The following is a 60,115-nucleotide window of genomic DNA, read 5'->3' on the forward strand; positions in this document are numbered from 1 at the left end:
CTCTCTCTTGCCCCCTGACTCTCACTATCTCACCCCCCATCTCTCTCGTCCCCTCCATCTCTCTCGCTCCCCTCCCTCTCTCTCTCTCGTCCCCTTCTTTCTCTCTCTTGAGACCCTCCCTGTGTCTCTCGCCCCCTCTCTCTCTCGTCCCCCTCCCTCTCGCTCTCCCCCTCTCTTTCTCTCGCCCCCTCCGTCTCTCCCTCGCCCCTTTCTCTCTCGTCCGTCCCTCTATCTCTCGCCACATCCCTCTCTCTCTCACACACACCTCCCTCTCTCGTCCCCCCTCCCTCCCTCTCTCGTCCCCCTCCCTCCCTCTCTCGCCCCCTCCCTCTCTCTTGCCCCCACCCTCTGGTTCTACCCCCTACCTCTCACTCTCTTGCCCCCCTCTCTATTTCTATCGACCCTCCTCCCTCTCGCCTTTCCTCGCCCCCCCCCTCTCCCGTCCACCTCTCTCTCACCCCCTCCCTCTCTCTCCCCCTCTCTCTTTCTCCTCCTCACTCTCTCTCTCTCACCCCCTTCCTCCCTCTCTCTCGTCACCCTCCTCTCTCTCATCCCCACCCCTCTCTCTCGCCCCCCCTCCATCTCTGTCACCCCCTCCCTTTCTCTCTTGTCCCCCTCCCTCTGTCTCTCGATACCTCCCTGTTTCATCCCCCTCCCTCTCACTCTCTCTCACTCCCACACTCTTTTGCTCATCTCTGTCTCTTTCTCTCACCACCCTCTCTCTCTCTCTCGTCCACCTCCCTTTCTCGATCTCGCCTGCCCTCCCATTCTGTCTCTCGTCCCCCTCCCTCTCTCTCTTTCTCGTCCCCCTCCCTCTCTCTCTCTCTCTCTCGTCCCCCTCTCTCTCTCTCCCCCCCCCCTCTCTCTCACCTCTCTCTGTCTGTCACCCTTCTCGCTCTCCACCTCCCTCGGTGTCTCTCTCTTCCCACCTCCCTCTCTTTCCCTCGGAATCTGTCTCCCTCCTGTCCCTCCCTCCCTGTCTCTCTGACATACTCTGTCTCCCCGGTCCTTCTCTCTCCCTCTGACCCAGAGACTGGGGATGTTTGGGGTGAGGCTGCGTGTGGGTGGTGGGGGTGAGATGTGGGAGGTGGCGAAAATGGGGTAGAGATGGATTTGTGGGAGGGAGACAGAGACGCATGAGAGAGAGGGGGCGGAGAGGAAAGAGTGGAGGCGGGTGGAGAAACCGGGGTTGGGTGTGTGTGTGAGAGAGAGGTGGGGGGAAATGAGGGAAAGTTTTGAAAAAGAGAGTGTGTGCTGAAAGAGAGAGAGAGATTGAGGAGAAAGAGTAGGGGAGAGGTAATGGGGAGGCCAGGCCCAGTGGGGGGAACAGAGGGAGTTGAGCACAGGGCGCGGTGCCCTCCCCTTCCCTGAGGACCAGGACTCAGGGCTGAGTCTGTCTCTCTCCAGCTCAGCTTCTCCAACACAAAGACACACAACAACATCGGTCCCTCTGCTGCTCGGCACGCTTTCATCAGCATTTTTATTGGTTACAAATGGAAGTGATGGATACAGTCAGTGGGATGGTGCCTTTTCTCACTGGCCCCTGAGTTGTGAGAAACATTGAAATGTTTCCCTGTAACCCCCTGTGGGATAAGGATGGACAAACCAGCGCTCCCCTCAGTCTGTTACCATAGCGACAGGCTGCTCCATCGCTGAAACACTGAACTGAAATGAGAAAATCCCGGATGGTGTGATTAATGAGGGAATTTGATGGATGGATGGATTTGGGTGAAGGGATATTTCAGCACATTCTTCAGCTGCTGCCTGAACTTAGTCTGGGTCACGGCATAAATCGCGGTGTTTGTGCAGCAACTGAGGAGCTGCAGCATGAAGCCCAATTCCTGCACAAAGCCATGGAGATACACAGACTTATACCCAATCACCCACATCCGTTTCCATATAGAATACAGCATTAACATTGACCATAACAGGATGAAATTGGCCGAGATCACAAACAGTAAAATGATGGATTTTTTTCGGTTTCTCATTTCAGTGTCAGACTGAGCGTCCCCATTGGTGTGAGCGCGGAGTCTCCTGCGGGCTCTGCTGGTCACTAAAATGTGTCTGACGGTGAGAACATTGAGCAGCAGAATCAGGAGAAATGGGACACCCGGGGTTAGAATGTGGTGGAGGAACTCGATTGTGACCCAGACACTGGAGAATCGAACAGCGACTGTTACATCACAAAACCAGGGGGCGTTCCCCAGGAAATACCGAGCCGTGAGCATAAAATACCAGGAAATGTTCTTTAAACAGCTCAGCACAGTCACTGCTCCCAGAACCACAGCCGCCGTTTTCTCACTGCAATATTTACTTTTCAGCTTCTGGCAACAAATGGCCACAAACCGATCAAAGGTGAAAGTGACGGTGAACCAGACAGAGCAGTCAGTGGCTGCATAAAGCAGGACGGCGTGGATATTACACACGGGGACGGAGTACCTCAGGAAATAAAACTGTTCCGGATAAACAATGGGAATGTGTCTCAGGATCAGGTCGAGGATAATGACCAGGAGATCCGCCGCTGCCATGGCCCCCAGGTAACGTCTGACACATGGAGACAATCCACAATCTTTATAAAGCAGGACGTAGATGGTCACTACGTTAACTGTGAGGAAGGAAAACAAACCCATTATCCATCAGCCTGGAGGCAAAGGGACCCGTTTGATCGGGGACCCAGTGAGATTTTCAAATGTGTCCCTGTATTCAGGGATTTATTAAAATAATTGGAGCTGGAATAACAAATGGGAAGGTCGGAATTACTGACAAAAATGTGACATAAACCACAAGAAACCCTCCCTCCCCAAACACACAGAGACACATCCATAAGGACAGATGGTTTCTAGAACATTCCCACACACTCGATCACTCGAGAGCAGACACAGGTCACTCCTTCCCAGTTCCTAATACGGAGGGTGGGAACGTTGCTGTCCTGAAGGATTCTCTCCCAGTTTCCTGAAGACAAACGGAGTCTGGGAATTTCGTATATTTTGGTCTAAATTGTGGTCGATCCTGTGTCGTGGAGAAATGTAAACCCAGGGAAAACGTATTCCACCCTTTAACTGCCTGAGGGGCCTTCGGAACAGTGTCTCCTTCTCCCTGGAACGGGATCTCTTCCCTCGGGATCTTATCGTTTGTTCAATTCACTGACGTCCGGCCGTTCACAAACAAACAACGTCAGGGACAGAACGTTCCGGGGAATGTCAGTTATAGAATGTCAGGGACAGAACGTTCCGGGGAATGTCAGTTATAGAATGTCGGGGACAGAACGTTCCGGGGAATGGCAGTTATAGAATGTCGGGCACAGAACGTTCCGGGGAATGGCAGTTATAGAATGTCAGAGACAGAAACTTCCGGGAAACTCCGTGACCTGTCCATCACCTTTCACCCCTACCCACCCCACCACCATGATGTACTGTGCACAGGCTACATACCTGACCAGCACCGAGACCTGTGCAGTGATCACCCGTGAATTCATCTGTAACCCAGGAGCAGTTACCCTCCCAGCATGTAGGGCTGTGTACACCACCCCAGTGCATTGATCTGTAACCCAGGAGCAGTTACCCTCCCAGCATGTAGGGCTGTGTACCCCACCCCAGTGCATTGATCTGTAACCCAGGAGCAGTTACCCTCCCAGCATGTAGGACTGTGTACCCCACCCCAGTGCATTGATCTGTAACCCAGGAGCAGTTACCCTCCCATCATGTAGGACTGTGTACCCCACCCCAGTGCATTGATCTGTAACCCAGGAGCAGTTACCCTCCCAGCATGTAGGGCTGTGTGCACCACCCCAGTGCATTGATCTGTAACCCAGGAGCAGTTACCCTCCCAGCATGTAGGGCTGTGTACCCCACCCCAGTGCATTACCCAGTAACACTGTTAGATCCCTGCCCAGTGAGGGGAAACTTGCAGCCCATGCTGGAAGTGACAGGATGTGCAGCTCCCACCCATTTCCAGCTCCATATCCCCACTGTGCCAATAAAAGGGGGTGCTGTGGGTGTGAACATCACTGCCAGAGAGAGATGGCAGGGGTATCAGTTTAAATATCACCACATGGGAGGGGTTTGGGGTATAGACAGAGAGGGGGAGACTGAGAGACGGTGTCATGGAAGGATGTGTTCCCAGGTGTCAGAATGCTAAAATGTCGACACTTCGATAGCATCCTGTAACATGAGCCATACTTCCCAGGAAAGATGGGAAAAAGGGAGATTGGTGTGAGGTCAGATGAAACAACAGCTGCTGTGTGGTTTTGAAATTACGTTTATGTAATTTTAATAAGTGTCTTATTGAAACAGTATATTGCTGTAGAGTTGGAGTATGGTAATAAGCAGTGAGGAGAAAGAGGGTCCCAGAGTTGTGAATAGTTGATGTAAAATGTTCACTTTCAGAGTTAAAAAAATACATTGATATTTTTTGTTTAAACACTGGAATTTGGGAGTTCTCTATCACTCATATTTCAACAGTTTACAAGGTAACTTGAGCATTTCTTTATGTTTAGTTTAGTTTAACTTACCAGATGAGCTTCACGCCGTGTCCTAACAATTGCTGTGTGTGTCTGTTTGTGTCTCTGTGTGGGGCAGGTCTGGCAGTCTCTGTGGTGCTGAAAGTGATGCAATGCCACCCTCTGCTGGCCTCCACACGCCACTGCACAGGCATTGGGAGAGGGTGAAAACCAACAGGGATTCATTCAGAGAGGGGGAGGGAGAGGGCAGCTGCTCACAGCACCATCCAAACTGATGTCTTATCCATGTACTGATCTAAATGTCCTTTAAACATTGTAACTGTCCCTATTTTCACCAGTTCCTCTAGAAGTTAATTCCACACACACGCCAGCTTCTGTCTGAAATAATTACCTCTCCTGACTTTTGTAAATCTTTTTCCTCACGCCTCAAAATATTCCTCAGTTTTGAATCCCCAACTCTCGGGAAAAGACATCAGCCCTTTAGCTTATCTGTACCCCTCATCATTTTATAAACCTCTGCAAAGTTACCCCTCCACCTCATACTCTCCAGTGAAAAAAGTCCCAGCCTATTCAGCCTCTCCTTATAGCTCAATCCCTCCATTTCCAGCAACATCCAGGTTAAACTCTTCTGAACCCTCTCCAGCTTAATAATATCAAGGTCAATAATATCAAAGAGAATAGTCAAGGTATTTGCTAAGGGTACGGGGGAGACCAAACTAGAGGACATAGGCTTAAGGTGAGAGAGTAACATTTAAAAGTGACGTAAGGGGCAGCTTTTTCACCCAGAGGGTGGTGTGGCTATGGAATGAGCGGGCAGGATGTCCAGACTGGACACAGTATTCCAGGAGAGGTCTCACCAATGTCCTGTACAACCTCAATATGACGTCCCAATTCCGATACTCAAAGGTCTGACCTATGAAGACAAGTGTGTTAAACACTTTCTTAGCAACTTTCTATATCAGATGCAAATTTTAAAGAATTAAACATGACGGCCTAGGTCTCTGTACTACAACACCACCAAAAGACCCTACTTTTAATTGTATAGGCCCTGTTCTTGTTTGATTTACCAAATCCAATGCCTGGCATTAATCCAGACTATCCTCCATCTGCCACCCCTCAGCCCAGTGTGTGATATGACTGCCATCTCCCCCCCCCTTCAATTTTAAAATGTCCACCCCTCTCCAGAAGGCCTGCACACTCTGGCCTTGATTTTCACAAAGACCCTGAGCTTGGGTTGCCTTGTGTGGTTAGAGGGAGGAGGGACAGATTGCAGACACAGTCGTTTGGGAGGAGAGGCTGGACAGTAATCAGCGGCCTGGTATCATTTCATGGTTTTAGGAAGAGGGCAGACACACGTTAGAGTGGGTAAGATTGATCGGTGTTTTGGGGTCAGAAATTAATCCCTTCCTTCGCCTCTGGTGTTCAGTAATAAACATCTATTTGAGACCCTTCATTGGGCAGAGTGTTTCTGCGGGATTTCTTTCCCTAATATTGCAGACTACAGATAATAGCGATTAAAGATGTTCATAGTTAATTTCAATATTCAGCAAGTACACTCAATATCCTACAGTTGAGACAAATATCTTGCATTTGTTTAATAATACAAAGTGTTGTTTGTAATTCAGTAATAGTAACCTGATTATAATCAATCCACACTGAGCTGGAAGAGGGCACTAAAATATGACCCAAAATCTGGGTATGGTAGTATAGTGGGCAGTGTCCGTGTCTCTGAGCCAGAGCTCTGGGTTTGATTCCAATTCCTGAACTTGTGTCGTAGTGTTCCTAGCTCTGGACGAGAAGGCCTGGATTGAAGTCCTGCCTGTTGCAGAGGTATGTCACAGTATGACAGAACAGGCTGATGGACAAACATACAGGAGAATGAGGTGAGGGAAGCCATTAGCGTCCCTGCTGAGTACTCTTGCAAGAAGTGCACCCATCTCCAGCTCCTCCAAGCCCGTGTTAGGGAACTGGAGCTGGATTTGGATGAACTGCGGATCATTCGGGAGGCAGAGAGGGTCATAGATCAGAGCTTTAGGGAAGTAGTTACTCCGAAAGTTCAAGATAGATGGGTGACAGTGAGGGGGAGTGGGAGGAGGAAGCCAGTGCAGGGACCCCCTGCGGTCATTCCCCTCAAGAACAAGTATACCGTTTTGGATACTTGTGGGGGGGATGACTTACCAGGGGCAAGCAACCGAGGTTCAGGCCTCTGGCACGGAGCCTGGCCCCGTTGCTCAGAAGGGAAGGGTGGAGAAAGGTAGAGCGATAGTTCTTGGGGACTCGATAGTGAGGGGTACAGACAGACGGTTTTGTGGGGGCGACAGTGACTCACGTTTGGTATGTTGCCTCCCAGGTGCAAGGGTACGTGATGTCGCTGCTCGTGTTTTCCGGGTCCTTAAGCGGGAGGGGGAGCAGCCCCAGATCGTGGTCCACATTGGCACCAACGATATAGGTAGGAAGAGGGGTGAGGATGTCAGGCAGGCTTTCAGGGAGCTAGGTTGGAAGCTCAGAGTTAGAACAAACAGAGTTGTAGTCTCTGGTTTGTTACCCGTACCACGTGATAGAGAGTCGAGGAATAGGGAGAGAGAGCAGTTAAATGTGTGGCTACAGGGATGGTGCAGGAGGGAGGGATTCCGGTTTCTGGACAACTGGGGTTCTTTCTGGGGAAGGTGGGACCTCTATAAAAAGGATGGTCTACACCTGAACCTGAGGGGCACCAGTATCCTTGGGGGGAGGTTTGCTAGTGCTCTTTGGGAGGGTTTAAACTAACTCCACCGGGGCATGGGAACCTGGACTGTAGCTTTAGGGTACAGGACCTTGAGTGTAGGGAGGTTATGAATAATGCAGCGATCTCGAAGGAGGGTGCCTGTAAACAGAAGGGTGGATTGAAGTGTGTATACTTCAATGCCAGAAGTATAAGAAATAAGGTAGGTGAACTTGCAGCGTGGGTTGGTACCTGGGACTTCGATGTTGTGGCCATTACAGAGACGTGGGTAGAACAGGGACAAGAATGGCTGTTGCAGGTTCCAGGGTTCAAATGTTTTAGTAGGATCAGACATGGGGGTAAAAAAGGAGGAGGTGTGGCATTACTTGTCAAAGATAGTATTACAGCAGTGGAATGGACGATGGAAGAGGACTTGCCATCTGAAGTAGTTTGGGCTGAGGTTAGAAATAGGAAAGGTGAGGTCACCCTGTTAGGTGTTTTCTACAGGCCTCCTAATAGTCCTAGAGAAGTAGAGGATAATATTGCGAGGATGATTCAGGAAAAGAGTGAGGGTAGCAGGGTGGTTGTTATGGGGGACTTTAACTTCCCAGATATTGACTGGGAGAGCTATAGCTCGAGTTCATTAGATGGGTCGGTGTTTGTCCAATGTGTGCAGGAGGGTTTCCTGACACAATATGTAGACAGGCCAACAAGAGGTGAGGCTATACTGGATTTGGTTCTAGGTAATGAACCAGGCCAGGTGTTAGACTTTGGAGGTAGGTGAGCACTTCGGGGACAGTGACCACAACTCGGTGACTTTTACTTTAGTGATGGAGAGGGATAAGTGTGCGCCGCAGGGCAAGAGTTATAGCTGGGGGCAGGGAAATTATGATGCAGTGAGGCATGACTTAGGATGTGTGGATTGGTAAAACAGGCTTCAAGAGAAGAACACTAATGAGATGTGGGGATTGTTCAAGGAGCAGCTACTACGCGTCCTCGATAAGTATGTACCAGTCAGGCATGGTGTAAAGGGCCTTGTGAGGCAGCCGTGGTTTGGTAAGGAATTGGAATCCCTTGTGAAAGGGAAGAAGGCGGCATATGTAAAGATGAGGCGTGAAGGTTCAGTTGGGGCGATAGAGAGTTATAAGGTAGCCAGGAAGGATCTAAAGAGAGAGCTAAGAGAAGCGAGAAGGGGACATGAAAAGTCTTTAGCTGGTAGGATTAGGGAAAACCCAAAGGCTTTCTATAGGTATGTCAGGAATAAAAGGATGACTAGGGTAGGTATCGGTCCAGTCAAGGATAGTAGTGGGAAGTTGTGTGTGGAGGCGGAGGAGATTGGAGAGACACTAAATCAATACTTTTCATCAGTATTCACTCAGGAACAGGACACTGTTGCTGATGTGAATATGGAGTCACAAATGATTAGAATGGATGGCCTGGAAATATGCAGGGAAGAGGTTCTGGGAATATTGGAGAGGATGAAAATAGATAAGTCTCCTGGGCCTGATGGCATTTACCCTAGGATCCTATGGGAAGCTAGGGAAGAGATAGCAGAGCCATTGGCCTGGATTTTTATGTCGTCATTGTCAACGGGAATAGTACCAGAGGACTGGAGGATAGCGAATGTGGTCCCCTTGTTCAAGAAAGGGAGTAGGGATAGCCCTAGTAACTATAGGCCAGTGAGTCTGACTTCAGTGGTGGGCAGTCTTAGAGAGAATGGTAAGGGATAAGATTTATGAACATCTGGATAGGAATAACGTGATCAAGGATAGCCAGCATGGTTTTGTGAAGGGCAGGTCGTGCCTCACAAACCTTATTGAGTTCTTTGAGAAGGTGACTAAGGAAGTGGACGAGGGTAAAGCAGTAGATGTTGTGTATATGGATTTTAGTAAGGCGTTCGATAAGGTTCCCCATGGTAGGCTAATGCTAAAACTACGGAGGTATGGCATTGAGGATACATTAGAGGTTTGGATTAGAAATTGGCTGGCTGGAAGGAGACAGAGGGTAGTAGTTGATGGACTATGTTCATCTTGGAGTGCAGTTACTAGCGGTGTACCACAAGGATCTGTTTTGGGACCATTGCTTTTTGTTATCTTTATAAATGATCTAGAGGAAGGGCTTGAAAGCTGGGTAAGCAAGTTTGCGGATGTCACAAAAGTCGGTGGAGTTGTGGATAGTGAGGAAGGAAGTGGTAGGTTACGGCGGGATATAGATAAGTTGCAGAGCTGGGCAGAAATGTGGCAAATGGAATTCAATGTAGCTAAGTGTGAAGTGATTCACTTTGGTAGGAGTAACAAGAAGATGGATTACTGGGCTAATGGTAGGCTACTTGGTAGTGTGGATGAGCAGAGGGATCTTGGTGTCCATGTACACAGATCTCTGAAAGTCGCCACCCAGGTAAATAGTGCTGTGAGGAAGGCATATGGTGTACTGGGCTTTATTGGTAGAGGAATTGAGTTCCGGAGTCCTGAGGTCATGTTGCAACTGTATAAGACTCTGGTGCGGCCTCATCTGGAGTATTGTGTGCAGTTTTGGTCGCCATACTATAGGAAGGATGTGGAGGCATTGGAACGAGTGCAGAGGAGGTTTACCAGGATGTTGCCTGGAATGGTAGGAAAATCTTATGAGGAAAGGCTGAGGCACTTGGGGCTGTTCTCATTGGAGAAGAAAGGTTTAGGGGAGATTTGATAGAGGTGTATAAGATGATTAGGGGTTTAGATAGGGTCGACACTGAGAACCTTTTACCGCTAATGGAGTCAGGTGTTACTAGGGGACACAGCTTTAAATTAAGGGGTGGTAGGTATAGGACAGATGTTAGGGGTAGATTCTTTACACAGCGGGTTGTGAGTTCATGGAATGCCCTGCCAGTAGCAGTGGTGAACTCTCCTTCTTTATGGTCATTTAAGCGGGCATTGGATAGGCATTTGGAAGTTATTGGGCTAGTGTAGGTTAGGTAGGATTCGGTCGGCGCAACATCGAGGGCCGAAGGGCCTGTACTGCGCTGTATCTTTCTATGTTCTATGTTCTATGTAGAATACTGTTACAGCTTTATGGGTATTGCCGAGTGGTGTTCGTGTCCCTACCTCTGGGCACAAAGGTCTAGGTGTAAATCCCAAAGAAGTGTCACCTAATATATCTGAACAAACCGATTAAAGTGGTTTTATAATTGTGACTTGATGGAGAAAGAACAGGTGTCGGTGTTGCATTTCAGCATTTCGGCCCAGGATTATTGGAAGTACAGCCATTCTTGTTGATTGAAGTCACATTTCACAGCAGTAAAGGTTTATAAAATCAGAACGGTCATGGATAGGGTTTGTAGTCAAGGTTTTTCCCCAGGTTAGGGGCGTCCAAAACTAGAGGACATTGGTGGAAAGTGAGAGGGGAAAGATTTTGAAGAGACCTAAGGGGCACCTTTTCACATAAAGGGTGGTGCGTGTATGGACTGAGCTGCCAGAGGAAGTGGTGGAGGCTGGTACAACTCCATCATGTAAAAGTCATCTGGATGCTGACAGACCTGCCGAGCTTTTCCAGCAATTTCTGTATTTGTTAAAATAAAACATTCATTTTAACACCGGTATCTGTGTTACCTGTTTGGATACAGGATTGGCTGGCCAGCAGAAGACAGCAAGTGGTAGCGGAAGGAAAATATTCTGCCTGGAAGTCTGTGGTGAGTGATGTTCCACAGGGCTCTGTCCTTGGGCCTCTACTGTTTGTAATTTTTTTAATGACTTGGATGAGGGCATTGAAGGATGGGTCAGCAAGTTTGCAGATGACACGAAGGTTGGAGGTGTCGTTGACAATGTAGAGGGCTGTTGTAGGCTGCAGCGGGACATTGACAGGATGCAGAGATGGGTTGAGAGGTGGCAGATGGAGTTCAACCTGGATAAATGCGATGTGATGCATTTTGGAAGGTCGAATTTGAAAGCTGAGTACAGGATTCAGGATAGGATTTTTGGCAGTGTGGAGGAACAGAGGGATCTTGGGGTGCAGGTACATAGATCCCTTAAAATGGCCACCAAAGTGGACAGGGTTGTTCAGAAAGTATATGGTGTTTTGGCTTTCATTAACACGGGAATTGAGTTTAAGAGCCGTGAGATCTTGTTGCAGCTCTTTAAAACTTTGGTTAGACCGCACTTGGAATACTGTGTCCAGTTCTAGTCACCCTATTATAGGAAAGATGTGGATGCTTTGGAGAGGGTTCAGAGGAGGTTTACCAGGATGCTGCCTGGACTGGAGGGCTTATCTTATGAGGAGAGGTTGACTGAATTCGGACTTTTTTCATTGGAGAAAAGGAGGAGGAGAGGGGACCTAATTGAGATATTCAAGATTATGAGAGAGATAGATAGTGTTGATAGCCAGAGACTATTTCCCGGAGCAGAAATGGCTAACACGAAGGGTCATAGTTTTAAGCTGGTTGGAGGAAAGTATAGAGGGGATGTCAGAGGCAGGTTCTTTACCCAGAGAGTTGTGAGAGCATGGAATGCGTTGCCAGCAGCAGTTGTGGAAGCGAGGTCATTGGGGACATTTCAGAGACTGCTGGATATGCATATGGTCACAGACATTTAAGGGTGCTTACATGAGGATCAGTGGCCGGAACAACATCATGGGCTGATGGGCCTGTTCTGTGCTGGACTGTTCTATGTTCTATGTATTCTGAATACATTAAACATTTTATTTTTTAATGACGCAGGGCCATATAAACATATCCTCAAATTGACCGAGACCATTTTCTGCTCAGGGTATGGCTCTGTGTATGACAGCAGCAATGATGCACCGACATGGAACAGGGAATGTGATGGAGACATAGTTTGGACAATGTACAAGGAGACCTCACATGGTCCAGTTTGGGAGAGAATGACATTATTGTGTGATTCAACTCAGAGAGGGAGAAAATGTCACCTGCCCGAGAAGAAACGGCCTATTGCACTCTCTCTCCTTCATTATTCCTCATCACAGTAACGTGTACGAGCTAAAACAAAACTCTACTGTTATTGTTACCATTCTTATTTTTATAGAATCTCAGCAGTGTGGAAACAAGCCCTTCGGCCCAACAAGTACATACCAACTTTCCAAAGAGTAACCTTCCCATGCCCTTACAGTTACCACTGACTAGTGCACCTAAAGTAGAAATCGCGGAACACGATGGACTATTTGACCAATCCACTTGAATTATACAGCTTTGGGCTGTGGCAGGAAACGGGAGCACCCATCAGAAGCTCACGCAGACAAGGCGGGAAGATCCAAACTCCACGCAGATAGTCACCCGAAGCTGGAATTGAACTCATGACCCTGATGCTGTAATGGAACAGTGCGAACTACTGAGCCACTGTGCTAACCTGGAACCTCCTGCCAGCCTAATGCAAAGGGAATTCAGCCAAATCCAACTCTCCCAGGATAAAATCCCATTGCTAGCAGCTGTGTGAGTAGAATATCTTCAGAAGCAGAATCACATTTTGGACAATCTCGCAATTTTTCCTTTTGTCATGAGTTACACTAATATTTGGATAAGGTTCTTTCAACGTGAAATTGCACAGATTTGTGTGTGTGTGTGTTTGTGTGTGTCAGTGTTTTTAGAATGGGAAATATCGAGTCTTTATTTGCAATACGCAAACAGTTTGCCATCCATCTTTCCATCATAGTTGGAGTAACATTGCTCTGGATCGTAAACGTGTTGTTTTAGCAGATTACAGAAACTAGCCTGACTTGTTCCTAAAACTGACCCTGACCCAGTCTGAGACCGATATCATCGGCCATATCACCGACCTGGTTACATTTAACATTTGTTGTGAGCAGTGGGGGAGTGGGACTAGAAAAGGAAACAGTGACCCAAAAAGCCGGGGAACTATAGACCGGTGAGCCTGATGTCAGTGGTGGGTGAGTTGTTCGAAGGGATTCTGTGGGATAGCATTTACATACGTTTGGGAAGGCAAGGACTGATCTCATTAATGTCATTAATTTGATTGAGTTTTATGAAGAGGTGACAAAGAAGATTGATGAAAGCAGTTTGGTAGATATTGTCTATATGGACCTCAGCAAGGTGTTCATAACATTCCGATTGGTAGGCAGATTAGTAAGGTTCGGTCACATGGGATACAGAAGAAGCTCATCACAATTGGCTTGAAGGAAGAGGGATCTTTTTCAGACTGGAGGCTTCTGAGCAGAAATTATACACTTAATGGTAAGGGCCTGGGGCGTGTTGTGAAACAAATGGACATAAGGCTGCAGGTACATTGTTCCTTGAAAGTGAAGTTGAATGCAGACAGTGCAGTACAGAACACATTTAACACATTTGCCTTAATCAGTCAGAGCATTGAGTATAGGAGTTGTGGTGGAGGGAAATGGGGTTAGCGTGGATGGACATTTACAAGGTGGAGTCGAACCCTTCTGTTAATTTAACCAAACACCCAGAAAAGCTCGCCTCACCTCGTAATCTGTTAAAATATGAGCGACACAGATCTCCCACATTCCACTATTTAAACAAAGATTAACAAGTTTATTTCTTAACTTTATTAGTGAACACTAAACAACAGCTATTCACAAATACAAGCCCCTCTTTTCTTAGCTACTTACTATCTGACTCGAACTCTGTAAAAAGTATGTTGTTCCAACAACCCACATATTAAACATTACAATCTCAAGACCATACAGTCTCTATCTTCCCCGCTGTATTCACTCTTTCAGCTGCTGATCTCCTTGGTTCATTTTTTTTATTGCAAAGAGGTTTGCATGAACATGCGTCTTTGATAGAGTGTGTTTGAGATGGTCAGTTAGCACTCCTGCTCTACAGCAGTTGCTCTACTGTTGGATGGCAGTAGCTCTCTCTAGTGTTCAAAATGCTGGGTTTATATACTCCCCATGATATAATAATTCTCATAATTTGATTGCTTTCCAGGCGTCCAAACAATAATATTCAAATTCTGTTGGCTTCTGGTATCCTGAGTGTTATTTAAACTCTTTGGTTACATTTGTATGGCTGTCAAAACAGCAACCAAAACTCAGGAATCCATTTCTCAGCTAATGGTGACATGTGGAACAGTGTGACCTTCAGCTGGCATCTGTGGCTTTAATTTCTACTCAGTAAAACTCGATCTGTTTTAAAGTGTCCATATATGTTTTTGTCTTCATAACATCTCCCCGCTTCAGAAAATAAAATGAACTAGCTGAATGAAAAGATGTCAACATTTGTTTTCCTCTAACTCTTAATCCCAATTTTATGAAATACCAAAGTGTTAATCTCAGTTATATCATTCATATTAATTCTGCAAACCAATACAACACTGGAATAAGTCAAATCTTATCTACACTTTTTCCTTTAAATCCGCGAATACATATCTGCTATCACATTATAGGAGACACAGCATGAACACTTTGTAAGTTTAAAGTTGGTAAGGTAAGACTCCAATGAAATAGTCTCATATTCTGGTCTTTAAATATTCCAAAAAATGCGAGAGATTTGTCGTTGTCCACAACCATCTCCGACAATTTGTTTGTCATATACACATTAAAATATCGTCAGGCCAGTGTGCAACATAATAATTCTTGTTCAATAATGGAGATTTTCTATTTTTTTTCTCTGTTGGATATTGAGTTTTTTCGACAAGTAGCCAATTAGCCATTCAATTCCATCACCTTTTTCCATATCAAAACATCTCTGACCCCTATATCCCGAGCATCAAACACAATTTTCAAAGGGTTTCAGAATATTTGGTGCAGCTAAAACTGGTGTAGTGATTAAACCTGCTTTAAAATTCTCAAATACCTCCTGGCATTGTTCTGTCCACCACAATTCTGTGTTCTTCTTCAGTAAATCCATCAGTGTTGCCAAGACGCTGCTGAAGTTTTGAACAAACTTCCGATAGAATCCACTCAGTTCCAAAAATCAAAGCACCTCGTTCTTCGAGGATGATCGTGGAAATTCCTCAAAGCCCTTCGTTTTTGTGCTCCATGGGGTCAACCTTCCATGTCGAATATAATGTCCCAAGAACATCACCTCCGCCTTCGCGAATTCCATTTTCTTTCTGTTTATTACCAAGTTTGCTTCTTGTAATCGTTCAACATGCTCTGCCAACTGTAACATGTGAGCTTTTAATCACTTGCTGAAGATCACTACATCATACAGATAAGTTGCACAATTTGTTCATATGGCCACCCCTCTATTCTTGAGTGTTAAATGTGGCTGGTGCATTATTCATCCAGATGAAATACTCGACAAAGTTTTTTTGTCATCTCCGGTATCTTTACCAGGAAGTTTAACTGACTTCACACTTTTTTTTAATTTGAAAGGGGCCTGGCTTTGAATGGTTTTCTTACCACTGGTGGCGAAACTAATACGTCATCCCCACGGGAAATCGTCAAAGTTTCAGAGTTTTTATCTGCCACCTGCGTCACTCTACACTGTGCCCTCTTCATGTGCTGTTTAACTAACTCACCTACTCGGTCTAATCTCTCTCTCACCTCTGATACATAATCCAAGTGTGAGATCTCCGACTTTGGTCCTGTCAATTTATATTTAATTAGTTTCTAAGGACCTCTCACTTCATGTACGAATATTAAATCAAAGGAAGTAAAGTGAGTAGATTTATTTGGGGCATCTCTAATTGCAAACAATTTAATGGGGCACCTTTATCCCAACCATTCGGGTAATCCTGACAGTACGCTGTTAACATGGTCCTCAGTGTCTGATGCTAACTTTCCAAGGCTACCTGGGATTCAGGATGGGACGCACTTGATTTGAAGTGCTGTATGCCTAAGATATCCATGACTTCCTCAAACAGCTGAGCAATAAAATGAGACCCTTGGTCTGACTGAATCTCTCTGGGCAGTCCACAGCGAGTAAAGAAAGCTACCAATCCCTCCACCTTCATTTTTGCCTTAACACTCCAATAATGGAATTGCCTCTGGAAATCTGGTAGACGCATCCATTATGGTCAGCAAATATTGGTTTCCACTTTTACTTTAGAGAGGGGAGCTACACAATTAATCATAACCCACATGAAGGGTTTCTCGAATGCAAGAATTGGCAACAAAGGTGCTGGTTTTAGTACTGCCTGTGACTTACCGACCATTTGGTCTGTATGTCACGTACAACAAAAATGAACCGCGTCCTTGTGCATTCCAGGCCATTAGAAATGCTTCTGTACCTTAGCCTGAGTCTTCTGTACACCTAGGTGACCGCCTGCAGAGAGTTTATGTGCGACCTGTAACACTGTACATTACTGCTAACACAATCTCGTGCACTTCGGCCCATTTCCCTTCTGCAGTAACCTATCGGGGTCTCCATTTTAATTTTATGATTCTATGTTTAAGTTAATAACGTTCAACAATATATTCTGATTCCTTTTCTGTGTGTGTGCATGTATATGTGTGTGTGAATGTGTGTGTATATATCTGTTGTAAGTCCATTAGACTTTCTGGACTAAACAGCTCTGCCTGATCCTCTGCCTGTTCAGGTTTTTCCTGCACCGTTACATCAAACAGGGTGTCAGTTCACTGAGCATCAACTCATTTGTCTTTTGAGTTCATTTCTTCTTCCTGCTGTAACTTATGACAGTGGGATCTTGTTACTACACAGTCTGGAAAATATCCTGGGTAATTTTCCTTTAACTCACCAATTCCGTCATCTTCCTTTGTCTTCTCCACCACAAGAGGTGTCCCTCCCAACTTGCTTCCTGCTAAATCGTTCCCAAGAACAAGTTCTATTCCTAGAACTGACACTCTGTTACTCACTGTCACTGTTACTTCCCCAAACTTGATTTGGCACTCCATCCTGATGTTACACAAGGGAATGCTTAATTTCTGTCCCCATTCCACAAGTTATCACGTTCTTGATTATAATGCCAGAAAGAATGAAAAAAAAAACCTTTCAACTCTTACTATTAGAGGGTGAGAGAAAGTGAGGGCGGCAGATGCTGGAGATCAGAGTTGAAAAGTGTGGGGCTGGAAAAGCCCATCATGTCGGCAGCATCCGAGGGGCAGGAGCGTTGACGTTTCAGGCATCAATCCTTCATTAGGAAAATTGGGCGTAAGGGAGGGTGAAGGAGGTTGAGAAATAAATGGGAGGGTGGGGGGTGGAGCTGGGTGAAAGGGAGCTTGGAAGGCAATTAGTAGATGCAGGTGCATTGTGATGGTGATAGGTCGGAGAGGAGGGTGACAGGACACCTATCGGTGTAGGACAGCTGGAACCCTCAAACTGTACAGCATCAACGTTGACTTCACCAAATTCCAAATCTCCCCTCCACCAACCTCTCCTAGATCCAACTGTTCAACCTAGCATAGCCCTCTTGAACTGCCCTAACTGTCCATCTTCCTTTCCACCTATCGATTCCACCCTCCCCTCCGACATATCACTGTCACTCCCACCTACATCTTCTTATTGCCTTCCCAGTGACCCTCCCACCAGCCCAGCTACTACTCTCGTATTTATCTTCCAGCCCCCTTGTCCCCCCACCACGTTCCGGACGATGGGTTTCTGCCTGATATTCGATTGTCCTGCTGTTCGGACGCTGCCTGATCTGATGTGCTTTTCCGGCGCCTCACTTCCCAACTAATAGAGAGTGAGCAGATCCCTTATCTCACAAAATTATAATTTCTTATCCTTCTCCCCCTGTTCTTTCTGAGTAAACTTTACCTACAGAGGCGAATTCTTTAGAGAGATCAGGCACTGCCTCCATACCCAGCCCTTGCCGAGGCTGTGCAATGTCCTGCAGCTCCTCGGCTGCACTTGGGGTTTCCTTTACCAGTTTTACAAATGCCACTGGCTTAGCCTCTTCTACCGCATCTTTCGCCAAAATGTCTTCCTTTAACGCCCAGCATGGTGTGTCCCAGCTAACTGCAGTGAAAACAACTTTTTCCCTGTGCCCTTCTTAAACCATCGGCACTGTAATATTATGTGTTCCACTCCCTTATAGTGAGAGCACCTGAGGCCTTTCACCACCTTTCAACCCCCTTGGGCTCCTTTCTTCACCTGTGGTAAACTATTATGAGCTACTGTTCGCTGTGTAATGTGTGATCTTCCCTTCTCCCAATTTCTATCCCTCACAGGATGAAATTCTTGCCAGAAGCTAAATTGCATCACATGCCACAATGCATAGTTACCTGCCATTTCTGCGCGCTTCTCACTTCTTGAACTTTCTATTCATTCACATGACTTTTTCCTATCTCTGGAAGTGAGTCTTTTAACTTCTCCAGCTGATTAATCTTCCTTCAAGCCTCACAGGTCTTATCCATTTTTAAGGCCATAACCCACCTATCAAAATGACTGTGGTTAATTCTTTCAAACTCAATATAAGTCTGACCTGGTTCCGTCTTTATTTTTCCGAATTTCTGTCTATATGCTTCTAGTACCAATCCATAACGAATCAAAATAGCCAATTTGACATCTTGATAATGTCTGGATTCCTCGTCTGACAGCGCTGCACATACCTCACTAGCTGTGCCCACCAGATTAGTCTGAACTAGCATTACCCATAAGTTCACTGGACACGTCATCTGCCGTGTCATTTTTTCAAATGAAATAAAAAAAGGTTTTGACATTTTTCTCACCGAAATATGACAAGTTACTAACCTAGTTGTATATATCCCTACGTTCTCCCTTCATCTCCATCCTGTTCATTTAACTTTCTTACCTAATTCCCAACTTCTGAATTTCAATTCCCCTCTCTCTTTCTTTCTCTTCGCTTTCTCTTTTTTCTCTCTCTGTTTCCGTCCCTTTACTTATCTTCTAACTCCAGTCGCCACATTTGCAAGTTAAGTTTTTATAACTCTACTGCAGTTGCCTATTTCTCTGATACATCAAAGTGCTTGACCAACTCCATTACAATTTCAGCTTCCCTTTTCTCCCAGGTTAAACCCAATTCCAACCTATTGGCTAATTCTAAAAAATGTCCTCCTTCTGTATTTCGAAGTTTCCTTGGAAAATTCGGGAACCTCTTCAGTAATGTTAAAAGCCATTTCCCTTACTTTTCATTTAACCAACCACAAGTAACAAAATTAAACGAATTTTCCCAATGTTTTCATTTGAAGTTCAAAGTTGCAATGAGTTGGAATTTGCTGGGATCTGTTGTATCACAGATCTGTTCAAGTCTGTCCAAATGCCATATGGCAAGGCCCCAAACTGTTATAACATCAATGCCAAACCCCTCTGTTAATTAAAACCACATACCCAGAAAAGCTCACCTCACATCATAATCTGTCAAAATGTGAGCGACAGAGAACTCCTAAATTCCACTAATAAACAAAAAAAAAACAATTTATATGTATGCAAGTTAGCTCACTGAGCTTGACGGTATGTTTTCAGAAGTTTCGTCACCATGACTATGTTTCTTACATTGGGTGATGCCATTTCCGGTTATTTTAACAATAGTATGTAGACAGAATCTAAATTGATGAGTTTATTGATGGACTTCTGCTTAGAATACCATTTCTCTAAGAAGGTCCTTGCGTGTCTTAGTATGTGTGTGTGCTTTGTCCCAATCAAAGTGGTGCCCTTCTTTGTCTGTATGTATGGAACATAGTGATAGTGCGTCATGTCTTTTGATGACTACTTGGTGTTCATGTATCCTCGTAACACAACAACAGGACAGTTTCAATGGTGGAAAAAAGATTTTATATACACTGTTTAATCAATGTGTGTGTGTGCAGATAAGTCATAAATGATGTATAAAATTTATAAAATATTAAAACATTATTTGATCCTCTCAACGTTCCCTCTTTTTCTGGGATTCCCAACTCTAATTTCTCATTCTTACCAGGATGTGTGCTCCAAATTCTTGATTCTGGTGTCCCAACTTATTTCAATATGTTGGCCTGCTGGGTTCTTTCCAAAGCTAGTGTCTGTCATATCATTGCAGACAAATATTCTGGCATCAGACTCAGCATTTGAACATATGACTCTGTTGTACGTGCACTGTACAAAGGACCACAGCACACAGGCATTGCCAAAACATTGGGGGACGTTCATCTGCTTCTTTCGAGAATGTGGTTTTCTCATTTTCCATATCTCCATATCTATATCCTCTCTCTCTTGTTCTCCCTTTGTAGCTGGTTTAGAATTCCACCAATTATTCTTCGTGTCCCATCTCTCAAAGCTCCTTCTTTTAGTTTACATCTGTTCAAGATGTAATGTGGTTATAATTAAGCAATGTCACTACAAAGACATGCGGGAGGAACTGTCCAGAGTTAATTGGAAGGGGAGCTGAGCAGGAAAGACCATGGAGCAGCAATGGGAGGAGGTTCTGGGGAGAATTTGGAAGATAATACAAGAAATGCAACCCCAAGAACATGAAACATACTCATGGGAGGACAAGGCAGCCATGAGTGTTAAGGCATCAATTCAAAAGAGAAAATATACAATGTGGTGTAGATGATTGGGAATCCAGAGAATTCATTGGCTCTGAAACTACATAACTCTGGTATCACTGACACTACAGAGCTCTTAATCATGGTCAGGGAAAGAAACAGAGGAAAAATAATCACTTAAACACAGAAGATTGTATTTCTCAAGGAAAAAGATTCAGGTGAATTAAACATTTGAATTAAGATCAGTTAAGTACTTTTGCGGAATGTGTCAGATTGGAAGCAAGACCCGGGGAGACAGACCCTCAGCAGAATGAGAGTTTGAAAATTGAAGTATTTCCACATCAGAAACCAGGTTAGGTCACTGAGTGCAGGACTGATGGGTGAATGGGTCTCAGTGAGAATTGGGGAACAGACAGCAGAATTGCATTGCAGATATTGCAGCTCCAAACTGCGTATTCATGTAGTGCTTTAGACCACAGCAGCGGGAGAGCAGAACAGCATTCAACCACAACCTGTAACTTTTTTGCCAGGATAACACTTCAGTCTGTCATTATCATCTATGGCTCAGTGACGAGTGTGGGTGAACATGTCAGAGTCAGAATCACATGAATCACCTGATGCTAACTCATTAAAGCTACCAGACTTGACCAACAGATCTGAACGAAGCCCTGCAGTCCTGCCACATTCAGTTATAAATGGTGATGGATGCTTAAACAAATAGCTGGAGGAGAGGGCTCCACAAACATCCCCATCCTAAATAATGGAACAGACCTGCACATCAGTGTAAAAGAGAAGGATGTTTTATCTGCACCAACTTCTGCCAGAAGTGTTGAGTCGATGATAATCCTCACCCTCGCCATGATGCCCACAAACTCACAGATGCCAGTCTTCAACTAATGTGATTCGCTGCACGTGACATGAAGAAACAGCTGAACACAGTAGATATGACACAGGCAATGGGCCAGGACACCATTCCTGCAATAGGACTGAAGACTTGTGCTGCACAACAAGCCGTGTCCATGGGGGAGCTTTTTCATTCCAGCTCCAACTCTGACATCTCCCTGGCAATGTTGAAAATTACTCAGCTAAGTCCCGTTCCCTAAAACGGGAATAATTACAATCTGATCATTTACCACCCCCTCAGTCCCATCACCACAGTCAAATTGGTGGGAGTTCTTTTTGACAGAGCTGTCAAGCAGCACAGAAATACCCTGCTCAGTGTTGTCTCTGACAGGTCCCCATGTGGAGATGGTGCTGTTGTGGAAATGTCACTGGATTACTAATCCAGACCAGGCTAATGCTCTGGCAGCAGGTGGAAGTTAAAGACAATTAATAAAATATCGAGATCTAAAATCTGGTGTCAGTAACAGTGACCTTGAAGCCAATATCGATTGTAAACAGAACTTCCTTCTCCAATGTACTTTTAGGAAGTGAATCTCCCGGGATTTCCTGGGCTGGCCTAAAACTGACTCCAAAGACCCTGACATGTGATAAACATTTCAATGGTCTCTGAAACGGCCAAGCAAGGGCACTCATTTGTATCAAACTACTCAGAGGTCTGAAAGGATGAAACCGGACAGAACATCCGGCCTCAGCATCAGTGTCGGAAAAGGGAATGGGAACACAGTCCTGTCGACCCTGCAGAGACCTCCTTCTTAACATCTGAGAGCTTGTGACAACATTTACCGAGCTTTCCCACAGACTGCACAGAAACAGCGGGAAAGGAGTAGGTCATACAACACATTGAGCCTCCCCCATTCTAGTTCATGGAAAAAATCTCCTCAATGCAATTACCCCACACGATATACATATCCGTTAATGTGAGTAACCTTGGGAAACTATAAAATAGGAAATGCAGTAGTACGTTTGGTCCATTGAGTTTGCTAACCAATTCCATGTAATGATGGTTGGCCCTTCATTTCCACACCGTACTCCTGCTCTCCCACCATACCTTTACTGTCTCTGAATCCTTATTTATAATCAGTGTCTTGGTTTCCGCATGCGAGCAATTCCCCAGGGTCACCAGTCTGTGAGTGCAGCCAGTTATTCTCATCTCAATGCAGTGTGACCTGCCTTACCTAATACTGTGTTCCTTGTTTTAGTCATCCCAGCCAGGGGAATATCATCCCTGCTTTCAGTCTGTCTCACCCTGGCAGAGTTTTGTATATTTCACTGAGATCTCCACTCATTTTCCTAAACCCCATGGAATACAGGCTCAGTTGCCCCAAACACTGCTCCCACAACAAGCCTGTCATCCCAGAGATCAGTCTGGTCATCCTTCACTGCTCTCCCTCAATGTCCGGTTGGTCTTTTATTAGGTAAGGAGACCAAGCCTGCACACAATACTGCACAATGCTCGAGATGGGATGTCTCCAAAGGCCTGTACAGCTGCAGTAAGACACCCTTTCTCCTGGACTCACATCCCCTGAAATGAAGGTCAACACACCATTTATCTTCTTTACTGCTTTCTGTTTCTGCAATATTGCTTTCAGCGACATATGTACAAGGATATGCAGATCCTTTTCCGTGTTATAGCTCCCCACTTGGTGGGTCTGTGTACACTGGTCAGCGTGTCAATGCCATGCCCAGTATTGACTTCTGGTTACAGAACTCACTGCGCTGCAGGGACCTCAGAGGTTGATGCAAAAGGAAACAACAAAAAGGAGCATATGTCCCTTTGTAAATCAACGTGTTTCAACCAATCCTTCTCAAATTGTAGGATTCCAGTTTATCATTTCCACCAAAGGGCACACCGTCACCTCTATCCACATTGTTCTCCATCTGTCACGTATTTAACCATTCACTCCATTTGTCTTAGTCTTCTTGGTGCTTTTTTACATCCTCCGCACCCACTCACAATCCCACATCCATTAGTGCTGTCAGCAGGCTGGGATGTATTGCATCTGATTCCAGCAACCAAATATTTAAAGGACATTGTGAACAGCTGGGCCCCAAACACCGATCTCTGTGATACCTCAGCAACCGTCCTCTGTTAATTTCTATTTCTGTATTTCGTCAATCTGGGTGTCACTGGCTGGGCCAGCATTTATTGCCTGTCCCTAGTTGCTCTTGAGAAGGTGGTGGTGAGCTGCCTTGTTGAACACCGCAGTCCACCTGCTGTGGTTGACCTCCAGTGCCATTAGGGAGGGAATCCCAGGATTCTGACCCAGCGACTGTGAAGGAGTTGTGATATATTTCCAAGTCAGGATGGTGAATGGCTTGGAGGGGAACCTAAAGATGATGGCATTTCCATACATCTGTAGCCTTTGTCCTTCTAGATAGATGTGGTCGTGAATTTGGAAGATGGTTTCTGAGGATCTTTGGTGAATCATTTCATTGCAGCACGTGGATAGTAAAACACTGCTGCTGCTGCTGCGCGTTGATGGTGGAGCATTGTGGGTGAAGGGACAGTCAAACTGGCTGCTTTGTCCTGGATGGTATAAAGCTTCTGGAGTGTTGTTGGGGCTGCACTCATCCAGGCAAACTGGGAGTCTTCTGTCACACTTCTGACCTATATTGTATTGACATGCATTGTAGATGATGGACAGAATTTTGGAAGTCAGGATGTGAGTTACTCGCCGCAGCATTCCTAGCTTCGGACTTGCTCTTATAGTTACAGTGTTCATGTGGGGAGACCAGTGAGTTTCTGAGCAATGATTACCCACCAGGACTTTGATACTGGGGGATTCAGTGATAGTACCACCATTGAATGCCAAGGGGCAGGTTAGATTGTATTTTATTGGTGATGGTCATGGTCTGGCATTCGTGTGGGTTGAACATTACTTGCCACTTTCCAGCCTGGATACTGTCCAGATCTTGTCGTGTTTGAACATGGACTGCTTCCGTATCTGAGGAGCCACAAATGTTGCAGAACATTGTACAATCATTGGCGAACATCCCCACTTCTGACCTTAACTTGGAGGGAAGGTCATTGATGAAGCAGCAATGAAGAATTTTCTGTTCACTGCTCGAGGGACTCCTACAGACATGGAGCTGAGTTGACTGTCCTTCATCAACCATGACCATCTTCCTACGTGTCAGGTATGATTCTAAGCAGCGAGGAGTTTGCCTCTGATACCCATTGAATCCAGTGTTGCTAAAGCACCTTGATACCACACAAGGTCGAATGCAGCCTTGAATTAAAGGGCTATCACTCTCACCCCACCTCTGGAATTCATCTCTTTTGTCCATGTTTGAATCAAGGTAATGAGGTCAGGAGCTGAGTGGCCCTGGTGGAGCCCAAACTGGGCGTCATTGACAGGGTATTGATGAGCAGGTTGCTGCTTCAAAGCACTGAGACCTACCACTTTACTGATGATCGAGAGTAGACTGATGGAGTAGTAATTGGCCGCATTGGATTTGTTCTGCTTTTTATATACAGGAGATACTTGGGGTAATTTTCCACATAATCAGGAAAAGCCATTGTTGTAACTGTATTGAAACAGTTTGGCTGGGGGAGTGGCAAGTTATGGAGCACAAGTTTCCAGTACTATTGCCAGAATGTTGTCAGAGTATGGACCCCATAGAGTATCCCGTATCTCCAACCGTTTCTGGATATCACGTGGACTGAATCGAATTGGTTGATGACTGGTAACTGAATTGCTGAGGACCACTGGAGGAGGCTGAGATGAATCATCCACTCAGCATTTCTGACTGAAAGTTGTTACGAGTGCATCAGCCTTATCTTATACACTGAAGTGCTGGGCTCTTCCATCATGGAGGAAGGCGTTATTTGTGAAACCTCTTCCTCCAGTGAATTGTTTAATTGTCTCCAACGTTTCTCGACTAGATGTGGAAGGACTGCAGAGCTTAGATCTGAACCGTTGCTTGTGGGATCACTTAGCTCTGTCTATCACTTACTGCTTATGCTGTTTGGCCCACGAGTAGTCCTGTTTGGTGGCTTCACCAGGCTGACACTTCATTGTCAGGTTTGCCTGGTGCTGTTCCTTCCATCCTGCACATCCACTGAACCAATGTTGATCCTCTGGATTGATGGTAATTGTTGCGAGGGGGATATGCCAGGTCATGAGGTTGTGTGGCTGTACAATTCTGCTCCTATAGATGAACCACAGCACCTTATGGACACCCAGACTTGAACTGTTAGATCTGTTCGAAGTCTGCCCTATTTCGCACTGTGATAGTACCACCCAAAATGGTGAATGTTATTCTCAATGTGCAGGTGTGACTTTGTCTCCACAATGACGATGCGGTGGTCACTCTTAACGATACTGTCATAGGCAGATACTTCTGCAATTGGCAGATTAGTAAGGCTGTGGTCAAGTGTATATTTTCCTCTTGTTGGTTCCTTCACTGCCTGCCGCAGAACCACTCTTGCAGTTATATCCTTTAGGACCCAGCCTTCTCGATCAATAATGCTGTAGCTGAGATACTGTTGGTGGTGAACATTGAAATACCCCACCCAGAATGCTACCCTCAGTGCTTCCTCCAAGTGTTGGTCAGCATGGAGGAGTACTGATACATAAGTTGAGAGATGCTGGTACTTGGTAATCAGCAGGAGATTTCCTTTCCCATGTGTAAACTAATGCCATGGGATACGGAGTCACTGTTGAGGACTCCAAGAGCAATTCCCTTCTAACTGCATCCCACTCTGCCGAATCCTCTGCTGTGTCCATCCTGCTGATGAGACAGGACATATCCAGGGAAGGTGATGGGGTGTCTAGGTCATAGTCATACTCACACAATCATACCTTACAGACAATGTCAGGCTGTTGCTTGATGAGTCTGTTTATTTCTATTCACTGTTTACTGCCAGCTGTCCCATTCTCGAAACATGTCCATATATTAGCCCCAATCCACTCAGATTTGATATTGCAAATTGGGCTTGGAGATTTACCAACATTTTCCTAAAAATCAAAATGTTTTACATCCATTACTGCTCTTTCATTTGTCAGCCAGTCTGCTTCTCAAACATAATTCCCATTTCATAAATCTATGTTAGTGTTGTCTATGACTATTACTTTCAGCCGCAATAATTTCTGCTAAACCATTTACTTACTATGTTCTATGTTCCACGTAGTCTATCATTTTCCCACATCAGACTTGGTTTTCCTTATATTGTTAGAAAGTTTTGTGAAGACAGAACTGAAGTAGTGGCGACATAGTTCTGCCATTTCCCTGTTCCCATTCTCCATTCTCTGGTTAAAAACTGTAAGGAAACTACACTTGTTTTCTCATATTTCTCACATTGACATAATTTCACAAACTATTACAGTTCACACTTATAACCCTTATGAATATAACTCTTCAGAAACCCATCAATTCCTGCCTTAAAATGCTCCAATAATTGACCTTCCACATGGTACACTCACAGGAGCAAAGACTCTGTGCCAACAGAAGTACAGCACGATCTATATTAGTCCCACTTTCTACAGCAGTCCCATAGCCTGGAATGTTATGAAACTTCCAAGTGCTTGTCCAAGTACTTTTTAACGATTGTGAGGTTACTCGTGATAATTCCCCTCTCAGGAAGTAATCCCAGAAGCCCACACCTCGAGGTGAAAAAATGTTTAAATCATCTCTGAACCTCAAACTTTTCACTTTAAAAGTGTGCTCCTTTGTTCTTGACCCTCTGACTAAAAGGAACAGTTGCTGTCTATCCACCCTGTCCGTGTCGCTTATAATCTTATCCTTCTGAATCACTGACTCCTCAGCTTTCTCTGCTCCAAAGTAAACAACCCGAGCTTATCCAGCCTCTCTCCATAGCTGATATGCTCTACCCCAAGGAACATCCTGGTGAATCACCTCTGCACCCTCTCCAGTACAATCACATCCTTCCTGGAATGTGGCTCCCAGAGCTACATACAGTATTCCATTTTGGCCGAATCAAAGCCCTGTATAGGTCATATATCTCCACCCTGATTAGGAAACACAATACTCAAGGTCCAATTCTTAACTAGTCCATTAACCTGCCCAGCAGAAAGTGAGGACTGCAGATGCTGGAGATCAGTGCTTAAAAAATGTGTTGCTGGAAAAGCGCAGCAGGTCAGGCAGCATCAAAAGAGCAGTAGAATCGTTGTTTCGAGCATAAGCCCTTCTTCAGGAATCTGCCCGAAACGTCACTTCTCCTGCTCCTTTGATGCTGCCTGACCTGATGCGCTTTTCCAGCAACACATTTTTAAGCATTAACTTGTCCAGTCACATTCAGGGATGTGTGGAGAAGCACAATCTGAGCTTCCCAGTGTGCTGCCATTCATTGAGTCCTCCCCTGCTTGGTTCCTTCTCCCAATGTGCATCAGCTCATATTTATCAAGGTTGCATTCTATCTGTTATTGATGTGCCCATCTGACCATTTCATCAGCATCTTCCTGTAACTTAAGGCCTTCCTGCTCACAGCGAACTAACCGGTCAATCTTTATGTCAAACGTACACTTACTTATCACACCTCCCTGACTCTCCACCTAGCCCCCTCCACATTCACATTTGTTTTTGTTATGAATAACACAAACAATAAGGGACACATCACTGATCCCTGTGGTACACCAGGGGACACTGGTCTCCAGTCACACAAACAGCCTTCTCTCATTACCCTCTGCCTCCTGCCAAAAGACAATTTTCGTTGTAACTTGTCAAGTTATCATTTATATTGTGAGATTTTACATTATTTTTCAGTTTCCCAGCTGGAAATTTGTAAAAGGCTTTCCTATAAAGCTAAACAATCGACCTCCTCAAACTAATTCAATCAATCCATTAGATGTCACTTCCTTCTGATAAAGTCATGATAATTATCCCTGATCAGACCTTGCGACTCTGATTGGAGTTCAATTTTCTCTTTCCCTATTTTCTCCAGTAGTTTCCTTAACAGTGACCTAATACCCGCTCGTCTATAGTTCCCTGGTCTATCTCTCCCACCCGAACTGTGAAGTGGAATCGTGTTAGCAGTTCTCCAGTTCTCTGGCACCTCCCCTATGGTCAGATCCTAATTAAAATATTCAGTCAGGGTCTTTCCTCCATTCACCCCAACCGCCGCCTGTGATACAACTCATTCAGACATGGAGATAGGTCCAAATTTATACAGAACAAAGCCTCAAATCCTTTCTCGTATTTTACATCAATCTGTTCAAGACTTTCCCCATCCATCTCCTTGAATTCTGTACTTGGCTTCTCCGTCTCTAAAGTAAAATAGATGTGAAGGTCTCATGTAACAATCCATCAATGTTCTCCAGCTTGACACACAGATTGCCCCTTTGGTTTCTAATGGACACTAACTGTTTGCTGATTATTCTGCTCTACTTGTCCGTGTAGAATATCTTGGGATTCTCCCAGATCTCGCCTACTTGTACTTCTCCATGTCCCTGTTATTCAGTCCCCTCTGTGTTTCTAAGTTTCACTGCAACCACCTCTCATGTTTCAAAACTCGAGATCACAGGGTGAGTTTCCACATCAGAAAATCTTGCCGTTTTAGGGATGAATCTGAATAATACCTTTTGCAGTTCCTCTGTAGTCAATATCTTATTTCTTAGATTGGGACTCCGAACAATACAAAATACTCTCATGAACACTCGATACAACTGGTGCATGACGTCTTCTATATTCCAGTTACAATCACCTGAATGTAAAACTAATTTTTTCTTTGCTATTTTCATATGTTCTTCCTAATACCTCTCGCTTTAACCTTTCTTATGAGCTTACTTTGTTAGTTTTTAAAAAAATCTCATGAATATTCAACTCTACGTTATCCATTGGTTCTTCATTGTCTATGTCCACAAGAATCATCTTCAAACCATTCCAGAGAAAATGTTTGCCACGTCCCGTTTTCTTTTCATCGGTATATTCTCACACTCCCAAGTTATGTTATTACCTTCTACATGTGTAGTCGCATGTTCTTTGTAATCGAGTCCAACAGACACCCGACTGCGGATGACAAGATAACTGCTCTGTAGTTCACCCCTCTCCATCTTCATCCTTTCTTAAACTGTTGGATAATATTTGTAACCTTTGCCTTATACAGATTGGCTAAATGACTTTCGAGAATGTGTCGGAAGGTTAAGTAAAAATCCGCGATGCAATCAACATGTCTATTGCTGCTTCCTCATAAATCCTTGTATGAAGTACATCTGGTCTGTCAGATTTATAAATATTCAATCCAGCTTTCTTTTCAAAGATGAACTCAACATTGATAAGAATAAACTTTGACTTTACTTACACAAGTCCCATGGTCACTTGGTATTTCTGGAAGAATTTCTGGACATTCTTCCAATGAAGATAGACGCAAATAAACTGTTTCTTTTCCCTGAGATTTCTCTGTTCTCTGCAATAAACTATCCTGAACGCACACCAACTGTTCCACATTTGACCTTGTTTTTATTTTTTATATAACTTGATAGATGCTTTTTAGCAGTTTTTATGTTTTTCTTTCGTTTGCATGCTTTTTCTCTTTTCGATTTTCTTCTCAGTTTCATGGTCATTCTTTGCTGGGTCCTACATTTCTCTGAATCCACTGGATTACTACAACTTGGCATTTTTCTAAGCTGCTTCCTTTCATCTAATAGGTAAGTGAAGGTGGGGTTGAAAGTGATACTCGGAGAGGAGGGTGGACCAGATTGATAGCAAGGAAGGTGGACGCATAGGAATGTACAAAAGGGCGGTGCTGACTTGGAAGGTTGGAGTGGGATAGGGTGGGATTAGGGGAAATGGGGAAATCCACTATGATCCCCTGTGTTTGGAGGGTCCCAAGGCAGAAGAGGAGGCTTTCTTCCTGCAGGCTTCTGGTGGCTCGGGTTTGGCGATGGAGCAGGTCCAGGACCCTCATGTCCTTGGCAGAGTGGGAAGGGGAGTTAAAGTGCTCAGCCACAAGGCGATGGAATTGTTCAATGTGGCTGTCCCAGAGATGTTCTCTGAAATGTTCCACAAGTTGACCTTCTACCTCGCCAATGTAGAGAAGGACACATTGGGTTCAATGGATGCAGTAGATGAGGCGGTCTGTCTACCTTCATCACCTATCACTTTCAACCCTACCTTCATCTACCTACCGCAATCCCTGCTAACCTCCCCTGTCTCACCCCCTTCTCATTTATCCCTCAGCTCCCTTGACCCATAAGCTTCATTCCTGATGAAGGCCTTATGCCCGAAACATCGATTTATCGGCTCTTAGTATGCTGCCTGACTGTGCTTTTCCATCACCACACTCTTCGCCTCTGATCTCCAGCATCTGTAGTCCCCACTTTCTCCTCACACCTTGATGGCTTGCATGACTCAGATTTATAACAGTTACTTCAAATAAAACAAAAACTATCGTGTACTCAAACAGTATAAAAGAAAACCAGTACATTGTGGTCACTGTTCCCAAAATGTCCTTTCCATCAAATTTTTCAATGAGCTCTTCTGATCACTCAACACCAATTCCTAAACAACCTGATATCGAGCTCAGTGCTTAACATAATGCTCATGTAAACCATCTCACACGTGGTCTTGAAATCCATTTTTCCCAGCATTAGCATTCAATTGGGTTAACATTATCACTGCAGTAGCCACAAATGTGTTTATCTCATTTCCTGTTTTATAACATGTCCAGCATTTGTCTTGCAGCTTTCACTTTGATATATAACTCCCATCAATGTTTGCTCCTCCTTGCTGTTTTTATTAATCTCCACCTTACTAGATTCTGTGGAATCTGAGCGATGTGAGCTCTGGGGAGATTGATGGTGGAGATCATCTCGCTACATCATTTATGATGTTCTCAAACTTTAATTTCTCCAGATCTCCCGTTATGCTGATGGAGTAGAGAAGGACAATGATCTTCCAACAATGCTCTGTATTCCCCCAGAGAGCTGAGACAGCTCTAACCTGGGTGGGAACTTTACAACAGGCTGGTAAAGTGTTGCTGCTGTACAGGATCTTAGTGAGATCACATCTAGAGTAGTGTGTACAGATTTAATCTCTTCAATTAAGAAATGATGTTGTTACATTGGAAGCAGCTCAGAGATGGTTCCCTCCAATGATTCCTGCAATGAAGGTGCGTGCTTATAATGAAATGATGATCAGGTTGACCAAGTAGCCATTGGAGTTTACAAAAATTAAAGATGATCTTATTTGGACATAGATGACAGAAGGAGTGAACGAGTGAAGTGAATTACACAGATAGTGGAGGAATCCATTCCGTTCTCCAGCCTGTTACACAGAAACAACAGGGGGATATTCAGGCCTTCGACCCTGTTACGCCAAAACAGGACGTGGCTATTCAGCCCCTGGAGCCTGATATACAGTTACAGGAGGAGGCCAATCAGCCCCTCGAGCCTATAACATTAGGCCATGCTGCACCAGTATCCAGTTAAACAGCAACAGGTGCAGTCCATTCAGTCTCCTCAAGTCTGTAACATAGGAACTGGAAGAGGCCACACAGTGACTGGAGATTGTTACACTGGGATACCAGGAGGCCATTCAGACCCACCGAGTCTATTGCAATGGAATTGGATAAGGATAAAAACTATCTGAGACTTCTTTCATGAGAAAGGAAGAGGCAATTTAGACACGTGTCTCTTGTATGGGAACAAGAGTAGACCATTCACTCCCTCGGTCCCATCTCCGGGATACATGAGGAGACCGTTCAATATTTCCACCTGTTATAGAGAATATGAGAAGACCCATCAGCCCCTCAAAATGTTACACAGCAACAGTAAGATTCTATTATCGCCCAATCCTCTAAATCATCAACAGGATGATGTCAGTCTGGCCTTGGAGATGGCAACATGGGAACACGAGAAAGACGTCAGCCCATCGATCTTGTACACCAGCAGGATGATGAGTCCATTCAGCCACACGTGGCTCTTACACAGCATTTGGACCAGATCTCTTAAAAACGTGTGCCTTTTAAACAGGAATTCAAAGAAAACGTAAAGCTTTTCGAAAGGGAAGAACTTGTAATAATGGTATATATTAGATACTAAAGTGTAACAATAAACTATTGTAATTTAAGGCAAATTCTTCGAGTCCATTGTTCAGGACATTTCCAAATGTAAACCACAATTCCTCAGAGTTAACATGGTTGTATGAAGGCTAAACGTTGTTTGAATTGTTTGCTTGAGTTATTTGAAGATGTCACTTACAAGATGGATCGTGGGAATCCTGGAGATGGAGCATATCTGGTCTTCCTGAATGCTTCGGATATGTTGCTTCTCCAAAGAGTAAGTGGTAAGATCATACAACATGGGTTTAGGAGTAATTTATTAGCTTGGATGGAGGATTGGTGAACCAACAAAATGGAGTCAGATGGAATAAATGTACAACTTTCTTTTGGCAAATGCAATTTGTGGGGTGACATTGATTTCAGGACTCATGCCTCAACCATTTGCGATTGATGGAATGACTGTACTCTATAGATGGGAACGAAAATACTATGCTACATTTTCAGATGACACTAACATCAATGGGAAATTACTTCAGAATGGTGGTGCAAGAGATTTTAAATCTATATGGATAGGTTGGGTGAATGGGCCAACATTTAGCAAGGAAAATTAAAGTGAAGAAATATGGGGCTTTTAGGGTGTATGTTTGCTCACTGATCTGTGGGTTTGATATCGAGACATTTCGTGACCTGGTGAGGTAACATCATCAGTGGCGACCTGGTGAGGTAACATCATCAGTGTTTGGAGTGCCACCACAAAGAAAAACCACCATTTCGACTGGGACAACGCATCTATCCTGGGACATGCTGAGCAAAGATATGCCAGAGAATTCCTAGAGGCCTGACACTCCAACCACAACGCCATAAACAAACACATAGATCTAGATGCCATCTATCAACTCCTCAGTAAACGAACCGGAAATGACATCACCACAAACCCCAGGAACCCCATCCAGGAGAAAGATATAAATAGAAAGCAGGAGACAACAGCTTCACTTCACTTGGAGGTCGCCACTGATGATGTTACCTAGCCAGGTAATGAAACGTCTGGATATCAAACCTACAACTCAGCGAGCAAACCAACATCCTAAATCTCAACCTGAGCTACAAACCTTCACAAACCTTGCAAAAGCCATGAGCGCAACACACTACAACTTGCCCGTAGATGGGAAAGGAATGCCATCCGAGAGAGTGCCCCCCGCGAACAACTGTACTTCCTGCATGAATGTTTAAGAAAACAACTACTGCCAAAATGTCTGCAATATAAACGCCGATAAAAACACCTCAAGCCAAAAGTTTAACAGAACAAAACGGCCGCAGAATTCTCCGAGAATTAATCAATGACGCCCACCACAGACTCTGAAAATACAAACGGGAAATTGCGCGCCAAAAGCCTTTATTCAGAAAAGCAACAAACCAAGTATGGTCAGACGTGATAGAACAAGCCATCAACACCAAACACCGACAAAGACAGATAAAGAAAAATCCGGACGTGAAGAAAAAAATGGACAAGCTCACAAAAAAAAACACAAAACCGATAACACAGGGGCATGGATAAAGAACTTATCAGACCGGACCCTATCAGACACAGAAAAAGCGGTACTAGTCAAAGGATTAAATTTCAATTACCGAGACGCTGACAAGAAGGATTTACTAGCGGCATTAGAAACCACATTGAAGGACAACCATCTCATGGAAGAAACACAACAAACGATCAGACAGACAGTTGCACCTATTCTCAGCCGAAAGAGGGAAGGAAACAAACTGACCACACAAGAAAAGAAAGCCCTAGAAAACCTCAAAAAAGACAAAGACTTCATTGTATTACCTGAAGACAAAGGTCGCTCACAGTCATCCTGAACAGAAGGGACGATATCGAAAAATCTAATGCACTACTCGCAGGTACCAACACCTACCAACAGGTGGCGCTTTACCCGACCACACAACTAGGAAACAAAATTACTTATCTCCTAAGAAAATTACACGATTCCGGACAATTAAACAAGACAGAATCCCTGAAAATGAAACCCGATGGGACCAGCACCCCACAATTCTACGGACTACCAAGAATCCATAAACCAGGAGCCCCCCTCAGACCCATAGTCGCACTACCCAGAACACCAATTTACAGACGAGCCAAAGAACTACACGCAAGACTAAAATACCTAGTAGAAGAGTCACAACACTCCATCCACTCCACCCAGGAAGTCCTAAAAATCATCAAAAACGCCAACATAGAGGAAGACGAAGCAATGATCTCATTCGACATAACAGCACTGTTAACCTCCATTAACATCGACCTGGCAACGGAAACACTTACCACACTTTTAGAAGAGACCATCACACACACAACAAACACCATCAATCACATTACCAACGAAAACATCATGAAGCTAATGGACCTGTGCCTCACCACCCACTTCACCTTCAAAAAATAGTCTACAAGCAAACCAACGACACACCCATGGGATCTCCACTTTATCAGGATTCATAGTAGAAGCGGTAATGCAAGGACGAGAACAAACAGCCCTACCAATCATCAAACCAAATATCTGGGTTCGCTACGTAGATGACACTTTTGGCATCACAAAATGAAACAAGATAGAAGAGACATTTAACATCATCAACAACACTCTCACAGGCATAAAGTTCACCAAGGAGGAAGAAACCGACAACAAACTCGCATTTCTGGACGTCACAGTCGAAAGCAAGGACAATGGAGAACTACAAACCTGCATATAGAGAAAACCGACAAACACTGACCAAATACTTAACTACACCAGCAACCATCCCAACACACACAAACGAAGCTGTATCAGGACACTATTCCAATGAGCACCACACACTGTAGCTCAGACAAGATACGCAAAACAGCGGAGAACCACCTATACGACGTATTCAAGACGAACAGATACTCAAGAAATACAGTGCGCAGATTCCTCAAGGACAAACCACGACAAGCAGACCAAACACAGCCAGAAACCCTAACCACCTTACCATACATCAAAGAAGTTTCAGAAACGACAGCCAGACTACTGACTGGAATCCTAGTAGCACACAAACCCACTAACATTCTCAAACAAAAACTAACAAACCTAAAAGACCCAGTACAACCCATGGACAAAACCAATGACATCTACAAAATTCCATGCAAGGACTGCCACAAACACTACGTAGGACAAACAGGAAGAAAGTTAACCACCAGGATACACGAACACCAGCTAGCCACAAAAAGACACGACCCTCTCTCCCTCGTAGCCCTACACACGGATGAAAAAATCCACCATTTTGTCTGGGACAACACGTCTATTCTGGGACAGGCTAAGCAAAGGCATGCCAGAGAATTCCTAGAGGCCTGGCACTCCAACCACAATGACATAAACAAACTCAAAGATCTAGATGCCATCATTAAACTCCTCAGAAAACGAACCGGAAATGACATCACCACAAACCCCAGAAACCACATCCAGGAGAAAGATATAAGTAGAAAGCAGGAGACAACAGCTTCGCTTCACTTGGAGGTCGCCACTGATGATGTTACCTAGCCAGGTAACGAAACGTCTCGATATCAAAACTACAGCTCAAGGAGCAAACATACACCCCAAATCTCAACCTGAGATACAAACCTTCATAAACCTTGAGAAAAAAAACTGTGCTATTCAAGTTGGCCAGTATTAATGGAGAGACAAATTATTATCTAAATGGCGAGAAAGTTCAAAGTGCTTAGGTGCAGAGGGATCTGGATGTCTGCTTGCATATCACAGAAAACCTGCATACAGGTACTGCAAGTAATGAGAAATGCAAACATAATTTCAGTGTTTACTTATAAAAGGATATAGTAGGGAGTGTTGGTGTAGCTATGCAAGGCATTTGTGAGGCTGCAACTGGAGTAGAGTTTGGGTGTCTTGCAGAATGAGGTATTTCCATTGGAGACAATACAGAAGAGCTTCATTAGATTGATTCCATACTTGAAGTGTTTGTCTTATGAAGGGAAATTGAGCAGTTTAGGCCTACACGCTCGAGTTTATAAGAATGAAAGGAAATCTCATTGAGTTCTGTAAAATTCGAAAAGTAATTGAAAGTGTAGGTGTGGGGTGGATTTTTTTTTCATGTGGCGCAATCTACAACAAGAGACTAGAGTGTTAGGATGGAGAGATGGCATGAAAAGGGAATAGAGGCCGAGTTGACATCAGCCTCATCGAGCGGTTGGATTCCTCACAGATGCTCATTGTTCTTATTCAACTCTTCAACTGTGTTGCATAGGAATGAGGGAGGATTGGGTATCATGCAGGAAGCAGGCACTCAGGATAAATCAGTTAGAGAGAACGTAACCAGTCGCGCCACATAGTGACCAGCGCTGGGTTCTCAACTATTTACATTCTATATTAATGATCAGGAAGATGGAACAGATATACAGATGCTGCGTTTGGTGATGTCGCTGTGATAAGCAAGAGATTAAATTATCAAGAGAGGGCGGAGAGTATGCAAATAGATTCAGAGAGGTAAAGACAATAGATAATAGTTTGTCAGGTGGAATCTAACATGAAATAACCTGTCATTTCATTTACAGAAATAATGGAAGGCAGTATGTTACTGAAATGGAGAGGGATTACAGGACTTAGTAATATTGTGTACTGGGAGGTTCACTCAAACCTGTTCAGAAATGGGAGGTTTTGCTCCATTCCTGTTTGTCAGCTACCAGACACTCCAAGTGACTCCATTGCTCTCCGTACACATGGAATACTTTGATGTGGTTGATTGATGGTGGGGATGGTGTTTTGAAACGTGCATCAAGGGGACGTCCTTTATTCAAGATATATTCATTTCTTTCCACCTGGGGACCCGATGACGATGGGAAATGGCTGACTGCTTCTGAATGAAGAGGCCATGACTGTTACCAGGACAGTGGGTATTCACCAACATGATATACTGTGCATGTGTTACATTAATAGAGAGAGAAATCCTCTCCCCATTGACATGGGTACTCTGCAGATGCACTGTACACCATCGGAAATCCCACTATACTGGATATACCCGGAAGCTCCCTGCTGTGGGAGAAACAATGTATTTACCTCATCCACCATATATATCCTCCATCCCCAAATGGTGACGTTGATGTTGAGATATTGGGAAATGATGGATGTGTCACCTTGTCCAGCCTGGAATGTTCTGGATCATAGAAGATGTATGAGAAACAGTAACCCTAACAGCCACTGCCAGCACCATCCTCCCCCTGGTGTGAAACTGCAGGTCGTGTTGAAGGAGGTGGAGGTGGTACCATTCTATGACCAGCTCCTTGTTCAATCAGTGTCCCCTCACACTCTGCTCCTGGGTTAAGTGAAGCTTGGGAAGCTGGTCCTGGAAAACCCAATGTGGATCCAGCAGATCCCTTTCCCCACACACACTCACTGCGTGGTTTCAGAGTTCCCCTCTCTGTAGCCTCTGCTCCATTCGTTGTTCATGTAACAGACTCAGATGCTGCATCCAGAGTTGGGTCACCAAATCCTCAGGTCTCCCTGCATGTTTGAGGCAGCTCACAGCACATCCTCCAGCAAACCATCCGCAGTCCCTCCACTTAATTTTTAATTACAGGATTCATCACAAATCCCTTGGCTACAAGTGTTGTGGACCAGGCCAGATCTCCCCAAAATATTTTAAGAAGGCCGCTTAGACCCAAACCTTTCCTTATTTTGAATATAGAAGGGAGGTGTGCGTTCCAGATATGTTGTGACTGGTCAAACCACTCAACATTAAGCAAAATATAATCTATTCAAATGCTTTGGTTAAAATAAAATCAAAGAAAAGAATATTTTGGGACACCTTTTCTGTTGGAACACTTACACAAACAATAGATACCGTACCTTCTTGGTTTACACTGCTTTGCTTTGTATATTCAAATGCAGATCCTTACAGCAATCCCAGAGGTTACAACATCAACAGAGATCTCAGAGGGAAAAGCAGCTGGGGATCATTTATTGAAACTTCCAACCATTCTGGGATCTCCAACAGCTTCTGAATGCTGCAGCCTAAAACAAAACGAGAAACCCTCGTCTGGGAGAGCTGGCCACTGCCCTTTCATTGTTCCCACCGTTTTAATGAAACCTAAAATCTCAGTTATTTACTTAAACTGTTTTCAGACAGCAGTTCTGCACCTCTGCCTTTAAAACCTCTCTTCAAAAAAAAACACAAGAGAAAATAAACGTTTTACAATGATAATATCTTCACAACTCATTCTTTAATAAAATAAGCCATCAATACACAAATGTGGATTCATTTTAGACCTCCTAATCTTCATCTATTAGTCGACGGAAATGTATATATATATATTACATTGACTCTGAGCATACAAATGTTCACAAATATTTCGATTTCAGTCATTTTACTCCTGCCACAGAATGCCTTTTCTTTGTTCATCCAAGTCTCCACAAGGTGTCAAAATTTAGGATTTCTCACCCTGTCACCTGTGTAGTTTCAAATTGACTGGTAGCAATAATAAGCTCAATCGAAACAGACTGGTATTTTTCTCCCTAAACTTCTCCAAAAACTTTAAGGGGTCACGATCAGTGAAAAAGATTTGTCTCATGTATGTTACTGACAATGTAAATCTGAAATGTTGTAACGCCAACACCAAGCCAAAGGCCTCCTTCCCCATTGTGGAATAAATCTGTTGATGTTTCCACTGGACTCTCCAACCACACGTTACATAATGGAGCACTTCGCATCTTTTCAATAGTTCTTCGGAATGACATAACTCCTCATGTCTCAGCATAAAAGACTTACATGTTTCCGTCCCTCTTAATGCTCTAACCTCTTTACCTGCTACTACTGGCCTATGCCAGTAAACCTTACTTTCACAGGTATATGTTTTAAGAAGATCTCACACATTCTTCAATCTCTCACAGAAACCAAACTTTGATTTCTGAACTCAATCAGCATCATCAACCATTTCAGCTTCTCACCTTGCCATTTTAACTCTCAGCTCTTCCACACGAGTTCTCACGACTGCAGGAAGTGAATTGTTGAACTTCTCCAAAATAAGAATCTCTCTAAGAATGTCATAGGGTTGATCTGTTTTTAATACCTTTACCCACCTTTCAAAATTACTTTGTTTGATCCTTTCAAACTCAATGCGCGTTTAACCAGAGACCCTTTTTGAGATTCCTGTAATGCTGTCTGTCAGCTTCTGGCCCAAGCTCATATGCACTTTCAGTTGGCATACTGGCCACTCCATACTGGCCAGATACCTCATCCAATAGGGATGCAAATACCTATCAGCTTTGTTTGGATCAACTAAATCCACATGGCCACTGGTGTCTGCATTTGCTTAGCCACTTCTCAAACGAAATTCAAAAGGCTTCACCATCCTTCTCATCAAATTTAGAGAATGCCTGGATGCATTTAAACAGATCCCCATTAGGCCATTATTTGCAATAGGGTTGCTCAACCTCACTATCCTCCTCATCCAGCCGACCGTCTATCTTCATCTCCGCCCTCTATGTGCACTTTCCTCTCTAATTGCTAATTTTTCAAGTTGAAACTCTCTGCTTTTCTTCTGTCCTTTTCTCTTTTTCTTCTTCATTTCCCTTTCTTTTATTTCTACTTTTCACCATAATTCAAACTGTTTCAATTCCTTCTCATGTTCAAGGTGCCTCATTTGAAATTGAATCCCAGCCATTTCCAAAGAGTCTGATGGCATTTCCACCAAATGTAATTGCCGAGCTATCGCTGTAATTATCTCACATTTTCTCACAGACAATCGCAACCCCAACTCCAGCTTGTCTGTCAATTCCTACAGTTTTGCCTTCATTACCTTTTGTAAAACCCCCAACTTCACTTTTCCACACCCAGAGAACTCTTGGTGACTGAATCTTTATACAAAAAATACCAACCGAATTCAACATCGGGAAAGAAGACACTAGCAGCTACCATACGCGACCTTTGAACCCAATAGTCTCCTGGTGCATACTCTCCAGTGTCTGCATGAGCTTATTCTGGATGCTTTGGTTTCCTCCCACAATCCAAAGATGTGCATGTCAGGTGTATTGGCCATGATAAATTGTTCATAGTTTTCAGGAATGCGTGGGTTAGGTGCCTTAGTCGGGGTAGATATGTAACAATAGGGTAAAGGAATGGGTCTGGGTAGTTACTCCTCGTAGGGTCGGTGTGGACATGTTGGGTCGAATGGCCTGTTTGCATACTGTATGGATTGTAATTCTAAACCCAATTTGGTATTATCGACTTAGAACCAGACAAGAGACCCCAGTTTGCTATAGACCAACCAGACCGCCTCAAACTATTTTAAGAAGGTAGCTTGGATGCCAATCTTTCCTTATTTTAATGGTAGATGTGAAGTGGGAGTTCCAGATGTGATGCTACTAGTCAAACCACTCACCATTAAGTAAAACGCAATATATTTTAACACTCTAATGAAAATCCAGACAAAATGAAGAGGAATTTAGAATAACTTAAATATTGGAAATCTTCACCGAATAATGGATGCAGTACCTTCTACAAATGAACTGGTCCAATATACTAACATCACCTAAACACACCTCTTGGTAAAAAGGAACATTCAGACATGTGTTCTTGCATACGGTTCTCCAATCCAGGAGGAAGCAGCATCAAGTGAGGTTCCAGACAGAATAGCAGCTCGGGATAATTTACTAAAACTTACAACCTTCTGGCACCCCAAGCACCTGGTGATTGTTGTAGCTACAATAAAAAGAAACCTAGAAAGCCTGGTCTGTGCCAGCTGGCCATTGTTACTACAATTTATTTTTAAAAACCCTAAAAGCCCGGTAATTTATTTACTTGAGCCGTGTTCAGTCGGCAGTTTGGCCTTTAAGATCTCTTACAAAAAAAAAGGATAAAATAACCTTTTATTTAAAAAAGTGACATCATTATCAGGCAATTTAGATGCCTGGTCCTTTACTCAGTGGGCTTCCTCGTGTTACTGATCGCAAGATCACCAGAGAGGGATAGCCACAGGTACTGACCAAGTTACAAGGATGTTTCTCATAACTTCTGAAACACGCCTATCCATGGACCATCATATGGGACATACCAGGAAGTGAACAACCGCTTATCACACCTCTTTTAATTATTTCTGAGCTACACAAAGCCAGCACTCGATACACTAGGGAGCCAAAACCCAAGGCCAGGGAAAGATACAAAGGGACAGAGAGATTCACATTAATGACTGAAACAGACATTTAATTAACTAAAAATATGTTGTGGAAATATGGGGAAAAAGTCAGGGCAGTGGGACTAACTGGAGAAGTGAGATCTTCGTGAGTAAAATTACAAGAATGAGAACATTCAATAAAGGCATTGCCAGATTAGCTGAAATGGTTTGTTACATCAAATTCTGAATCTGCTTCACAGAACACCACAAACAACATTAACTGGGACAAGATGACAGCCCAGCATGGAGAGCTGTGCAGATCATGCTCGCGTGTTGCTCAGTACATTGCACTATCTGCCCAGTATGAGAGTATTGCAAACTTTACTATCATATGCTAACTATATTCACATCAGGTTACTGCCTACAATGGGAAGGTTTGCTCTCTCTGCTTGTGTGTGTGTGTTCATCAGGGAGAGAGAGAGAGAGAGAGAGAGAGAGAGTGTGTGCATGTGTGCGCGTGATTGACGTGGTTAAATGAGAAACTCATTGTCTGAGAAAGAACGCACATGAAGAAAACAATTTTAAATACGAACAACTGGCAGGCTTTTTGTTAATCAACAGAGAGAACGAGAGAAGTTTCATGGACAGATAAGGTAAAGTGTTTGAGAATGTTAAAATAAAGGCATTGCCAGACACAATAGCAATGTACGTCAGCGTGCATGAATGACAGATGGATGGGAGTTTGGTGTGAGTTTGAATCAGATTTGTTTGGGCAGGTTTGAAGCCAGGAGCATCAGCAGCAGATTCTTGCCTTCATTAAGACTGTATTTCATATCTCAAGATTCAAACAACAGATGGAATAAACCAGTGAGACATATCCTGAAGTGGTGAGTATTTCAAGTTAGAAATGGTCAAGGAATGGTGTCAAGAATCAGCTCAGTGTCAAAGGGATCTCCCACATTTGTGACGTGTCTGCCTCTGCTGCAGATATTGTCCAGGGATGGGATGGAAACAGTAGAGGAAGTGAAATTTGTAACCACAACAATAGACAGTGACCTCCATGCTCTTAACAGCAAAGGCAACGATATAATGAATTGTGGTTGTCCCCTGAAACAGAATAGGTCAACATAGAGACCCGGAGTAACACTGCCAGAGCAGAGAGCGAGACAGTAATTGAACACCTTCATTGATGTCAGTTAGTAGTGGTCTGTAAAGTGAATATCAGGATTGAGAGATTCCACAGGAACAATAATTTTGGCAAGAAGTGTAGACTATATGAAATAACAATAATACAGTCATAACTGGTTTATAGAAAACAAAATCTGGACAGTGACACTCACCAGGAACGCCAACGATAGCCAGGAAGGGATAATAGAAGTATTTAAAAATGAGAAGAGTGTAATAGATCTGCGATGATAATGACAACCAATCAAACGCAGAAAAATACCACACATAATATGATAAGCTCCTGTCTATTGTTGAAATATTCCTGTCTAATGTTCTCAGATTCTGATCCATGTTTGGAATATTCCAGTCTAATGTTCTCAAATCCTGATCTATTGTTGCAACATTCCTGTCTAATGTTCTCAGAGTCTTATCTCTCCTCCCCCACTCTCTGGATCTGCTCATCCCTGTCAGTGCTGTCGGTGATGCTCCTGCTCATGTTATGGGTTGACACATTGTACGGAGGCCATTTATTATTAAAAGATGGAAACTCTCCACTGGGATAATTAGAATCCACAGAGGTTGCATTAATCACAGTCACTGAACAAACAGACTCAGTTCACCAGTTCCATACATCACTTTTCATTTACTGGTTTTGGATGGAATGGTTGAGGGTTGCTGAGGGATGGACCATAAATCTTTCAATCTTTTTAATCTTTTTTTCCTTGTATATGAGAATATTAACAGAACACTGCAGCAGTCTATATATGTCCCACTCTGTTTATGAAAGGAGGCAGTTATAAAAAAAAAACAGATTGGCGTCATAAAAAGAAGTCGGGTAGGCACGTTTCTAGATACCTGAACACAAAGTGCGGTACTTCTTGACCAGTGTGAGGCTACTCATGGTTTTAATGCCCTGTTATCAAATCCTTTCATAACCTTGAGACAGAGCATTGAGACTGCTGCTCAGGAACTGGCCAAGACAATTCTGTCCCTATGGGCCTTACAGAGGGATAAGAGAAAGCCATTCAGCCCATATTAGCCTATTGCTACTTGAAAAGGTGGAAAACTGGAATATTGGCACATTTTGCCAACAGAATTATTCAAAACAAAGGGATGTGTCACTGCAGCTGTATGAGGTGTTACTGAGAGGGCACCTGGAGTACATTGTGTTCTCTGTGTTTCTGTAATTGACAATGGTTGGACCACCATTAGATACAGTTTACCGGCAGTGTGTTATTTGATGTCTCGGGTCTGTTACACAAGGACAGGAGGATGCCATGAAGTCTCTTGAGTCTATTTCAGAGTGACAGGAGGAGGTCATTCAGCGTCTCCAGTCTATTACAGAGGGACAGGAGGAGCCAATTCAGCCTCTCGAACCTGTTCCAGAGGGGCAGGAAGTGTTTATTTAACTTTCAAATCTGTTACACAAAAATATTAGTTTCAAACTAATTGTGGAATAGGAACGACCTGATGTAAACATTAAAGTTCCTATTTTGAATAAGGTCAATTTTGAAAGTGTTAGGTGAGCCCTGTGAAAGGCTGATTAGGATACCCTATTTGCAGGTAAAGGGATGGTTGGAAAATGCAAGGCGATTACAACTTGGTGTCAGAGAGTCCAGAGCTATCGTGTTCTGATTAGTGAGATGGGCAAGGCTGGTGGGTGCAGGGAGTGCTGGATGGCTAGATATATTGATGCTCTGGCCAAGATAAGGAAGAGGCATATGTCAGGTAAACAGAGCTGACATCAAGTGAGTCCCGAGAGGGATATAAGGGTAGTAAGTGTATAGTCAATGGGGAACTCCAGCCAGAAAAATATGGACATGAACTGGCTTTAGAATTAGAGTTAACGAGGCATTGAAGCAACTGTACAACTACTTTAATGGCGAAATATCAACGAGGGCGAGAATAGGGCACCTTCCAGGTCAGTAAGGCTACCGATGTGCGAAACCATAGGAGATGGAAGGGTTACTAAACAAGTATTTCTCCTCAGTATTTAATGTAGAGGAGCTTACGACAGTGAGAGAAGGAAGAAATATATAGTGATATCTTGAATAGTATCTATATTACAAGGAGATATCGGACATTTTAAAACGTACAAAGGTGAACAAATCCCTGTGACCTGATCAGTTGTATCTCAGAAGTTTGTGGGAAGCTCGGAAAGAGATTGCTCAAGTCTCTTGTTGATATATCTGTATTATTGATTTACACTGGTGAGGCGCCAAAAGACTGGAGGGCTGCTAACATAGTGTCATTATTTAAGAAAGTAAGGAACATACAGCTAACTATAGATTAGTGAGCCTGATGTCAATGGTGACTAAATTGTTGGCGGTGGGGACTGGGAGGGGGTTGGTTGATGGAAAGGATGTATATGCATTTGGAAAGACAAGGACTGAAGAGAGCTTTGTACATTGGAGATCACGTCTCACTGACTGGGTGGAATTTGTTGAGGAAGTGAAGAAGATGATTGATGACGGCAGGACAGTGGATGTTATCTTTATGCAATTCAGGAAGAAAACCAAAATGTTCTACATGGTAGACTAGTTATCAAGGTTAGACTGCCGGGAATCCTGGAGAGCTCGTCATTTAGGCCCAATCTTTTCTTGAATATTGGAGATAGGGCGTGACAGTGGACGTTTGTTCATTGAACCTGGAGACCTGTGATTAGTGTCGTGCCACAAAGATCAATAGTGAGTCTTTTGTTGCTTATGCAAATCATTTGTACTTGAGTAAGTGAAGTATGGTCAGTAAGTTTGTAGATAATTCCAATTTTGGTGGTAATGTCGACAGTGAAGAATAATGTCTCAGAATATAATGAGACGTTGATTAGGTGAGCTGAGGAGTGGCAGATGGAGTTTATTTTAGATAAATGTGAGGTGCTCCATTTTGGCAAGAAATATCAGAGTAAGAAATATAGATAAGGTCCTGTTGAAAGTCGCCAATCAAGGATATCTCCATAGAAGTTATGGAATCCCTACAGTGAGGAAACAGGCTATTCTTCCCATCGAGTCCACACCGATCCTCTCAACAGTATCCCACTGGACAAACCCCTACCGTATCCCTCTGAGCCAGCATTTCCCATGGCTAATCCACCTCGCCCACACATCCCAGGGTACCATGCACAAATTAGGATGGTCAATCTACCCTTACCTGTATACCTTTATACTGTCAGAGGAAAACATAGTACCTGGAGGAAACTCACACAGACACGGGGAGAATGTACAAACACCACACACAGAGTCATTCACGGATGGAATTAAACCCAGATCGCTGTCCTGTGAGGCACCTTGTGGTGCAGGTTCTCAGTTCCTTGAAAGTGCCGTCACAGGTAGACAACATAGTGAAGAAGCCACTTGGTGATCTTCCCTTTATTGGTGTGTGCTTTGACTCTAAGCATTTGCATGACGTGTTGGATCTGTACAAGATATTTGGTCACTTTTGTAATATTGCCTTTAATTCTGGGCTCCCTGCTGTCGGGGAGATGTTGTCAACATTGAAAGGGTGCAGAAGAGATTTTTTAAAAAATGTTGCAGGTGTTGGGGGGTTACAGTTACAGGGAGAGTCTGAATAGGCTGGGGCTATTTTCAAGTATTGAGCCAAAGGGGTGACCTTAAAGAGGTTTATAAAATCATGAGGGGTATAGATAAGGTAAACAGTCAATGTCTTTTCACAGGATGGACGAGTCCAAATATAGATAACAAAGGTTTAAGGTGAGAGGAGAAATATTTAAAAAGGGATGCTAAATCAACATTTTCACACAGACACTTCTGTGTGTATGGATTGAACAGCCAAAAGAGGTAGTGGAGGCAGGTACAGTTACACCTTTTAAAAAGCATGTGGATGGATACACGTATGGGAAGTGTTTAGAGGGAGATGGGCCAACTGCTGGCAAGGGGGAAGGAGATTAATTTAGGATATTTGGTCGGTATGGATGACAAGACCGCAGGATCGTTTTCCGTGCTGTACATCTCTGAGTGTTCTTTGACTCTTGAGTGTTTAACATGGGAACAGAAGTAGGTTATTCAGCTTCTGAATACTGTCAGTCAGCTTGTTTGCTCAATTACTGACAGTTAAATACAAAAATAAATCATTCAGAATTTGTTGGTGTTTTACAGAAACAGGAGAAGGGCTTTTACTCAAGAAAAGCGGTAAAGAATGTGAAGAGGCTTCATTCCCTCAATTCCTTTCCACAGAAGCAGCAGTTGAGCACAGACCTATTGGAGCCTGTTAATCTGGATCAGGAGGAGGACATCTATTTTCACAAAACTTAGATTCGGCGACAGTCACTCAACTGCTCAAAACTGGGACACAGGAACAGGAGGCAGTCACTCAACTGCTCGAGACTGGGACACAGGGACAGGAGGCAGTTATTCAACAGGTTGAGTCTGGGACACAGGAACATTTGGCCATCTCTCAACTACTCGAGACCGGGACACAGGAACAGGAGGCAGTTATTCAACTGTTCGAGACTAGGAAACAGGAACAGGAGGGAGTCACTCAACTGCTCGAGACTGGGACAGAGCAACAGGAAGCAGTCACTCAAGTGCTCGAGACTGGGGCACAGGAACAGAAAGCAGTCATTCAACTGCTCGAGACTGGGACACAGCGTCCAATCACAAGAATGAAAACAAATAATAAAGGCATTGCCAGATGTTTAGCTCTTTCACATTCGCAATCCAACTCACATAACCACTCCATCCATTATATGTTCACGATGGAGCACTGTGTAGATCCGGCTAGCGTACTGCTGAATGCAACCCAGCAATATCCAGAATGGAACTCTGTGCAGCCCACACCAATGCTCGATCTATAATCATGGGCTGAATGTCCATCATGGGGAGCTGTGCAGACCGCACTGGTTCATCCATATATAAACCCAGACTGTTGCATTGTTCGGTAACACTGTGTTAGATTGCAGCCCAGTGTGGGGAAACTTGCAAACAATCCTGAAAGTGACAGGATGTGCAGCTCCCATCCATTTACAGCTCCATATCTCCACTGTGCCTTGACAAGGGCTGCCATGATGTGAAAATCACTGCGATGGAGAGATGTAAATGGAAACAGTTTAAATACCAATAGTACTGAATAAGGCGAGTATGACACCAGTATTTAAAGTTGAAATGACTGAGATAATATCCAATGATGTTTTGTGAATGGTGCAAAGTAGTTAGAGGGGGATGGTAATGTTATAGTGGTTGCACTATAAGCCTCCAAATCAACAATGGTAATTAGAGGAAGAAATATACAGGGAGACTGGGGAGACTTGCAGAAGCAACAGGATTGTTATAATAGGTGATTTCAATTTTCCGAACATAGACTGGGACTTCCAGATGGTTAAGAACTTAGATGGAACGTAATTTGTTAAGTGTGTTCAGGAAAGTTTCCACAATCAATATATAGAATAACATACCCAGGAAGGGACACATTCGACCTACTGTTGGGAAATAGGTTAGGATAGGTGAACGAGATAAAGTGGAGGAGCATTTTGAGAAAAGTGATTAGAGTTGTATTAATTTTAAAATAGTTATGGGAGGGACAAAATTGGTCCACAGATTCAACTTCTAAATTGGGGCAAGGCGTACGTTGTTGGAATTAGACAGGGGATTGCAGGGGATGATTGGAGTTGTTTGTTTCGAGGTAAAAGGATTTCGGGCAAGTGGGAGGGCTTCAAAAGTGAGATAGCTCGAGTTCAAGGTTTCCATTTTCCTGTGAGGGTGAAGGTAAAGTGAGACTGGAAGAGAGAACCCTGGATGTCAAGAGATATTGAGGGTCTGACCAAAAAAAAAGGAGGCGTGGCTCAGGTACAGGCAGCTGGGACCAAGGGAATCCCTGGACGTACACAGGGGATAGAGGAGTTCACTAAAGAAGGAAATCAGCAAGGCGAAAAGGGGGTATGGGATAGTCTTGGCTGAGAAATTTAGAGAGAATCCAAATTCAGTATAGTCAAGATAAAGGACAACTAGGGAAAGAATACGATGCTTTAAAAATCCAAAATATGCATGCATGTGTAAAACCTCAAGAGATTGGTGAATTCCTCAATTTCCCCTCTGTGTTTACCATGAAGAAAGACATGAAGACCTGTGACCTTTAGGAGGTTAGTTGTCAAATCTTGTTACTGTCCATATCACAGTAGAATTGCTGTTGGATATATTAGAATGCACAAAGTCAGACAAATCTCTTGGTCCTGACCAGATACATCCAAGACCACTGCAAGAAGCGAGAGATAAAGCTTAAGTGCCAAGATCACGGAAGACTGGGCGGTCGCAAAAGTTGTGCCCATATTCAAGAATGGCTGCAAAGAAAAGCCCACAAAATATAGACCAGTAAGCTTCACACCTGTTTTCGCTAAACCACTTGAGAAGCTTCTGAAAGATAAAATGTGCATGCATTTGGAAATACAGAGTTTGATTTGAAGCAGTCAGCTTCGTTTTGTGCGTAGCGGATCATGCCTTACAAATTTTGTTAGAGATTTTTGTGGAAGTGACCAGGAATGTTGACGAGGGCACAGTGGTAGACATCTTCTATTTCGATTTCAGTAAGACCTTTGATAAGGATCCACATAGTAGGCCACTCTAGAAGATTATATCACATAGAATCCAAGGTGAACTGGCAAATTGGCGACACAATTGGCTTAACATTATGAAGCAAACGGCTATGGTGGAGGTATGCTTGTCGGACTGGAAGCCTGTGACAATTGGCGTGTCTCAGCGGTCGGTCCTGGGCCCATTGCTGTTTGTTATCTATATCAATGATTTGGATCAGAGTGCACAACGCAAGGTTAGTAAGTTTGCAGATGACACTAAAATTAGAGGCATCGTTTAGAGAGAGGAACATTATCAGAAATTGCAGCAATACCTTGACCAGCTGGGAAAGTGGGCTGAGAATTAGCAAATGGAGTTTAATATAGATAAGTGTGACGTCTTGCATTTTGGAAAGTCAAATCCAAGTAGGAGTTTAAGGATGACTGAGAGGGACTTAAGGAGTGTAGTGGAACAAAACGACGTTGGAGATCAGGTGCACGGTTATCTGAAATTTGGGTCACAGGTACACAGGACCATGAGGAAGGCTGTTGGCACACTGGCCTACATCAGGGCATTGAGTATAGAAATTGGAACGTTATCTTGCAGTTGTACAGAATGTTGGTAAGGCTGCAGTTGGAGTTTTGTGTTCAGTTTTGTTCACCTTGCTCTAGAAACGATATTATTGAACAAAAATAATGTAGAAGGAATTTACAAAGATGTTTCCTGTGCTAAAGGGTTAAGTTATAGGGAAAATTTGGACAGGTTAGAACTTATTTCTTTACAGAGTAGGAAACTGAGAGGGTTCTTATGGAAGTATAGATTTTATCAAATTGTAAGATGACTGCATAGTGATGAATACTTCAATTTTTTTGCAAGGTTGGGGAATCGAAGACTAGAGGACATCCGGTCATGTTTGGAGAGGTTTAAAAAATAAACAGGAACCTGAGGGTCATCTTTTTTACACAGAGTGTGGTACGCATACAGACTGAGCTGCCAGAGGAAGTGATTGAAGTGGGTACAATAACAACATTGAAATAACATTTGGACAAATGCACAGATAGGAAAGGATTAGATGGATACAGAGCAAAGGCAGGGAAATAGCAGATTGGCAGATAAGGGGCAATTACAGCATGGTTTGTTGACGGAGCATGGTGGGTGTATTAGATGGGCGAGTACAGAGGGAGAACATTCTCTTCCCAGAAGGATCCACACCACTAGATCCACCGAGAATGTTCTGAGTTCACTGCCCAGCTCAGTGCAGTATCTGAGGTCGGAAGAAATGTCCAGTAATACAGGACAAACATCAATAACCTTCCCTGCTCTTTCAGGATGTGTGTCACCATATTCTCTCTGCTCCCTCACACTCACTGTATATCTGCAATCGCACCTACCCCCGAACTAGGCTCATGGTCCCTCACACTCACTCCTGCATGCAATGCTTAATCTCTCTCTCTGTCTCTCTCTCCATCTATCTCTCGCCTTTGCAAAATATCCCACACAGTTATAGAATATTCTGGAGAATGCCGATTATGGAATGTTCCAGATAATGTTCCAAATAATTCCCAGTTTCAGGAAAATGGCAGTTTCCCAGTGTGTAACACATAAGAGGAAGGAGCAGAGAAGTACGTTTTTCAAATCACACACAATTCAAACCATGCTGAGGCCATTCAGCCCTTCAAACGTGGTTTAGCATTTAATAAGGTCCCCGCTTATCTGATGGTCTTCGCAGCTCCGTGTTACAGGAACTTTCAGTCATTCAACCCCCTGGGTCCTGTCCATAGCCAGACAGCACTCAGGCATTTTTATTCCGGGTTTTTTCAAGCGCCTGTTTGAGGGCATTTCCCATGTGGAGAGACACTGCTCACAATATATTCCATCATCTTTATACTTTCCTTCAACGGTCAGCATGCTTTACACAGACCAAACAAAAATATATCCTTATTTTATGGTTATAGGTATTCAATCACACTTATTAATTCTGGTTATTTTCACTTGACTCACCTTAAGGATATTACACCAAAAAGAGCTTGTAAAAACGTCTTGTTATAAAACACAATTTCGAGCAGAGAACGTTTTTACCCTCAGCCTTTATCTTGACCGTTATCTGAATTGTACAAACTGCCTTGTTATGAATGTTTCTCTTACCCTTTGTCTGTGACTGTTTCTGTCTGTAACAGCTACATAGTTTTCCCACTCAGTTGGCTGGACGGCTGGTTTGTGATGCAGACCAACAGCGCAGGTTCAGTTCCTCACACTGACGGAGTTTACCATGAACGGGACGCTCTCTCACCCTCACCCCATCACCCGAGGTGTGGTGACCCTCAGGATAAACAACCATGAGTGGTCTCTCTAATGAGCTTCCTTTGGGACACTATTCTATCAATGTTAGCATTTTAAATTAAAATATTTTTATTTTAATTTAAACCAGTGGGGTTCAGACATCCAACACAACACATATTCTTCCTAGCACGGAAAGTAAGGATATCATTTATTTCACATGTGCAACTGTGTAAAGTACCCTGGGCAGGCCCAGGAAAGGAGAAACCAGGTCCATCTCCAATTCAGTCCCGCAGACCCATTCTATCACACCTGACACAGTGCTCCAACATAGATGAAGCCTGCAATAGGACCACAAGCAATGAGTAAGAGTGCCTCTAGTCATTCTGCATTTAGGACATGATGAAGATAATCCCACTATGCATTTTGAGAGACAATCTGGAGTCAGATAGACACTATGAAGAATTTTCAACTGCATGGAATGGGTTCTATTACAGATCAAAATCCTTCCAGCATTTTCACAAATATCCTCCCATGTCTCCGAAGTGTTCTGAACCCACAACTCTCTCTCTCGCAGACATCACAAATCTGTACAGTCTCGTCTGAGGGGACACTCTCCAAACAATGATAAAGGGTACTGACAGGGAGTTTATTCTAAGCAATAGGCACCCTCTTCTCTCTATCGGATCTGTAAGAGTCTGTCAAAAGTGTGTGTGTTTTTTTTGAAACCAATTCTCTGATCTGGAACAAAATACAGAAGAGGACTTTACTAGGTAGTCCATACTTACGAGTTATTTGATCAAATGATATCATTCTTTCTCCCTCAAATAAAACGTGGTGGCTCAATAGATAGCACTGCAGCCTCACAGCACCAAGATGTGCAGGTTAGATGAATTGGCTATTGATAAATCACCCATAGTGTTCAGGGATGTGAAGTTTGGGGCATTAGTCAGGGTAATTATAGAATAGTAGGGGAATGGGTCTGGGTGGGCTACTCTTCAAAGGGTCGAAGTGGACTTGCTGGGCCCAAGAGCTTGTATCCACACTGTAGGGATTCTACTAATTCTAAATCACTCAAGCAAGGCATGCTCTTGGCTGCCCACAGTTTAAACCTAGAATCCATTATTCCCAATTGACAACTGGTATACCACCATAGGAGTAAGAAACATGGTTTTGGCTGTATTGTCCTCGAACTGATGCATTGTCATTCATGCTTTAACTTGATTGATAATTACTGGGTTATGGCAATATTCCGTAACTGTTGTCATTTTGCCTAAGAACAACAGACTAATAAGGGTTCACTTTGTCTGAGACGGTTCAATATCTAACCATATTGACGCTGAGTCCTCAGTGGCCCAGACATTAACATAGGATAATAAAAAGCTTAATTGATAGCTTTTAATCTGGGAAATCTGCTCCCCACAATCTGTTGCAATTTGTTTAGCTTGATAAAGAGTCGCTTATGATGCCAAATAAAAGAGCCAAACCAGCCATTAAGTCTCTTAATATCTGCCTGGGAAACATCAAAGGAAGCATGCACACGGGGTATAGCAAATAAGGTAGTACATTCATTTTAAGAACAGCTATCCGACCTAGCCAGGATGTTGGAAATGCCTCCCAACTTTGAAGTTCTTGTATAATTTTGTCAAACAAATGGACATAGTTCACGTTAGATAAATTTTCAAAAACGGATGTAATCAATATACCGAAATAGAGAAACCCCCCACTCCCGTGACCATTTAAAAGGAAACCAGGATTTGCCTTCAATGTCAGGTATTTCCCTACGACCTCCCATAGGCATGGCCACAAACTTTGTAAAATTAATCTTATCGCCCGAAAAGGTCATAAGTGAATTAATGAATTACATCACGTGACCTGCCGAAATTGTGGGATTTGACAAAAACATAAAACATAATGAAGAAGTTAAAAATGAGTACTCAACCCAGTCCCAGCTATAATTTAATACTGGTTAATACTAGAAAAATCCAACAAAATTTCTTTAGAAGAAACATGATTATCTAAATATCCAGCTTACGTTAAAATGCCCACAAAGTTTTTGCTTTCTCTGGAGAGTCAGACGAGTTTGTGGATCCATTGAAAGCAATACAGAGCACCGCTGGGTACTGAATCGCGAGTTCCATTGCTCTTTTCTTAATCTCATCAAAAGATTTTCTTTTCTGAATCACCGCCACTGAAATGTCCTGAAAGGACATAATCCTGGAGCTCTGGTGAATTAAACCCATCGGATCTTTCCTCTGGGATCTGAAATCTTCCACCAGTCTTTGTCCTCATAACTACGTAAAAAATGAGGTCTGCAGATGCTGGAGATCAGAGCTGAAAATGTGTTGCTGGTTAAAGCACAGCAGGTTAGGCAGCATCTCAGGAATAGGAAATTCGACGTTTCGAGCATAAGCCCTTCTTCAGGAATGAGGAGAGTTTGCCAAGCAGGCTAAGATAAAACGTAGGGAGGAGGGACTTGGGGGAGGGCGATGGAGGTGGGATAGGTGGAAGGAGGTCAAGGTGAGGGTGATAGGCGGAGTGGAGTGGGGGGGGAGAGGTCAGGAAGGAGATTGCAGGTTAGGAGGGCGGTGCTGAGTTGAGGAACCGACTGAGACAAGGTAGGGGGAGGGGAAATGAGGAAACTGGAGAAATCTGAATTCATTCCTTGTGGTTGGAGGGTTCCCAGGCGGAAGATGAGGCGCTCCTCCTCCAGCCGTCGTGTTGTTATGTTCTGCCGGTGGAGGAGTCCAAGGACCTGCATGTCCTCGGTGGAGTGGGAGGGAGGGAGAGTTAAAGTGTTAACTATGTAATCAAACAAGGACAGGATGAAGGCGTTGGACTGAGTCTGACTTCCACGCCATAACCCGATGAACTGTCTCACTCTTCACCCGTCCCTCCTCAGTTTCGAAGTGAAGGAATCACTGCAGCCAGTTCGTGAACAAACTCACCGGCTGACCACCTTCTGTCCGCTCCAGCAAACCGACAACGTGAATATTCTTCATCTTACCCCTGTTCTCGAGAACGTCATCTTGTTCAGTTAAGGTGCAGACCTGTTTTTCAAGGGCGAGGATCCTCTCCCGAGAGGAATCGATCACGGTCTCTGTCGCTGCAGTTCGGCCCTTGACATCGTCTGTTCTGTTTCCAAGGCTGTCAAGTTGCTGCTCATGTTTTTGGAGCACGGCTGAGAGCGGCTCTAGCCACGGCTGAACGGTTCTTCAATCATGGCTTCAATCATTTCACGAAACTTGGTGATCTCAGTGACCAAGGCCTGGTGAGTAACTGGGTCCATGGAATGAGCAGAGTGGGTTGCAGCCACAGCCTCAGGCATGCTCGATGCTTCTGACGGATGCACCACTTGTTGGGACTTACTCGATCCTTTCCCATGTTTTGTCATTTCCGTTTTACAAATCGGAATCAGTAAAGATTCTGTCGCTCTTTTAGTGTTGAATTTTAAGTGAATGGCTGGGTTGGGGTGGGTTAGAGAACCACTTTGCCCGTGTGTTGATGCACAGCCTAGCAAAGCAGACCTTCTGGATAGCAGCCATCTTGTATTCTCCCTTAATTTTTTATCGATATTATCATTTCATTTTGCATTATATTCCTGGAGGTTCTGAAGCCGTGTTATTTGATACCACTGTCTACATTTTACCCCACACTACACATTGCTGCCCATTCCTCGATAATCCTTCACTCTGTTGTTATTTATGAACCCTCCAGCTGTGCCTCAAAATATTCAATATTTCTGCCTCCAATACTCTGTGGGGAAGCGTCTTGCAAAGACTCACAGCACTTTGAGAAAACAATTATAAACATTATGATCTGAGTGTGAGATTAGTATTTTTGTCTCCTTATCTGAGAAAGGATGTAATTATATTGGAAGCAGTTCAGAGATATTTCATTTCACGTATTCCTGGGGTGAAGGACTCATATTATGAAGGCTTTAACAGGTTACTCTTGGAATGAAAATGAAACATACAAGACCTTGAGGAGAATGGATTAGGTATGTACCCACTGGGTGTTTGCATAGTCCAAATTTATTGTCATTTTCATAGAATCTCTACAGTGTGGAACAGGACATTCCGTCCATTAAGTCCACACTGACCCACCAAACAACATCCCAAATGGACCTGCTCCTCAATCTTATCGCTGTAACCCTGCATTTCCCATAACTAACCCACCCAACCTGTGCATCCCTGGGCACTATGGGCAATCCACTTTAAACTTTTCATCTTTAGACTGTGGAAGGAAACTGGAGCACTGGGAGGAAACCCACACAGACACGGGGAGCGTGTTCAAACTCCACATAGAGGGTCGCCTGAGGTTGGAGTTAGACCCAGCTCCTTGGTGATGTGAGGCAGCAGTGCTACCCACAGATTGATCATAGTCCTCCGTTAGTTCTGTTAGTAACTTGTGGCTGACGAAAGAAATTTGCCTGACTTGTTCTTACCACTGAACCTGACCCAGTCTGCGACCTTGATCATCGGTCATATCACCAACCTGGTTACATTTAACATTTGTTGTGAGCAGTGGAAGAGTGGGACTAGGAAAGGAAAGAGTGACACGCTCCATCCTCAGTCACAACTGGAGTGAGAAAAAAGTCACAAAGTGGGAATTCATTCACGTGGGAATCCTCTTTCCCAGAGGTTTGGGATGGCTGAATCTTTATATTATATCGAGGCTAGCTTCGTCTGATTTTCCATAGACAGGTAAATCAGGGATAATAGTGCACTGAGAGAAAAGTGCAGCTGGGACCACAATGAGATGAGCCACAACTTTATTTACTGGTGGAGTAGTGTCAAAGGGCCGAATTGCCCACTCGTGTCCCTCAGCCCTATGTTCTGATGTTCCATTCAGCCCTTCAGACCTGCTACACAGATCAAGGCCACTCTGTTGGTTCGGGGCAGTTTTGGAAATGTACTTGGAAAATCCAGGCGGGGTCAGGAAGTGACACTCACCCCCACTCCCCGTTTCCAGGCTTCTCCTCTCCGCAACATCTGCTCCAGATGTGGGTCATGTTGCCCCCATACCCCACCCAGCGTTAACGTAAGCAAATCATTTGAGCACCCGAATGTAGCATTGCACAATGCAACTTCCGGGAAAATAACTATTACTTTGCAAAACCATAACATGTGAAATTAATAAATTGGAAAAAGAGTAAGATATTCGGCCCTCAAGCTCGCTCTGTCTTTGAAACTCTAGAGAGCACAGGCTGTGTTTCCTCATCAGGCAATCATACCATCTGGGGGATTAATCTGGAGAATGTCCATTGCACTTCCTCTGTAGTCAGTATATTCTTTCCGAGATTTGGTCACCAAAACTGACACCAATACTCCAGGTACAGTCCCACCAACACGCTTCAACATGTCTTAACATCAATGTTCTGACTCTCTTAAATGAAGTCGATACAAACTTTAAATTTCCACTTACATGTATTCCTCTAAATACCCTTCACATTCATTGCATTTACGAACTCACTAAGATCTTATAGAAACCCTTCCGAAAATCCATTATATGCCACTTCTACTGTTTCCCCATTATCTATACTGTAAGAGCTTACAATGTGTTCCTGGAAAAGCGCAGCAGGTCAGGCAGCATCCAAGGAACAGGAAATTTCCTGTTCCTTGGATGCTGCCTGATCTGCTGCGCTTTTCCAGCAACACATTTTCAGCTCTGACCTCCAGCACCTGCAGACCTCACTTTCTCCTCTATACTGTAAGAAACAACTTTGAACAATTCCGAAGTTTATCAAGTATGATTTCTCTATCAGAAATGCATGCTGATTCTCTCCATTGTTGCTGTTTATTTCTAAACAGCAAAAATGTCATCCTCTGTAATAGATTCCAACAGTTTCCCTACAATTGTCAAGTTAACTGGTCTGCAGTTCTCCACACTATGTCTTTTTCCCTTTGTAGCTGTTTGGATCCCTTCCATTCATTTATAGTGCTTGGTTCACGTTTATCCACAATAGTTTCAGGTCTCTGCAGAATGTACAGGAAAATAAAACACAATCATCGACAGTGCAATTAATACTACTATTGGTGATTTATTTCCGACATTTTGATAGCAAGTACATCTGTTTCGTCAGACTTAGCAATGTTCAATCCTGCTCTATGTTCAAGTACTACCTTGTTTACTGATATGAATTGACTCTATGTCTTTAGCTGCAGAAGTCCGATATGATCACTTGGTATTACTGGGGGATTTTCTGGATCTTCCTCCATGAAGACAGATGCAAAGTAACTGGTTGTTTTCTTGGCCATTTCCCTGTTCTCCACAATGACCTCGCGTCTCCCGATTACAAATTTCCACATTTGACCTTGATTTTATTTTGTTTCTTTGAAACATAGAGCGCGCAGATTGATGCAGACTTTGTGTTCAAGTTTGTTAGCAGGTATGTTCTCTTTTTTATTTCCGTTTCAGTTTCATGGCCTTCCTTTTTTTGGACCGTTAACTTCTGAGAATTCTCAGGTTTCCACAGTAGCCGGAAATCCTCTGAAGTCACTTCCTCTGATTAACGTATTTTCTATTTGTTATGTTAACCATCATTGAGTCACTTTCTCACTCTTTGGTGTTTTGTACCTGAAATAAATAGACGAATGTTTCAGAATTTGCAGTGCTTCTAAAACCTCCTGGTCCTGACCAGTTATATTCAGGAACATTGCAGGAGGATAGGAGGATAGAGAAGAAATTGCGGGAGCACTGCTTGGCTCTTTTCAATCATCGTTTGCCAACGAGTAAGGCCCTGGACAACTGGAGCATAGCGAATTCAGAGTCCGTATTCAAGAAATGCTACAAAGATAAACCTGAGAACTAAACACCAGTAATTTTAAAATCTAGTGGGTAGGTTATTTGAGGAGATTCGGACAGATTGGATATACATTCAATTGAAAAGATTGGATGTGATTCAGAGTAAGATTAGAATGGTGCTGGAAAAGCAGAGCAGGTCAGCCAGCATCCGAGGAACAGGACAATCGATGTTTTGGGCAAAAGCCCTTCATCAAATTCAGCACGGGAGTTTGTACAAGGGAGATCATGACTCACAATTTTGTTGGAGTTCTTTGATAAAGTGACCAGCATGTTGAGGAGGTCGGGTGGTATACGTAGTCAAGATGCATTGCAGTGAGGCCTTCAACAAGGTTCCACATTGTACGCCGCTCTGGAAAGTTAGATAGCATTGAATTGAGGGGGAGATGGCAAATTAGGTACAAAATAGCCTTAATGGGAGGAAGTAGAGATTAATACTGGATACATGCTGGTCAGACTGGAGGCCTGTGAATAGTGGAATGCCTCAGGGGTTGGTGCTGGGACTATGACATATTACATATTTCTATGATTTACATGAGAATGTACAGGCAGGATTTGTAAGTTTGAAGATGGCAATAAAACAGGCGGCATCATGGAGAGTGAGGAAGGTTATCAGAAATTTCAGAAATTACAGCAGTATCTTGATCAGCTGGAGAAGTGGGCTGAGAAATGGCAAATGGATTTTTATATAGATCAGTGTAAGTTCTTGCATTTTAGAAAGTCAAATCGTGTTTGGAGTTTCATGGTGAATGGTTGGGTCCTAAGGACTAGAGTGGAACAGAGGGATCTTGGAATTCAGGTGCATGTTTCTCTGAAAGTTGATTCAGAGGAAGACAGTGAAGAAAGCTTTTGGCACACTGGCCTTAATCGGTTATATCACTGAGTATCGAAGTTAGGAAGTTATGTTGCAGTTATACAGGATGCTGGTGAGGCCATATTCGTAGCGTTATGTTCAGTTTTGTTCACTTTGCTATAGGAAGGATATCATTAAACTGGAAAGTGTGCAGAATAAAATGCAAGGATGTTGCCAAGCTCTCAATGGTCTGAGTTATTGAAAGAGGTTGGACAAGCAAGGACATTTTACTTTTGAATACATGAGACTGAGGGAGGATCATATTGACGTTTATGTGATCATGGCAGGAATGGATAGAGAGAATGCACACAGTCTTTCTTCCCAGGGTTGGGCAATCACAGATTAGTGAGCATCAGTTTAAGGTCAGAGGGGACAGAATTAAAGGGAACTTGAGGAGCAACTTTTTAACACAGGGGCTGATATGCATATGGAATGAGAAGTGGTTGAGGCAATTGAATAAATACATGGATAGTAAGGATTAGAAAGATACCGGCAATGGCAGGGAAATGGGGTTAGCGTGGATGGGCAGTTTGGTCGGAATGGATCAGTTTGGGCTGAAGGGCCTGTCTCCGTGCTGTCGGACTCTATGACTCTAACAACCATTGCTTGTCTCCCACTGAATGTTATATTGTACTTTGCAAATTCACTGAAGATATCTTGACACTCTAGCCTCCAGTCTTCCATGATGTTTGTCTAGAATATTCAAGCATTCTATCTTGCATGCAGACACTTTGTAAAATGCACATTATAAAGGCCATTATCCCTTAAAAGCTGCTTCAGACCAAGGTTAATAATTCGTCCTTCTGACCACACAACATCAAATCTGAAATAATCTGCTATCTCGTTTGCTTCACAGCATACTCTTCAACCCACCTTATATACACTTACAGAACTCATTTTTCACTGCTTCAGCCGTCGTCAAATAGTTTAATGCAGTTTATATGCAACTTGAGAGATTCAATATGACTACGGTATCCACAATACTTGCCTATCTAATTTCCTGAGCATATGATTCTCAGATTTTCTGTACCATTTTGGTTTCGATATGTAACACGC

At 43.7% G+C, this 60,115-nt stretch overlaps 1 protein-coding gene across 4 annotated transcripts; it reads left to right on the plus strand.

Annotated features, from left to right (window-relative positions):
• The first annotated feature begins 2,003 nt into the window (after nt 1–2,003).
• LOC132812780 (uncharacterized) lies at nt 2,004–38,532 on the plus strand. 4 transcript variants are annotated; one of them, XM_060823009.1, is made up of 4 exons: nt 2,004–2,220; nt 2,322–2,537; nt 10,762–10,827; nt 12,176–13,101. In XM_060823009.1, exons 1-4 carry the CDS (start codon nt 2,059–2,061, stop codon nt 12,326–12,328), a joined length of 597 nt encoding a protein of 198 aa, XP_060678992.1. In that variant the 5' UTR covers nt 2,004–2,058; the 3' UTR covers nt 12,329–13,101. The 4 variants fall into 4 exon arrangements, with proteins under 4 accessions (XP_060678992.1, XP_060678994.1, XP_060678993.1 ...); XM_060823011.1 differs by lacking the exon at nt 12,176–13,101 and adding an exon at nt 11,851–12,167; XM_060823010.1 differs by lacking the exon at nt 12,176–13,101 and adding an exon at nt 11,899–12,167.
• The last annotated feature ends 21,583 nt before the right edge of the window (nt 38,533–60,115 follow it).

Source organism: Hemiscyllium ocellatum, unplaced genomic scaffold (genome assembly GCF_020745735.1).
Source record: "Hemiscyllium ocellatum isolate sHemOce1 unplaced genomic scaffold, sHemOce1.pat.X.cur. scaffold_2992_pat_ctg1, whole genome shotgun sequence".
NCBI lineage: Eukaryota > Metazoa > Chordata > Chondrichthyes > Orectolobiformes > Hemiscylliidae > Hemiscyllium > Hemiscyllium ocellatum.

Coding starts and splice junctions, on each gene's coding strand:
- LOC132812780 (XM_060823008.1), top strand. CDS start 2,059: ATGTGTCTGACGGTGAGAACATTGAGCAGCAGAATCAGGAGAAATGGG. Junction 2,221..2,321: donor TCCCCAGGAAATACCGAGCC/GTGAGCATAAAA, acceptor TTTACTTTTCAG/CTTCTGGCAACAAATGGCCA. Junction 2,538..10,761: donor GCCGCTGCCATGGCCCCCAG/GTAACGTCTGAC, acceptor GTTTGGATACAG/GATTGGCTGGCCAGCAGAAG.